Source organism: Arvicola amphibius, chromosome 7, assembly GCF_903992535.2.
Source record: "Arvicola amphibius chromosome 7, mArvAmp1.2, whole genome shotgun sequence".
In the NCBI taxonomy this organism is placed as follows: Eukaryota; Metazoa; Chordata; class Mammalia; order Rodentia; family Cricetidae; genus Arvicola; species Arvicola amphibius.
This window is the reverse complement of record NC_052053.1, coordinates 118985692-119048524: the sequence shown is the minus strand read 5'-3', so window position 1 is coordinate 119048524 and position 62833 is coordinate 118985692. Positions and strand designations below refer to the sequence as shown.

At 42.1% G+C, this 62833-nt stretch overlaps 1 protein-coding gene across 2 annotated transcripts; it reads left to right on the top strand.

The window, feature by feature from the left end:
• Positions 1–2582: 2582 nt before the first annotated feature.
• Brms1l (BRMS1 like transcriptional repressor) lies at positions 2583–40671 on the top strand. Of its 2 annotated transcripts, none has more exons than XM_038337613.1 (10): positions 2583–2865; positions 6900–6990; positions 14400–14527; positions 15292–15371; positions 29353–29449; positions 30259–30342; positions 30757–30821; positions 31922–31961; positions 34873–34999; positions 37805–40671. In XM_038337613.1, the coding sequence occupies exons 1-10, from the start codon at positions 2724–2726 to the stop codon at positions 37920–37922; spliced, it is 972 nt and encodes a 323-aa protein (XP_038193541.1). In that variant the 5' UTR covers positions 2583–2723; the 3' UTR covers positions 37923–40671. The 2 variants fall into 2 exon arrangements, with proteins under 2 accessions (XP_038193541.1, XP_038193540.1); XM_038337612.1 differs by having other exon boundaries at positions 6897–6990.
• The last annotated feature ends 22162 nt before the right edge of the window (positions 40672–62833 follow it).

The following is a 62833-nucleotide window of genomic DNA, read 5'->3' as shown; positions in this document are numbered from 1 at the left end:
AGCCTATAGTCAGTCCATGACCCTAGAGAAGCTAAGTAACAAGGTGAACCCTAAGAGAAACATATATAGATCCACCTGGGAAGGGGAGATAGACAAGATCCCCTGACAAAATTGGGAGCATGGGGGCTGGGGGATAAGGGAGGGCAGAAGGGGAGGGGTAGGGGAAAAGGGGAGAGGGGAAGCGAACATGAGGGAACAGGATAGTCAAGATGGGGGAAGGACAGAGACAGAGAGCTAGGAAAGAGATATTTTGATTGAGAAAGTCATTATGGGGCTAGCAAGAAACGTGGCACTAGAGAAATTCCCAGGAATCCACAAGGATGACCCCAGCTAAGACCCTAAGCAATAGTGGAGAGGGTGCCCTAAATTGTCTTGCCCTGTAGTCAGATTGATGACTATCTTAAATGTCACCATAGAACCTTCATCCAGCAACTGATGGAGACAGGGGCAGAGACCTGCAGTGGAGCACTGGACTGAGCTCCTGAAGTTCAGTTGAAGAGTGGGAGGAGTGAGAATATGGGCAAAAAAGGTCAAGACCATGATGGGGACACCCACTGAAACAGCTAGTCTGAGCTAATGGGAGCTCACCCACTCTGGCTGGACAGGGAAAGAACCAGCATGGGGCCAAGATAGACCCTCTGAATGTGAGTGACAGTTGAATGGCTGGGGTAGATGGCGAGGCCACTGACAGTGGTGCCAGGTTTTGTTCCTCCTGCTTGTACTGACATTTTGGAACCTATTCTCTTTGGATGGATAGCTTGCTCAGCCTGGATATAGTGGTGGGAGGGCCCTCCGAGCAATGTGCCTTTTCCTCTCTGGGGAGTGGATGGTGGATGGAGGGGAAGGTGGTGAAGGGAATGGGAGGAGGAGAGGGAGTGGGAACTGGGACTGGTATGTAAAATGAAAAGAGATAGTTTGTTTTCTTTTTTAAAAAACAAAATAAAAAAGAAAGTGTCATGCTAATAAAGGTACCGCCATGTGGCAGAGTGTAAATAAGGTATATGAGTTAACTTAAAATATAAGTGCTAGTTAGTAATAAGCCTGAGCCTATTGGCCAAGCATTTATAATTGATATTAAGGCTCCATGTGATTATTATAAAGCAGTTGCTGGGACACAGAGAAACTCTGCCTAGATTAACCATTATGTGGATTCTGGGAACTGAACTCAGGTCCTCTGCACGAACAAGTGCTCTAACCCCTGAGATATCTCTACAGCCCCCTGAAAAGATCTTTTATTTATTTATTTGAAAAGATCTTTTAAAGTAGGATTCATGTTTTATTATTTTTAACTTTATGTTTGAGTCTGTGTGTGGGTGTGTTCATGTGAGGCTTGCAATGGGTGCAGGGAAACACTGTGGTCCTCTGGGAGAGCAGAACACGCCCTTAAAGGCTGAGCTATCCCTCTAGCCATTCTATGAGACATCTTTCCATAGTAAATTGCTCTTATCTTCATGAGTGATGAAGTGCAGGTTTTCAAGTTTTACCCCCAGGGTTTTACGTAGACAATATGTAGCTGAGGACGATTCTGAACTTGTGACCACCCTCCCTCTATTTCCCAAGTGGAGGTTACTGGCCTGTGCCACCACTCCCATCTTAAAAGATTCATCTGGAAATGATTTTCTTGTTTACAAAATGGATATAATAGTAACTCCCGCCTCACGGCTATTGAACTTGAAAATTCAACTCATCTAACCCGTGCAATGAGCTTACCAAGACAACCCCAAGATCCCCTGACAAAATTGGGAGCATGGGGGTTGGGAGATAAGGGAGGGCAGAAGGGGAGGGGTAGGGGAAAGGTAAGGGTAGAGTTCACTACCACTAAAGAGGCCAGCTATTATGCGTTACAACACTCATAGTACTTAATGTGTCCTTTTTTTTTTTTTTAAATAGAAAATCTCTTTAAGTTGAACAGGTATTTCTCGTTGGAATCTGAAATTAAATCAACTGGTGGCATCTTCCATTAAATAAATATATGTAATAATGCTAGATTGAAATACTAAGATAAAACTTGACTTTCCCCTCTGTATTTTTGGTTGTAAAAATTCCAAGATTAAATTTCTTTGTGAAAATTAAAAAAGTACAAGTTTTTTTCTAAAAGTACCGTTCAATTTAATAGTTTGTTCACAACAATAAATGTACTAATACGGTAGAAGAAACGATTCTTCAGCGCCCCAGGCTCAGAGTACATCCGGAAAGACCCTTTCAGGCAAAGGACCTTTTCCTATTTCGCGTAGCTAGGGAGATCAGATAACCACTTGGCGGGAAAAGGATAAGTACTGACCAAATCAGCACAATCTGTTTCTGCTTAGTTTATAAACTGCGTTCCAGTATGCCAGCTTTCCTGCCTTGTGGGACTTGAAGTCCGAAGTTAGAAGCGATTCAGCTAGCTGGACCTTAGAAACCCACAGCCCCTGAAGCTCTGAGGCCTAAGGACTACAATTCCCGACATACATCAGAAGGCCGCGCCGTAATCATGGGGAACCAATCGTATTCCTACGAGGCCAAGCCCCGCCCCCAAACCCAGGACAGCCTTGGCCAATGGCAGATCTCGGAGCGCACAGCCTGCGGGTTAGGTTGTGAGGCCCGGGCCGGGGGTGGGGAGGAGTCGAGGGTTTCGGAGCGAGCTCGGCGGCCGGTGATTCGGGGCGTTCGGCGCGCCCTTCACCGAAGCGGCAGTGGCCGGGCTGGGAGCAGGGAGTGGGAAGCGACGGCGCGGTTGGAAAATGCCGGTCCATTCCCGAGGGGATAAGAAGGAGACGAATCATCACGATGAGATGGAGGTGGACTACGCGGAGAACGAGGGGAGCAGCTCCGAAGACGAGGACACCGAGAGCTCGTCGGTCTCCGAGGATGGGGACAGCTCAGGTGCGCGACCCAGCCGGGCAGGGATGCCGGGTCCCCACGACCGGCGCGCGACAGGCCGCGGTGCTCACGCCGGGCGGCGCGTCCTGCTGCGAGCTCGGGGCGGGGAGAAGGGGAAGGGGCGGGGACTGGCTCGGCCTCTGGCACCCGGGAGCTGCGGGGCGCCGCCAGCTCGGGCTCCGGGGCGGCAGGGCGGGCGCTGACTTGTGACGACCCGAGACGGCTTTGGCCAAGGGTGGGGCCTGCCCTAGGGTCGCCTGGCAGTGTCCTGGGGCTACCGATCCGGGAGTGGAATGGCCCGCTGGCTAGTCTGGAAGACCGTGGAGAAGTCCCTTTCTCCAACCTACTTAGTCACACCTTTGTCGGCGTGTTTCGGGGCTGTGGATAGGTTTGACTCGGTCCTTGGCGGGCTTGGAACTCATTAACATTTGCTTTAGGTCGTCCTGTCTAGTGCTGTCATCAGTGCTCTGGAGGGGACTAACTTGGGAACTCTCCGGCTCATAGTAGGTCCCTAAAGTTTCCAAGACCCAGAAGGGACCAGCCAGAGGGATGGTTTCAAATCTTTATGGGTTTATAATCAGGACGTTGTGGGCAGTGTCGACATTCCTAGTCTCCTAGCGTTCATAGTTTTGTAACTTTAGACAGTTTCTGATTTCTTTACTTGTATTTTATGGTTTTTTTGATGGGGGATGTAGAGTAACGCTATAAATACATTTTGTAAATCATTAATAATTGTCATTCAAAAACGAGTAGTAGTTGTGATTTTCTGGCGCATTCTCTGACGGAGAATGGCTTCTTTGCCTAACCCTGTTTTTGACCGTGTTTATGAGGGAAGCATCGATGACAGGTTAATGACAGCGTGTTATCACTCCGCACCTTTTTTCAGGCTTGCCTGTCAGAGTACGCTCCTCCACGGGAAGAATGTAATGGCATAAATCAGCCATCCAAAAGAAAGTAATTGTGAGGAAGACTTTTTGCTCAGTATTGGGCACTACTCAGCCTGAGGTATAAATATCTAGTTATGTTATCTTGTCTCAGATAAAGAACGGCATTTTCCTTACTCAACAGAGCAGTTGAACATACAAACTCACGGCACTGGTGACAACATGCACAAGACCTAATCCCAGTGTGAAGGGGTGGAGGTGGCCATGAGGTTCTACCACTCTCAGAAGAGGGGAGAGGGGAGAGGGGAGAGAGAGAGAGAGAGAGAGAGAGAGAGAGAGAGAGAGAGAGAGAGAGAGAGAGAGAGACAGAGAGAGAGAGAGAGAGAGAGAGAGAGAGAGAGAGAGAGAGAGAGAGAGAGAGAGAGAGAACAAATCGAACTCCATGGTTTTGCAAAGAAGAAAAAGTGGAGGACTTGCAGTTGTTTGAGTAGGGAGATGGGTGGATCTGGAGGAGTTGGGGGAGGGGAGTGAATGTTCAAAATACATTGTACAATTCTCAAAGAGTTAATAAAAGTGTCTAAAAATACTGTTGTGAGTTTCCACAAGTTGCCAAATAAACGATCGAATGTAAATAATGTGGTGGGAATTCAGAGACGGAGGAAATACTCCCTGAACTGAGTGGTCGGCACGCAGAGTTGAGCAAGCGGGATTGCCTTGTTTTGAAGCCTTTGGGTTGGGATAGTTAGGTGGAAAGTTCGTATAGGGGAAGGAATGTGAGAAAAGGTGCAAAGGCCAGAGTTCAAGGCTTCTAGGGGAATGAGAAAACCAGTTTGGTTGGGAGACCAAGAGGCTTTAAAAGGCAAAGAACGTTGTCGCTGTGAGAGATTTCAAGGAAGGCAGAAATCGGAACTGAGGAATCCAACCTTAGGAGGAAGGTAAGAGGAAAGCTCAGATACAGGAGAGGTGTGGGGAGCATCAGCCGGATGGGAAGATAAATCCTGGGGTGAAGATAGAAGATAAAGTGTTTGGAGCCTGTCGCGGTTGAGTATGGTCTGCTTAGGTAAGAATGCCTGTACTGATGGACGGAAATCTAACATTGGAACCTGCCTGAGATGAGAGGAAGGATTCTGAGATCCTCTGCCTAGCTAGGGACATAGGCGAGACTTCAAAATTAACCAGTTATTTAGCATAAAGTAGGGATTATTTTACTCTGAATACAGTTCTTGGATCTGAAAAACAGTTTTTGTTCTTTTTTTTTCTTTTCCTGGTGGGGTATAGAGGACAGGGTTGTGCAGTGTGGCTCAGGAGCATTTTTACATTCAAGTGTTCTTGTTTGTTTGTTTTTAAAAAGATTTTATTTGGGCCGGGCCGTGGTGGCGCAGGCCTTTAATCCCAGCACTTGGGAGGCAGGGGCAGGCGGATCTTTGTGAGTTGGAGGCCATCCTGGTCTATAAGAGCTAGTTCCAGGACAGGCTCCAAAAGCTACAGAGAAACCCTGTCTCAACCCCCCCCCCTCGCAAAAAAAAAAAAAAGATTTTATTTGTCCGCTAAGGAATAGTATGTGCTCAGATTCTCTGAGCCATCTCTCCGGTCCGTGTTCTTCTTAGGCTTTAATGGGAGCCAGGTTCCCATTAAATGTATCATAATTCTTTCCTTCTAATATTTACATTGTCATGATTTTTACCATGTTCAAGAAAAACTCATTCTAGAAAAGAACATAGTTTACAAGGATCATAGTAGTAACTTGAACTAAAAGTCAGTTTTTTTCAGCTCAAGGTAAATTATTTAGAAGCACCTTGCCTTTTTGCTTTTTCTAGGATCGTTTTTCTCCTGCACTTTGCATTTTACTTGTCAGAGTTTTCCTGCTAGACTTTGGTTCTGAGCAGGTCCTGTGGACACAGAAATCTTGCAGAATCTAGAAGATCAGTTTGTGCCTGTTATTTTGATGTGTTGCATATATGTGATATAAAAATAGAAGATGTGATAATTAATAGTCACTGTCTTTAGAAGTTGGCTTTTCTTTTTCTTCATTTGCTCTTTCTCATTGACTGACAATGTCTGGAGAGAGAGAACAGAGGGTGAGTGGCAGTCCAAGATTCCTTACACTAAATGTAATGGGATTAGTTTGCTTTTGGTGGTCTGAGACAAGGTTTCACTGTGTAGCCTTGGTTGGAATTCTTGAACTCAGACCCGCCTGCCTCTGCCTCTTAAGTGCTGGAATTAAAGGTGTGTGCCACCATGCTGCCTAGCAATTAGTTGCTTTTTTTATGTGATGGGATAATCAGCCATGTGACTTTTCTACCTCCATCTTCATTTTTTTTTTTTTTAGACTTAAAAAAATGTAAGTCACGAGTATGTGTATGGCATGTTTGGAGGTCAGAAGAGGGCATCTGGTCCCCTGGAACTGGAGTTATAGACAGTTGTGAGCCATGGCATGGATACTGGGGACTGAATTTGGGGCTCCTGCAAGAGCAGGATTCACTCTCAACCACTGAAGCATCTTTCCAGTTCTGGTTTTTCTTTCTTTGATTTCTTCCCTTCAGGCTAGGCTGGCTTTGAACGTTCATCGTTTCCGGTCTCACAGTGCTGGCCTCGTAGCCATGCACTGCCACAGCTGGCATGCTGCAGTTGTGAGGGACGGGTGTTTTTTGAATAATGACATTTTATGAGCATAGGCATTTTTGGTGCTAAGTTCTCAAGAATTAGTGTAAAACCAAAGGTGGGTTAGTTAACTTCATTGACATAGCTCTTAAAGTCCTTTAAGAAGACTGAAAAATAGATAAACGCTAGAAGCTCTAGAGACTACTGGGGTTTTAATCTGTCATTAAATTAATTCTATAGTGGTAATTATTTTGGAAAAAAAATTGTTTATTTTCCTTTAAGGTTTAATATAGACCTTAGATGTCCAATTTCATATTACAACATTTTTTTTCTATTTGGACTAACCAGATATATTTGAAAGTTTTATCTTTTTTGTTCTTTGATATATGGTCTCATGTAGCCCAACTTGCTGTGTGGCATATAGTTTTAGGTAGCCTTAAACTCAATCCTCTTGCCTGTCCTCCCAAATGCTGGGATCCAGGTCTATGTATGCCTCCAGGCCTGCCTTGAAGCTTTATCTTTGATGTTTTCCGTTTTGTTTTTTATTAGCAGAAATGGATGATGAGGATTGTGAAAGGAGAAGGATGGAGTGTCTAGATGAAATGTCCAATCTTGAGAAACAGTTCACAGATCTCAAAGATCAGTAAGTACCGACTTCAGAAGGTCTTTGTCGCTGCGTCTCAGTGGTATCATTTTTACTAGCACAAGGGCAGTTACATGGTCTCCACTGTGTTCCCTTTTGTGTTTTATGGGAACAGACTGATCTGATCCGAAGGAGGCTTCAGTTATTGTTAATGCGTTGGAGACCTCATTAACTAAACAGAGTTTTGAGGCAAGTAAAGTTTTTGGGGGTGGGATGGAGTAGATGCCTGGCATGTGGGTGTTGGTGATTCAGTTGTTTATATTGTTGCACACTTGGTGCTAATCTGCATTATTCATTCCTTTGTTAAATGATTGGCTGAAGATTTTTCCCTCTGGTGCTGGAGATGATAAGCAAGTGCTCTGCCACTGAGCTATGGCCCCACATTTCTCTTTTTCCTTTTTCCTTTGAGGCAGGGTCTGGCTAAGTTGCCCAGGCTGGCTGTGAACTTGCTTTATAACTCAGGTAGGCCTTGAGCTTATGATCCTTCTAACCAAGCCTCCAGTGTAGCTGGGTTTATAGCTTTATGCCACCAGGCTGAGATACCATTTTTAAAATTTGAGAAAAGTAGAGTATTGTCCTCCAGTTTTCTATTTGGTTTTAATTTGATTTTATATCTTAACATTGAATAGTATATATATTACCTATTTCACATGTGTGTTACTTAATTTACTTGTAACAACTCTGTAAGGCTTCCATTTTAATAACGAAGAAACTGATGCTCAGAGAAGTTTATTTGTTCCCATAGTTTATCAAAAAGTGTAAATAAAGCCAAGGCTTTTGCCTCTAGTGTTACAAGTGCATTCCCCTAAAGGCTCCATCTTTGGAGGAATTGTTATAGAACGGAGGAGCATAGGTGCTGATGAATCAGTTTTGAATGCCTCTCTCTCTCTCTCTCTCTCTCTCTCTCTCTCTCTCTCTCTCTCTCTCTCTCTGTGTGTGTGTTTCTCTCTTTCTCTCTCTCTCTCTGTGTGTGTGGCATGTATGTATGTCTGCATCACATGCACACGGAGGCCAGAAGAGGGCGTTGGGACCCTAGTGGCTAGAATTACAGATGACTGTGAGCTGCGCTGCCAGTTGTGTGCTGGGAGTCAGCTCCCATCTCTGGAACAGCAGCTCTTAACTACTGAGCCATCTCACCAGCTTCTAAATTAGGCTTTCTTTTTCTTCTTCTTCTTCTTTTTTTTTTTTTTTGTTTTTTAGAGACGGGGTTTCTCTTTAGCTTTGGAGCCTGTCCTGGAACTAGCTCTTATAGACCAAGCTGGCCTTGAACTCACAAAGATTGCCTGTCTCTGCCTCCCAGGTGCTGGGATTAAAGGCGTGTGTTACCACCACCTGGCTAAATTAGGCTTTCTTAACAGATGTAAAGGTTGCTGGGGACAAGTTTAGTGCTAGGGAACTTGCCGAGCACAGGAGGTTAGAAAGCCCTGTTTGATGCCCAGCAACAGAAGTTAATATGTAAATAAATATGTCAGTCCATACATAAAAACAATGCTGTTAGTGATCTCACAATCACTGTGAAGTTATTAAGGAGTGTCTTCGTCAGTGTTCTGTTGTTCTGAAGAGACACCATGAGCATAGTGACTTCTATGACAGAAAGAATATAATTGGGGCTGGCTTACAGTTTCAGTTAGTCCATTATCATCATGGTGGGAACATGGTGGCAGGCTGGCAGACATGGTGCTGAAGAAGTAGTTATGTTCTACATCTGGATCCACAGGCAACAGGAAGAGAGCGTGACAATGGGCCTGACTTGGGCTTTTGAAACCTCAAAGCCCACCCCCAGTGGCCTTGTTGGGCTTCCTCCAACAAGGCCACACTTCCTCATCCTTCTTAAGTAGCCCCACTCCCCTCATGACTAAGCTTTCCCATATATGAGCCCAAGGGGCCATTCTCATTCAGACCACCACAAACAAGGAGCTATCTGTAAGATTCTTTGCCGTTTGCTTGGCTTATGTTAGGTTTCTAAGAGATACCAACTTTTCTCCCCACTTGACTTCCTTTTTGCTTTTAGTCCTGGAGAATGAATCCAGGGCCTTGCATGTGCTAGGTAAGCAAGCACTCTGTTACTGAGCTACACCAGCAACCCAGTTTTTCATTTTGAGAGAAGAATCTTGCCAAAGTGTTGGTGCTAGCCTCCACTCCACTATTTGCCTTGGCCTCCTGAGCAGGTGCCAGCGTGGTTGTGTGTCCCCACACTTTGATTTGCTCCTCCACTTCCCGGTTAATGCCAGAGCTTTTGTGAAATTGGTGCCACACAAATGGATACCACATGCGTGCCTGGTGCTGTAGAAGCCAGAGGAGGGCATTGGATCTCCTGGAGCTGGACTTGCAGGTGGTTGTAAGCTACCATGTGACTGATGGGAATTGAATCCAGGTCCTCTGGGAAAATAAGAAGGGCTCTAAACCATTGAGCCATCTCTCCATTCTGGAAGAAAGAACCTTAATCAAGAAATACCTCTATAGGATTGGGCTATGTCAAATCTGTAAGGCATTTTCTTGATTGATGAGTCATGTGGGAGGGCCCATCCCATTGTAGGTAGGTGGTGTCTGGGTTGGTGGTCCCATTATGTATAAGAAAGCAGGCTGAGTAGGTCTTGGGAAGTAAGCCAGTAAGCAATGCTCTTTCATGCTCTCTGCATTGGTTCTTGCCTCCAGGTTGATACCTTGAGTCCCTTCCATGACTTTCCTGGATGATGGACTATAAGCTGTAAGATGAAATAAACCCTTTCCTTCCCAAGTTGCTTGTGATCATGGTGTTTATCACAGCAATAGGAGCCCTAACTAAGACAGTGGAGACTGGATCTTGCTATCTTGCCTAGCCTGGCCTCAAAGTTGGCATTCTGCTGTCTCCATTTCCTGAGTACTGGGATTGCAAGTGTCTGTCATCATGCTTAATGCAGGGTGGTGGAGTGGTGAGGTGAGGTGGGGTGCTTGAGAGGACATAGAGTAGATTTAGTAGAATTATCAGGTTAGAGTGAGACAATGTGTTTACCTGTTTATGACATTTCTTCTTTTAACTTTCATTGGTATTAGAGAGGAATATGAGTATTATTTCCTGTCAGTTTAACATTAAAAATTAAAAAGTGTATTATTTTGGCTTTGATACACATGATATATATGTGTGTATATGTATATGTATGTATGTATATGTATGTATATATGTATATAATCTTTTTATTACTTTGTTTTTTCGAGGAAAAATTTCTCTGTGTAGCCCTGGCTGTCCTGGAATTTGCTCTGTAGACCAGGTTGGCCTCTAACTCATAGAGACCTGACTGCTTCTACCTTTTGAGTTCTAGATTAAAGGTGTGTGCCACTATCGCCTGGCAGTACAATGTTTTATTGTATAGGTTTACATTATTGTAGCATGTTTGGTGTCATGCCTGTAATTTCAACAGTTGAGAGGTAGAGATAGGTGGATTGGCATTCCAGGTGAACCTAGACCACATAGCAAGACCCTTTAAAAAAAGATTTCCATGCCAGGCGGTGGTGGCGCACGCCTTAATCACAGCACTCGGAGGGCAGAGGCAGGCAGATCTCTGTGAGTTCGAGGCCAGCCTGGTCTACAAGAGCTAGTTCCAGGACAGGCTCCAAAGCTACAGAGAAACCCTGTCTCAAAACAAAAACCAAAACAAAAACCAAAACAAAACAAAAAGATTTCCATTACTAATTTTATATTAAAATTAGTTTAAGTCCATTTAGGCAACATAGACAGTTTAGCATCATTCTGGCAGAGAGGAGGCAAATGTATGTGTGTGTGTGTGTGTGTGTCTATTTTAAATGATGTGGTGTATGCGTGAGCGGGGGGTGTGTTTGGGGATGAACATGCACACATGAGTGTGCAGATGCTCGTGGAGGTCAAAGTTGGATTTCCTGCAGGTGGTTGTGAGCCACTTGCACATGTCCACTGAGAAACAAACATTCACACCTAACCACTGGAATGTTTTTCCAGCCCCAAATTTGGGCTTTTGTATTTTAGCAGAAGTAACCCATGAATGAAGAATTCTCATGCAGTTGATTAAAGTTTCCCTGTTAATCTTGTGAGGTGTCTTGTAGAGCTACCCGGCAAGGGAAGACTGCTTCAAGTTCTCCTGTGTGGGACAGCTTTGCAAGTAGTCATGGAATCTAGTCTTGTTCACCTTGGGCCACGGTGCTTCGCTGGTTCACTGTGACCACCAACTAGTTCCCCTTTGAAGCTTCGTTCTTTTCTGGATGTATTAGGAATAGATCCATGACCATCGCATAGGAATTGATTTATAGAACGGTGTATCAAAAAAACATTAAAAAAGTTTTTTAAATTGGGTTTTGAGTCTTTACTTTTTCATCTTGCTCCAGATGTCTTGCCTGCTTTTAGCCTGCGTGCTGTGCGTCTCTGTAGGGTGTCTTAAAGCTTTAGAAGAGATAGGGGACGATACAGTTGTGCTGCTCCTCCTGCTGTCCTAGCGCCCATGGGCGCTGTAGCGCTCTGCACAAAGCAGCCAGCCCAGCCACTGCAGTTTCTGTAGTGTGGAGAAACGTCTTCCACCACCCTCAGTCACCTGCATATGTGCCCGGTGCCCTCAGAGGTCAGAAGACTGGAGTTAAGGATGGGTGTGAGTCACCACAGGGTGCTGGGATTTGAACTCTCTCTAGTTCCCTCATTCATTTTACTACTTGACATAATAAATGGTAATAGTTGCTGCTGAAGGGCATGCATTTTTTGAATTTTAGCTTGAATTCTAGGCTTATAGAATTTATATTGATTTTGAGGAATCTGCTTTTTGGAAAGGTTAGATGAGCTGGTCATGATGGCAGATGCTGTAATTCCAGTGCTAGGAGGTTGAGGCAGGAAGATGGAAAGTCCTGGGCTCGTCTGGGATACATAATGAGACCTTGTCTTTAAAAAGTTACATAACAGGCCGGACGGTGGTGGCACATGCTTTTAATCCCAGCACTCAGGACCAGGCAGGTGGATCTCTCTGAGTTCAAGACCAGCCTGCTCTACAAGAGCAGTGCCAGGACAGCCAGGGCTACACAGAAACCCTGTCTCGAAAAATCAAAAACAAAACAAAACAACAAAAAGTTATATAACAGACTATTATTAATTTATACCTCTTCATTTAAATTCCATCACAAATTCAAAGGGCTCTTTCAGTATTTCTTATATATTGGCGTTCTTCAGGTGTGTTACCTTCCTGTCAGTGTTTTAGTGAGTTTTCTTTAAAATCTGTTGGAATTTTTATAAAGCTATAAATCATATCATACTTCTGACTTTATATGTTTATGGTTGGAGTTTGAGCCCAGGAAGCTTTAACCCAGATGTAGGAATGTATTATTTAACAGTTAGTTTTACAAATCATATGTTGTTGTTGCTGAGGGACCACATAGACAAAAGTGGACTGTTTATTATAACACTCAAACTTGCCTTGCCATTTAAGAATGAGCCTATTGGAGGCAGAGGCAGGTGGATCTCTGAGTTCGAGGCCAGCCTGGTCTACAGAGCAAGTTCCAGGACAGCCAGGGCTACACAGAAACCCCGTCTTGAAAAACAAAAACCAAGACAAACAAAAAAGAATTAATAGGATTTCTTGTTAAAAAGAACCCTATATTGTAGGATTATTTTAAAAAATAGTTTCTCACATATGGAATCTTTTTGCATCAGCTGGTAAGGGTTTTTTTTTTTTTTGTTTGTTTTGTTTTTAAACCTGGTATTGCTGAATGAACCCCATGCCTTGTACATTCCAGGGAAGTGTTATATTTCTGAGCTACTATCCTAGCTTTAGATTAAGGCACTTTTCCTAAGTTTCCTTTTCCTACAGTGTCCATGAGTAGGGACAATAGAGACCCGTACCCATTTTTCATTTCATCCTTTTAAAAAACATTTGTTTATTTTTTAGATTGTATTTATTATATTTATGTTTCTTAAAATTTTATGTGTGTTTGTGGTTTATTCACATTTGTGCCTGTGTACCATGTGTGTGCAGTGCCTGTGATGGCCATAAGAGGGTGTGAGATCCCCCTAGACTGGAATTACAGATGGTTGTTAGTTACCATGTGGGTGCTGGGATTTGAACCTGGGTCCTGGTCTCTCTCTCTCTCTCTCTCTCTCTCTCTCTCTCTCTCTCTGTGTGTGTGTGTGTGTGTGTGTGCACTTGGGCCATGGTGCCCATCAGGGGACAGGTGGCAGGAGTCAGTTCTCTCCTTCTACTCGGTGGGCTCTGGGGATCAAACTCAGGTCATCACTTCAGGTAGCAAATGCCTTTACCCACTGAACTGTCTTACTGGTCCTAAGGCGTAGCCCAGGCTGCCTTCCAGTTTGGGATCCTGTGCTTCTATCTTTTTAACATATCCCCCAGAGCGAGCCTCCACAACGGGCTTCTTTTTCCTTTTTCTGTAGTTTATTACATCGTAGTTCCAGGCGTTGCAGAGCTCACTGTAGGCGCTTTCTAGCTCCATTGTCCAAATGCTGGGATTGCAGCAGCCTTGTGTGGTGCTTTCTGTGCGTAACTTCTGTTTTTCATTTCTCCGTCCATTAACTCATTTTATTTCACTTCATTTCTAGTTGGGTTGAGTTATGTACCCCAGGTTCTGGGCTTTATAATCACCCCCCTTGCCCCATGACTATTTCCTCTTTGTTTTTTAAACCCTAACTAGAAGCTGTGTGTAGTCACGTTCACCTGTAATCTGGGCCCTCAGGAGGTTGGGACAAGACCTCTGAGTTGGAGACTATCCTGGGCTACACAGTGCGTGTTAGACTAGCTTGAGTGTTTCCAGTGAGATCTGTCTCACATTACCAGAAATAACACAGAAAATAAGCCAGTGACTATGGCAGTGTGGAGAACAGAAATTAATAACACAGAAATTAAGCCAGTGACAATGGCAGTGTGGAGAACAGCCAGGGATTTACGTACTTTGACAGATGATATTCATCTATACCCAAACTGTCAAAAATGATTTCCTTATTTCGTTTAAGCTTAGTGTTTAAAATAACTTTTTCTTTTAGAATTGATTTATTGATGTTCAATTAAAACAAAAATCAGGAGTCCCCAAATAGTCATTTCAAGTTATTTTCCACTTTTATTTTTTTGAGATATTCTTGCTGTGTCATCCATTCCATTTTCTTTCCTCACTCCCCTCCCCCAGCAACGTTAGACAACAAGACAAAGGACATTGAGCCTGAATTTTATATTTTTTTTGTGACTCAAGAGCTATACTAATTTTAAAAAACCTTGGACTTATATCTAATTTAATATTAGGATGTATATAAAGTCAAATAATGTGAGTTTTCTGATTGCAGTCAAGGCAGGAATACATTTGATAGGTTATTGGAACACGAGCACTATTAGTAAACAATAATGCATGGGAGGGTGGCAAGTTGCTTTTCTTTGTTGGGAACTTTTAATTAATGTCTTAATTTTTGCTTTGTTAAGACTTTATAAAGAGCGGTTGAGTCAGGTGGATGCGAAACTCCAAGAAGTCATAGCTGGAAAAGCCCCAGAGTATTTGGAACCACTGGCTACTTTGCAAGAAAATATGCAGATTCGCACAAAGGTGGCAGGTAGGACAGTGGCACTTTGATTTGTGACATTGTTTGGGTGAATATGTTGCAGATGGCGTAGGTCCAGGTATCTGCCACCTGCCTTGACAGAACAGACAGCTGATTATGTCCCCAGGTCACTTGTGGCTTGTTATTGAGTGTGCATACATAGAGTTACCGTCCTGTCACGTCTGCATGTGCGCCTGTGCGCGGCCTTGCTGCCTATCTTATAATGTTACTTGTTCCCTGTGGGAGTAGCGCTCTCTGCATGATCTGCCTTGTTCCGCCAGTTTGCACAGCCTTTCTTCCTTCAAAGCTTTGGACTCTGAAGAGCCTAGTTTGGATACAGTGGTTTGACAGAGTAAAGTATCCATTTCTTGCTTTGATTATGTGTGCCCAATGGAACCAGAGTTTCTTGTCTGTCTTCCTTCTGTTAGGAGAAATCTGAGGAGTGTTTTTTATGAGAAAAGGATTGTACTTTTTATTTTGATGATTCTCTAGCAAACAGTTAGGAGTGTTCTTGGAAGTATGAGGCAAAACAAAAATAACTGTATGACTTCTTCCTAGCTCATGAACTCTTATTTTCTCATCTTCTTTAATTTGATTCTTTGTTTTCATTTTTTTTATTTTTTTTTTATTTATTTTTTTTTTTTTAGTTTTTAAGGATAAAGTTAAAATTGTTTATGACTTTCTGACTGACTCATACTATGGTGGAGACAGCATATAGGAAAATACCGATGACTCTTTGTTGCCTACATAATCAGAATCACTGTGCTTGGTTGCAGGCATCTACAGAGAGCTCTGCCTAGAGTCTGTGAAGAACAAGTACGAATGTGAAGTCCAGGCTTCACGCCAGCACTGCGAGGTACCGTCGTCCTGTCTACCTTTGAGTCCTTTCTGAATAGAGTGCCTTAAAAAGTCAATAAAGTGAGGGAGACAAAACTCAGTGGTGCTCTAGCTCCTCACTTAGTGAGCTTTAGAAAGTGCAGTCCACCTGGAAGCTGGACTGGAGACAGGGCTCAGAGGAACACAAGAAAGTCTTGTGATAATTTCAGAAGGTTTTCAACTCTACTTTAAAAAAATATTTACATTATGGTAGTGGGAACCCCCTAGAGCCCTGTACATAATCTGCAGCAGGCGAGTGCTGCATTGCTGAGCTGCCCACAGCCTGCGACCATTGCTGTAGAGAGCGGGGTAGTGATCATGCTGTCAGACAACTGAAATTGGAGTATAGTTAGCACAATATAGAACTTTATGCCAAAAATGAATATGGCATAGTGCAGCTAGGACATTGGGCTATAGAATTAAGTTTTGACAGTCAGACTGGTTTCCACATTTTAGGGCAGCATTTTCTATGTGAAAAAATATAGGTGTATTTTTTATATGTCATGTTTATATTGAATAGTGTTTAAAAACATCATGGTCATTTCACAAGTAACTTTTCTTTAGACTTAGATATCTTAAAAAACTGAGACAAGGATAAATAAGGGGACACGTTCTAGAATGACTCCTTTTAATTAAAAAATATTTTATGTGTATGTGTGTTTTGCCTGAATGTATGTCTGTGCACCTGTGTGTGCCTGGTATCTTGAGAAGTTGGAAGAGGGCATTGCATCCTCTGGAATTAGTGTTATAGATGATTGTAAGCCACCAGTGGGTGCTGGGGATCTAACCTGGGACTTTTGCAAGACCAGCAAATGCTCTTAATCACTGAACCATCTCTCTAGCCTCTCTAACCCTCCTTATTTTAATGTGCCATTCTGAATATGTATAAAAGCAGTGGATCCTATTGCTGTGTGTGTGTGTGTGTGTGTGTGTGTGTGAGACAAGATCTCCATATGTAGCCATACCTAGACTGTAACTTGATATGTAGACCTACTGGCCTTGAACTCCCAGAGCATCTGTCTCCTGAGTGCTAGGATTAACATGCAGACCCTTTAATGCATCACGCTCAGGCTACTGTTGCTTTTTCCTCTCCTTCTTGAGGCAGAAGCTTACTATGTAGTACAGGTTAGCCTCGAACTTTCCATTCTCCTGCCTCTGCTTTAAGATCGTGATAACAGGTGTGCCACTATGCCAGGCACATTGGTAATATTTTGTTTAGTTGTTTCATTCTTTTGTTTATAAGTAAAATTTAATTTTCAAATTTCAGTACTTTTTTTATTTCAGGATGTGTAAGATGAGCTAGGAATAGTTGATATTTTCTGTGCTATAGAAATATGAATTTAAGACTTTAGCTGTAGTTCTGCATGTGTTAAGTGTGTTTGTGATTTAAAGAATTTTAATTTTATTTTATTTGTGTGGGTGTTTTGTTTGCTATGTACCAAGTGTGTGCAGTACCCAAGGAGGCCAGAGGAGAGCATTGGATTCCCTTGAACTGGAGTTCTAGACAGTTAGCCTGCGTGTTGGTGCTGGGTACACTGTGGAGTACTTCTGTAGGCGTTCTTTGACTTCATGATCTGTTCTTTATTTTTTGTGATGCTACAGATTTAATCAAGGACTTTGCTTGCTAATATTTATGAGCAAGGTTTTGTAAATTTGGGATATCGCTGATGCTTTATTTTTATTGAATTCTGATGAGGAGTGCACAATTTTGCTATGTCGCATTACTGGTGATGTTACGTGAATCACTTGATTGGAATTGCAGTTTTCTCTAAGTAAACTTTAAAACTGTGCAAAGAACTTGTTTCTTAACAACTTTCCATTTATTTGTTTGTTTGTATTAATATGAAGTCATTGCTTCTTTATTTTTGTTTTGCCTACTACTTCCTGATGGAAATATGTTAAGATTTCTTTATGTGTGTCTTAGTTAGGATTTTATTGTTATGTGGAGACAACATGACCATGGCAACTCTTATAAGGAAAACATTTAATTAAGGGCTGGCTTACAGTTCAGAGGTTCAGTCCATTGTCTTCATGGTGGGTAACATTGTGGCATGCAGGCAGACATAGTGCTGGAGAAGGAGCTGAGTTCTACATGCACAGGTAGCAGGAGACTGTGTCCTACACTGGGTATAGCTTGAGCGTATATGAGTCCTCAGCCCATCCCTCCAGTGACACACGTCCTCCAATAAGGCCGCACCTCCTAATCCTTCCTAAACAGTTTCACCAATTGGATACCAAGTATTCACACCTGTGAGCCTTTGGGGGCCATTCTTACTCAAACTACAACAATATCTATTTTAACAGATTTCTCATCTTCTGAGACAATGTTGTAGAGCTCCTCTCATAGCAGCTTCCAAGCGTGCAGTGTGTTCCTGGTACCAGTAATCCACACTGTTGTGCAGTAGGCCCAGGACCTAGTCCTCTTCTCTAAACCTGTGTCTCCTGTTCCCTTCCTACCCCAGTGCCTGGTGGCTCCCAGCCTAACCTCTGCTGCTATGAGTTATTACTGCACTTTTTCATTTGAGTTCATATATAAGTAAGATCCTACAGCGTTTGTCTATCTCTTTCTGGATTGTTTTACTTAGAATAAGGTTCATCCATGTCTCAAGTAACAGGATTTTGTTCTCTGTAAAGGCTAAATAACATTTCATCATTTTTATATGGAGATTTTCTGTGCATCACATTTTCTTTATTCATTCATCTGTGGGTGGTCACTTAGGTTGATTATTCCATAGCGTGGGCGTCATGAATAATGCTGCAGTGAACATGGGTGTGCATCTGCCTCTTGGACATAGTACGTTATATTCCTTTTTAGCTTTTGAGGCAGTTCCTATTCACTATCCAGCTGGAGACGACCAGGAGCTCCTGCTTCTCCTGCCTCTGCCTCCGGTGTTGTCATTTCAGGTGCTCACCACCCGCCGTGCTAGATGTCGGCTGTTGTCAGCGGATTTTAAAAACTAGTGTTCCCTCCCGTCCTCTCCCCTCTTATCCCCTCCCTTCTCAACTCTCCTCTCCTCTTCTCTCCCCCTCTCAGAACACAGTCTTACTGTGGCTGGCCTCAAACTCAGAGAGATCTTCTTGCCTTCACCTCCCAAGTGCTAGGTGACACAAATGTGTCATTATGCACAGCTTTTAATGAGATGAAACATTTTTCTAGTATCTCCTTATATTTCTATAAATTTTTACATAGTCATACATTCCTACATTTTTTATACATTTTAATAACTTAATTTTTATCTTTTCTATCTCTGCAATAATGATTTTGATCTGGACATCTAACTTGTCTGAATAACAGCTATCCTGGTTTTATTTGGCTGGGGGAGTTGGCTGTTAAATTTTTTAAGATTTCTTTTATTTTCTTTCTTTATTTTTTAAAATATTTATTTATTTTTTATTTTATATACATTGGTGTTTTGCCTGTGTGCATGTCTGTATAAGGGGGTCAGATCATATGGAACTGTGAGTTATCGGCAGTTTTGAGCTGCCATGTGAATGCTGGGAATTGAACCCCGGTCCTCTGGAAGATCAGCCAGTTTCTTTGTGTAGCCCTGGCTGTCCTGGAACTCCTTTGTAGATAAGGCTGGCCTTGAAGTCACGTAGATCTTCCTGCCTCTGCCTCTGAGTGCTGGGGTTAAAGATGTAGATCTCCATTCCTGGCTTGAATTTATTTTTAAGCTTTTTAGCTTTTTTTCCCCCCTGGCTTTGCATTTTTCTATATTATTTTCTCAAATAGCATATGCCTCTATATTCAAACTGTATCTGTGTTTTCTTTTTAAAAAGGTTTATTTTAATTTTTTCTATACATATGACTGCCTACATACATGTATGTGTACTGTGTGCATGCCAGTGCCCACAGAAGCCAGAAGAAGATGTTGGATGCCCTGAAACTGGAGTTACAGGCACTGTGAACTGCCTGGTGAGGGCGCTGGAACTGAACTCACGTCCTCCGCCAGAGCAGTAATTTCTCTTAACCACCGAGCCACCTCTCCAGCCACTGTATCTATGTTTTAACTGATAACTTTATTTCACATGTTTTTATAGTGGTTGTTTAATACCAATCTATTTTGTATTTTCTGTGTGTCCCTCTACTTGTGCCATTGATCATAAATTTGTCCTGATTTGTTCATTTTTCCTCCCTCCCTCCCTCCCTCCCTCCCTCCCTCCCTCCCTCCCTCCCTCCCTCCCTTCCTTCCTGATTTATTTTATTTTGCGTGTACTTGCGCCCATGTATGTATGTGCTGCATTGCTTACATAGGCCAGAAGAAGGCATCAGATTCCCCGGAACTGGAGTTAACAGGCATTTGTGAGCAGCTTGAAATGGGTGCTAGGAATTGAGCTCCAGCCTCAGAAAGAGAAGTGAGTGTTCTTAAGTGCCAGGCCATGGACCCTGTGTTTTGTTTTGTTTTGTTTTGTTTTGTTTTAAGGGATCCATGCAGTCCAGGCTGACTTTAAACTTAGGGAATTGCTGACAATGACCTGGAACTTTTGATCCTCCTGCCTCTGCCTCTTAAGTGCTGGAATCACAGGTGTGCACAACCATACCTGGCTTGTAGTTTTTATTGCTTTCTGACCTTTTTTGAAAGGGTGTTTTGGTATGTCCTAAGATTAAAATCTCTATTTCTTGTGTTTTAGGGAGTGTGTGCGTATCTGTTATGTTACCTTTCTTGCCTGCACATCTCCCTTTGGTGGCTCTGAATGCTAACCCTGAGCGTGCCTCTGTCTGGAGCTAGAGCACACCTAGTTCCTTCTCCCACAGGACAGTAGAGCTCTTAGGTTCATCTCGCTTTTCCCTTATATCAGACACTGATGGTCTCCCAGAGTCTGTTCTTTTCAGGCCCATCTTTATTTGTCCAGCTTCTTACTCTCTGCTTTGAGTCTCAGCCTTCCTTTGCAGATTCATGGACTCCATGAAGAACATTCTAGTTGGCCTGTCACCCAGAGTCTCTCAGCAGACAATTCTGTTTTCAGTAGAAAAGTCTGTTTTTTTTTTTTTTTGTCCCAAAATAGCATTACTTGAAATACTTCTTTTGTCTTTGTTTTTTTTTTTTTGATGCACTTACCCCATGCTGGCCCTGAACTTCCTGCGTTTGCCTCTCAAATACTGCAGTTAGAGTCGTGTGCCACCGTGCCCAGCTACACTTCTGGAAGGACAGTGGAGCACATGGCACTCTCGTATGGCAGCTGTTTTCTCTCAGTGTTTGTGTGTTGTGACGATGGAGCGCCGGGCAGACATACTTCTGAGCTGCACCCCAGCGCAGCTTTTAACGTTTTTTAGATTTGCTTTTTCCGTAGTCTGTGCTTGCAGGTGACTGCAGTCAGTTTTTAATTAAGCTATTTCCCCCTTTCTGGCTGCATTTAAGCTCTTTCCATTTTTCTTCAGTTCTACTGTGTGTCCCCATATACATTTTTCTTTTTTCACTTATGTTTTGCACATTTGGAGTTTGTGATTGCCATAAATCCTGGACATTTCGCAGCTGTCGTCTTTTTTGGTCTCACTCCCATTCCCTTTTCTCTCCTTGATTGTGCAACTTCACCGTCAGTGAGACCTCCTTCTGTAGTCCTTATCTTCGTCTTTTCTTTTCCTTAGATTTATTTTATGTGCAAATGTTTTGCCTGCATACATGTATGCACATCATGTACATGCTTGGTGCTGGACAGAGGTCGGAAGATGGTGTTGGATTCCTTGAAACTGGAGTTATGTATGGTTTTGAGCCATCATGTGAGAGCTGGGAACTGTAAGAGCAACACGTGCTCTTAACTGATGAGCCGTATTTCTAACTCCTTATTTTACTTTGTAAGACATGGTCTAGCTATGTAGGGCAGGCTGGCCTTGGCCTTCTTCCTCCTGATTCCCAACTCCAGAGCTACAGGTGTGTGCTGCCATGCCCAGATCTCCAATAACTGAGTCACAGTTTTAGGTCCTTACCTGAAGTTAGATCTATGTCCTCCTGTAAGTTTCCAGCAAATACTGCAATTTAAACTTCTGATTTCCTGACACTGGATCTTGGGGCTGTGTTTCTCCTGGTTGTTTGTCCAGGTGTCCGGTGTGTCCCTGGCTGATGACTTCTCATGCAATGCTTGGGATCTTTGGAAGCTGCAGAGAATCCATGTTTGCACATCAGGTGTGCAGATATCAGGTCTGACGTAACTGTCTCGTGTGAGACAGTCGTCTCTCCCTGAGGCAGCCGTCCACTGCAGGCATACACCTGGGGGGCCTGTCTGGAGACCCCTGCCAGCTCCCCACTTGGCTTAGGTCCACAACTTTCTTTCTTCCCTAAGTGGGGACTGAAAACGGTGCTGCGAGGTGTTGACACCTAAGGAAGCTGCTGCTCCAGGACTAGGTACTGACGTGCTAGTGTCTGCTGCTCTAGGATCAGGTACTGACGTGCTAGTGTCTGCTGCTCTAGGATCAGGTACTGACGTGCTAGTGTCTGGTGCCTGTGTAACTTTAGCCAGTGGATTCCCTTAGGTGTGTGTTTTTTTTTTTCTTCAGACAAACATGCCTGCTGCATTGCCAGAAGCAAAAAACTAGTTTTTTAAACTCAGAAAAATATTGATCTTCCTCTTCTATAGTTTTTTAGTGTTGAAAGTCTGCTCTCATGTATGGAGATGCAAACTATTTGCTTCAACTTGAATAGTAAAAAGCTTGGTGTTTTTATATTTAGTGTGTAATTAACTTTTATAAAAAAGTCTGAAGAAGGCAGAATTCAAGGGCATTTTAGAAAGATGAAATAAAAGATGAAAGTGAACTTTTTAAAAAATGAGTTGTGTGTGTGTGTGTGTGTGTGTGTAGGTAGCTTTGCCTATGTGTATGTATATGGTGTGATTCTGAGCAGCTCTTTAGTACCCTAGTGTGTTCTCAAGCAGCAGGGTTTCACGCACATGCTGTGGTTCTGGATGCTCTTTGTTGCCTGCACACATCCTCCTGAAGGCAGAGGCTGACAATGAAACAAGTGTGCTGTCCTCTTCCTGAGCCGCATCTCACTGACTGTTATCTGTGACTCTTAGATGCTGCTCTGGAATTAGGCCGTATTTCTATCATTACACTTGGTTAGTTTTTTTGTTCGCAGAAGCCAAGCGTTCTGTGAGCCTTTTCACTGTATTGTTCTTATGTCTTTGTGTCTTAGTTTTTGTTTTTTTTCCAATCGTAAGTATTGTTCATGGGCCAGAGCTATGGTCTGCTGTTGATTCTTTCTGTGAGGCAGATAATGCCTTTGTATACCACATGTATACCATGTCTATATATGCAGAAGTTGATAATAACTATATTTAAAAACTTAGCAATTAAAGTTTATATTAAACATGAACAAAGTTATGGTCTACTTAATCTTTTCTTCTACATCACTTTTGTTATCATGGTGGGACTAACAACCCTTCACTTACTGTTTGATAGCTTTGTTTCTTCTTCTTCTGTACCGAGACTGAATGCAAGGCTTTGCACAGACCTCTCAGGTGCTCCACCCTGAGCTCTGTCCCTGGCCCTTCACTTACCTTGTTATTTTAAGCTTTCTTTTTATTTATCCTTTGTGTCATGCATCTTGTATCATGCATCTCGATTCCATTCATTTCCTGTCCCTTTGTAAACCCCCTTGCAACCCTCCCCAAATAAAATAAAATTTAAGAGAAAAAAGTAAAAAGAAAATCTCATCATGGAAGCTGCAGTGTGACACTGTGAGTCATGCAGCAAACCCTTTTATCCATATATCTTTATGTGCAAGAGCTCATTGTAGAGAGTCATTGGTCTGGTTTGAGACCCCTGGTTTCTATTACACTATTGATGCTGAACCCTTACTGGGACTCCTCTTGGGTACCCTGCTGTTGTCCTATATCATGGAGATCCTGCAGCTTTGGGTCTGCAGGACTGATATCTTCATGTGTTCCAGCAGATCTGGGTTGGACATTGGGGTGGGCCAGTTTATAATCCTGGTTCTGAGCCTGGGTAGTTGCAGCATTGGTCAGCCTGCCAGCTATTTCTTGTCCTCACCACCAGGGTGCGCTCTCCAGCATTGTCCTTGCTAGTTCACCCCTTGCAGCAAGGAGCAAGGGGTGGGGCTAGTTCTCCTGCTTTCACATCCTCAGGATCTGCTCTCCCACACCCATACTTTCAGGGCCAGGTCTACCAGGTCCTTACCTCCCAGGTGAGGAGTAGGGGCCATTGCCCCAAGTGCTGCAGCTGGTGAGGGGCAGTGCTGCTCTTAGGATCTTAGGGCCAGCTCTCCCACCTGCCTCAGGCATTGGGTGGGTGGGGCATCTCTCCCCTGCCTATGCCACCATGTGGCAGATGAGGGGTGGGGCTAGATCTCCCCATTCATGTTTCCTGGGCTGGCTCACCTGTCACACCCTCTACCCCAACAGGGTCAGCTCCACTGTGCTGCCCAGAAGAGGTACAGGGCCTGCTTTCCTGAGTGTTGGAGCTGGTAAAGGGGAGGGCTGGCTCCCTTACCAGCTGGAGGCAGTAGGGGCGAGGCAGGAGGGCCTCTTTTCCTCACCCCCATCACCGTACCACAGGTGAGGGAGGAGGTACTCACTCTGCTGCTGTCTACAGGGTCAGCTCCACTGTGCTGCCCAGAAGAGGTGCAGGACTCATTTTCCTTCTATTTGTTTGTTTTGAGACAGGGTCTCTCTGTGTAGCCCTGGCTGTCCTGGAACTCCCTCTGCAGACCAGGCTGGCCTCGAACTCACAGAGATCTGCCTCCCTAGTGCTGGGATGAAAGGCGTGTGCCACCATTCCCAATGTTTTTTTCAAGATGGGATCTTGCTATGGATTCAAGACTGACCTTGCACTTTTGGTCCTTAACCCTCAGCATCCTTAGTCTTCTGAATGTGTACCAGGCCTGGCTCCTTGCTGCTTTTGAGAAGTCCTTTTGATTGCTGCTGCCTCCCTGTGTTCTTCCTGAATGCATCCAGGATTTTTCTCTTCATCCTTGGTGTGGGGAGCAGTGAAGCATGGGTCTACTTTTCCTTCATTGTGCTGGATACTTGGAACTTTTACTTTTTTGAGATAGGGTCTTCCTATGTAGCCAAGGCTGACTTTGAACTTGTAGTCTTTCTGACAGACTTCCAGAGATTGCAGAGTCCATTGCTTTACCCACTTTCAGGGGAGCCTTTTAATAGGGACACCTTCGTGTTCTTTTCTGAGGAAAATTTGTATTTTTATTTCTTTTGGATTTAATTTTATAAACTGAACTCTAGTTCATTTGGGGGAGGTTCTTCAGGTGATACCAGTAACTGGTGCATAACAAGTATCATCAGAGAAACGAAAATCAAAACAACTCTGAGATTCCATCTTACACCTGTAAGAATGGCCAAGATCAAAAACACTGATGACAGCTTATGCTGGAGAGATTGTGGGGTAAAGGAAACGCTTCTGCATTACTGGTGGGAGTGCAAGGTGGTACAGCCTCTTTGGATATCAGTATGGTGATTTTTCAGAAAATTAGAAAATAACCTTCTTCAAGACTCAGCACTACCACTTTTGGACATATATCCAAAGGATGCTCAATCGTGCCACAAGGACATGTGCTCAACTATGTTCATAGCAGCATTGTTTGTCATAGCTAGAACCTAGAAACAACCTAGATGACCCTTGACCAAAGAATGGATAAGGAAAATGTGGTACATTTATACAATGGAGTACTACACAGCAGAAAAAAAGGACATCTTGAAGTTTGTGGGCAAATGGATAGATCTAGAAAACATCACATTGAGTGAGGTAACCCAGACCCATAAAGACATATGTACTCACTCATAGGTGGTTTTTAAACATAAAACAAAAAACCCAGCCTACAAATCACAATCCCAGAGAACCTAGACAGCAATGAGGATCCTAAGAGAGGCATACATGGATCTAATCTACATGGAAAGTAGAAAAAGACAAGATCTCCTGAGTAAATTGGGAGCATGGGGACCATGGGAGAGGGTTGAAGGGGAGGGGAGAGGAAGCAGAGTAGGGGGAAACAGAGAGAAATGCATAGCTCAATAAAATCAGTTAAAAAAAATGACCCACCCTGATTATGGGCAACACCCATTCCACAGCCTAGATTCCTGTAGTCAATAAGGCAGAAGATAACTGGGCACTAACAGTATTTCTCTGCTTGTTGGCTGGATGCGTTATGCCCAGCTCCTCAGGCCAGTGGACCGTAGCCCCTTAGACTGTAAGCTAGAATAAACAGTTTCATTTCCTAAGTTGCCTTTGCCAGATGTATAATTGTGACATCATTGAAAGAAGTGGCTAATTCAGGGAGGTACTGAAATGTGTATAGATATAAGACATTTCATTCTGTAATTTATTTCTTTTCCAAAACAGGTTCTCATGTTTCCAGTGTTATGCTTTTGTCTTTTATTTTTAAGACTGGATCCAATATGTAGCCTTGGCTAGCCTGGAACTCACTGTAGATCAGGCTGGTCTTGAACTCCCTTTGGCTGGGATTAGAGGTGCTAAAAGTACCACCCAGGGCCTTGTCAATGCTAGTCTAGCACTTTATTCATTAGGCTGGATTCCTAGCCCCACCCCCTCCCTGCCCACTGTAGGGTATAAATCTAATATTTTAAAAAAGGACTTGAAAGCTTCAAACATTTTAGTTTCTATTTTGGTGGATTTTTAAAACAAATCATGAAGAATGCTTAGTGGACTCAGAGTCGCCTAGAGCAATTATACCAGTCTAAAGGGAGGAGAGCATACCAGTTTAACTTTATATTCATACACGCAAAGTCTTATCTCTTCAGTACTTGATGTCAGTCATCTCTGCTTGGGGAAACTGGATCTGCTGACAGCTTCCATGGGGCCTCTCTTGAGGATTATTTTCCTTTTTTCTGTAACTTATTCATTTCTGTAGTGCAATGCAGATATAGTTGGAATATTTCAGAAGACTTTTTATAAGTCAGAGAAATAAACAAAAGGAAGTATTGAGAGCAGCATGTAATGAGATAATTATTTCACCCCGGTACATATTTATTTTGCGTATGTATGTGTATGTACATGTTTGTGCGCATGCATAGCAGTAGAGGCCAGAGGTTGACATCTGATGTCTCCTCAGTTAGTTTCCACTTTAGTTTTGGAAACAGGGTCTCTTAATGAGCCTGGAATTTGCTAAGTTGGGTAGACTGTCTGGCCAGCAAGCCGGGAATCCCCCTGTAGTGAGGATGCGAGCAGTGGGCTGCGTTCCCGCCACCCGGATCCCGGCCACCTGGCTAGCTTATGCCCCAAAATAACAACACACAATTGTATTCTTTTAAACACTGCCTGGCCCATTAGTTTCAGCCTCTTACTCACATCTTGACTAACCCATATCTAATAATCTGTGTAACAACATGAGTGGTGTCTTACCGGAAAAGATTCAGCATCTCTGACCTGGCGGCTGGCTCCATAGCATCTGACTCAGGTCAGAGAATCATGGCGACTGCCCAGAGAGGAGAGGCATGACGATTGCCAGAGGCATCTGCCTCATCCCTCTGTCTCTGTATCCCTTGTACAGGCATTACAGGAGTGACTTAGTGGGGTTTCTATTGCTGTGAAGAGACACCATGACCATGACAACTCTTATAAAGGAAAACCTTTAACAGAGAATTAGTTTATTATCATCATGGTGGGACACGGCAGCATGTCCCATGGTGCTGGAGAGGTAGCTAAGACTTGTACACCTTACACAGGCAGTAGGAAGTAAACTGAGTCACTAGGTGTGGCTTGAGCCACAAAGCCTACCTCCACAGTGACACACTTCTTCCAACAAGTCCCATACTCACTCCAACAAAGCTACACTTTCTAATTGTGCCACTCCCTATAAGCCTGTGGGGGCCAGTTCCATTCACATTACCACAAGGAGTGTACTACTAAACCTGGCTTTTTAAGTGGGGGCTGGGGAGCCTATCTGGGGTCCTTGTGCTTATGTGACAAGCACTTTACTGACTATGCCATATCTCCAGCGTGATATTTAGTGTTTTATTAAATATTTTAATGTACAAAGCAAGAGGTTTTGTTATGTTTTCATACATTTGTACCGTGTGCTCTTTCTTTATCCATTCCACCACCTTCTCTTGCCCTCTTTCTGGCATCTGCTGCTGTGGTTTTTCATGACATTTGTTTGGCTTTAGCTTTCACTCTCCCATCAGGATACTCACCACACCTGAGCCTCGGAATTCAGATTAGCATGGCAAGTTCAGCATACTCTGGCCATAGATAAGCTGAACTCCTGTCTTTTCCCTATCATACAGGATAATCTTTAGGTATGTGCAGATTAAATTTCAAATCTACATTAGAAGAGTTCATGATTGACATATGGGCATGCTACCTACAGTAGTGTGGCTTCCCCACCTTCCCCCATAAGAAGTCCTATCATAGTAGATTTCATAAGACAATCAAATCTACAATAACCCAGTATTTTGAGCTAATCTTGTGGGGGTGGATTTTGATGCTGTTAGAGGTTTGTCCCCTCTTCACCTTCGTACCTGGGATTGAACCCAGGGCCTTGTGCATACTGGGCAAGTACCTTCCACTGACCTACAGCCGTCTTTTACTTTCAGTTTGTAATAGAATCTTACTAAGTTGCCCATGCTGACTTGAGTTCAGTCTGGAGTCCTTGAGCTTGGGATCCTACTGCCTCTGCCATCCATGAAACTACAATGATAGACCTTCTTTACCATGCCTCGCCTTATAGGCTTTTTATTAAAAGGCCTTTGTAGTATATTTATGTACATTTTGTGGCTTTTATAAAAAGAGCTACAGTGGTGTGCAATCAAAACCAATAAACTTGACCTTGTAGCCTGGGTTCTAAAACAGTGTTTTTAGAACCTGGTCTGGGAAAACAGTGTTTTTGTTTTATTTATTTTACTGTTTCTTAAATTATACATTTATTTTTGTGCACATGAATATTTTGCCTGTATGTGTGCCACCTGCATGCCTGGTGCCTGAGGAGGCAAGAAAAAGGTCCTGGATCCCCGAAGTGGAATTCCAAACAAGTGCGAGCTGCTGTGGGTGCTGGGGGTGGAGCACGGGTTCTCCGGAACAGCAGCCAGTGCCTTAATCATGGAACCGTCTCTCTTGTCCCAGTGCTTTCTTTTATTTGTCTATGTGCTGGTTTATTTATTTGTTTGTTTTGTTTTTCTTGTCTGTTTTATTCATGTTTTTATTTTTTGTGTGTGGTGCTAAGGATTGAACATAGAGCTTTTAATATGCTAGATAAGTGTTCTCCCACTAGGCTGTATTTCTACCCCTACCTTGTTGTTTTAGTAAGTGAATATGGTGTAATTAATTATAATTTTATAATCCAGTTAACATGTCAGTTTTCTCCAAGTCAGTCTATTGCTTATATATATTCTAGCTGAAATGTATTATTTTATTGAATTACTTTAAATGACTGTAATGTTTTTACCTAAATATTATTCTTTGTAGTATATTGCTTTATTTAATATGATGTAGAGACAGTAAAAATTCCATATCATCTATTTTATTTAAGTTTGAAAAGTTTTTTTTTTAACTCACGTGTGTATGTGTGTGTGCATATCCATGGAAGTCAGAAGAGGGCATCAAATCCCCTGGAACTAGAGTTACAGATGGTTGTGAGCCACCACATAGGTGAACTGAACCCAGGTCCTCTGCAAGAGCAGCAAGTGCCTTGAGCCGTCTCTCTGGCTTCAATTAAGATATTCTTATATAAGATGTTATTTTACTTAGTTAAATCTGTTTTTATAATTGTTCCCTTGTTTTATTTTATATATATTTATATATTGCGCATTTCTTCTTTAAAAGTTTTCAGTTGTGGACTGAGGACGTAGGTCAGTGGCAGAGCACTTACCAAGCACACACCCCCTCGCTTCAGTCCTCAGAACTGCAGGATAAAAATAAGATAAAACAAAAAAGCAAACACAACCACCATGCATTATAGGACTCTAAGTAATTTGGTATTGTTAGTTAAGATGAACTGGTGTTTTCTTTCTTTTCACTTGAGTATCATGTTTCTTTCCAGAGTGAGAAGCTTTTGTTATATGATACAGTCCAGAGTGAGCTTGAGGAGAAGATCAGAAGGCTTGAGGAGGACAGGCACAGCATCGACATTACCTCAGGTCAGGGCCGCGGTGTCTTCTCGTGTTAATGCTGTCTGTGGGAATACAGTGTCCCAGCCAGAGGGAGCAGGGGTCTAGGAAGATGTTCAAAGTACAGCATAGGAAAAGGGACAGACGTATGACAGGAGCTGCCATGGGACCAGACTGGAGGACAGTCCTGTGTTCCTCCAGGCGAATGGGTGAACGTTACAGGGTGGCAGGGTTTTCCTGGAGAAAGGAAACATTGCCCTGATTATTAGATCAGGTCAGTATGAAATGTGTCCTTTCAGGATGGCAGTAGAGAAGTTTTCTGGACGTTTTACTAGGTTGGCCCACAATTCTTGAGTATGTATTGTCTTTATGGTTTGCAGTTGCTTCTCTGCTGTAGTTGGGGCAGATTGGAGGAGATCAGTGCGGGTGTTCCCGTGCTTGTGAGTTGGGTGTCTGTGGACAGTGGCTTAGTGTTTTCTAAATGGATGTTCTTGTCTGGAAAAGAATGGCCACCTCAGGGCCGGCGAGATGGTTCGGTGGGTGAAGGAGCTCGCCCCCAAGGCTGGCAGACTGAATTTGGTCCCCAGCACCCATGTGGTGGAAAGAGAGAACCCACTCTCACAAGTTCCCTCTGACCTCCGCATGTGTGCTGTGGTGTGCAAGTGTGCATACACACACAACACACACATGAGTAAATAATAAATGTAAAAACTGAAAACAGACCCCCTCTGTGCTGTTCCCTTGGAGCTTTGTATGTAAGTAAGCAGTGAAGTGAAATTCTGTACTGCGCTTTCTTCCTGTGGCCCCGGAAGTCAGCTGCTGTTGTGATTTGCTTGCAGAGCTGTGGAATGATGAGCTTCAGTCACGGAAGAAGAGGAAGGACCCTTTCAGCCCCGACAAAAAGAAGCCCGTTGTTGTTTCAGATATCCTTTCCCACGCTGCCTGGTTTCTACACTGCCTGCCTTCCTTACTTCCTCACACTCTGGTCTTACTGGGACCAGCACACGGTGACTCACAAAATGACTGAGGCCAGAGATAGACTGCTGCCCTAGAGGGGACAGGAGAGGAGGAGCTCCGGTCCTCACCTCAGCTTGGAAACTGATAGTGTCCCGCCCACAGGACTGAGGGGAGACAGCTGTTTATAATACAGTGTGATTAGTTTTTACTGGCGCTTTTTGTTGTTTTTGAGACAAGGTCTTGTAAGTAGCCTAGCCTGGCCTTGAACCTATAATCCTCTTGCGTCAGTTCATTGAGTGCTGGAATCACAGATTCGTGCGCCACATTGGGCTCCAAAATGTATGATTTGCTCAGTGCTCAGTTGACCTTGACTTCTCAACGTCCATATATAGTTTATATGCTTCAGGACCTTGATATCCTTGAGGACTGGACAACAATTAGAAAGGTATGATTAACAAATGGTACAGCAGAAGTATATTCTTTTTTTTTTGTTTTGTTTTTTTTTTTTTTTGTTTTTTGTTTTTCGAGACAGGGTTTCCCTGTAGTTTCTAAGAGCCTGTCCTGGAACTAGTTTTTGTAGACCAGGCTGGCCTTGAACTCAGAGATCCGCCTGCCTCTGCCTCCTGAGTGCTGGGATTAAAGGCGTGCGCCACCACCGCCTGGCTCAGAAGTATATTCTTATAGTCAGCCTTTTAGGAGTTTGTTCATCAGTATATAAAAATATAATTGCTGTAAATATACTTTGCTTTGCAGTGGACTGTAGAATATTTTAAGAATTAGATGTGTTTGTAATTTGTGTTTTTTCCTGTAATAAAGCCATTAATAGTTTATAAAAGAATATGGAATTGAATATGTTTAGTTTGCTCTAGAGTATTTGGACTCAGAGCTTTGCTGTTTCTGCTCTATAGAGAGTTCCCAGTAAATATTTGCTAAATGAATACATTGAGCTTTAAGTGTCTTATATTCTGTTAATAACAATCGAGGCAAGATAGATGCTTGTTTAAGAATGGAGCTGTGTATCTTCCCATCTTTTTACTTTTTATTTATTTCTATTACCATTTTTACTTTTTATTTTGCTCAGACTGCTCTAGAATTCACTTTTGTAGCCCCCAAAGACTTTGAACTTGTGAACCTCCTGCCTTGGTCTTCTTGGGATCTGGATTACAAGCTTGTGCCAACAGGCCTGGCTTGAGACTTGTTTTCGTTATTAAAAATTTTCATTTTTATAAGTTATCCAGAGAAAAGATTTCAGCTGTTAATAATGCCTATGGGAGAGGGTGTTTTCTATAACTTAAGACATTGTCGGTCTGGAGGTTGGGCATACCTCTCAGTTCTAGCGTGCCTGCCTAGCATGCCTGCCTAGTTAGTGTGCCTGCCTAGCGTGTCTGCCTACTGTGCCAGATGCATTGGGTTCTTTCCCTAGCACCAGAAGAAAATGAGAGCAGCTAATGTTTATATTTTATTCTATTATTGAACCAATGAAGAAAATTGTATTATGTTCAGTCTGAACTCAGATTTCTCCCCTCTCCTCCTCTTTTTTCTAAGGCAATGGCTACATTGGGTCCACACCGAGTTAAAACAGAACGTAAGTCATGAGTTGTGACATCCTGTCTGTGGAGAGCTGTTGAATTAGAGTGGTTAAATGCCCCGTGTGTTGAGGAACTACATATCACTGGTTCCATTAGTCAGCAAACTCTAACTGATATTACAAGGAACTCTGGAGTCTCCTGCTTCATATAAAAGCTTCATGTGTATCGCTTCAATTTCTTTTTTCTTGTTAAGCTGAATCATTCTTACTGATATTAGTTCTGTAATTCAAGATGCATTTACCCAGTGTGTTTTTTGTTTGTTGTTCGTTTTGTTTTTAATTGGTCCATTACTTATTTAGGTGAAGTGTTGAGAACTCATGAATTTGTAGCACGAATAATAAAAACCCAGAGACAGAAATTTGGTTCAACCCAAAAACCAGAAAAGCAAAGCAGCTAAGCCACTAGAGAAGTCTTCATTTTACCAGGCTGGGTGACACTAAGCTGCTAAGCCTCTCTCTCCTCGCATTTTATATTCCCTCTAGTTCTGGGACTAGAATGTATGACTTCCTAGTACTGGGATCAACACTAGCCACCACCACCTGGATTTGTTTCTGCATTGATTTTTTATAGCTCAGGGTGGCCTTGAACTCACAGAGATCCACCTGACTCTCTCAAATCCTGGGATTAAAGGTGTGTATCACCATTGCCTGACCTATAGTGGCTTTAGCTTTGCCTCTGGTCTTCAGGCAAGATTTATTTATCAAAATACAAATAATATATCACTACGTGAATTGTTTTCAGGGAGTCCAGACTCTCTGAGGTTGTGTATTAAATTTCTTAGGAGTCCTTTTGCCCGTGAGCAGAGATTGGGGTTCTGACAGTGGAATACTGAGAGATTAGCTACCAGTGAGATTGACCTGTTGTGTTTTAAGACAGGACTTTGCTAAGTAGCCTTGACTGGTCTGGAAATTAGGATCTATTTCCCTCTCTTGAGTGCTAGTGCTATATATATAGTGTGTATGTGTGTGTGTGTGTGTATATATATATATATATATATGTATATATATATAGTGTATGTATGTATATAGTATACATACATACATACACACACACACACACACACACACACACACACACACACACACACACACACACATATATATATGTTTTCAACTCTGAGGCAGTTGCCAAAATTGTGATGAACATTGGTGTCTGTTTCTGCTTTTTTTTTTTTTTTTTTTGGAGATTTTTGTAATTCTTTAAAGGTTAGCTTTTAAAAAAGATTTTTAAATAGTGAGGAAAGAATTCATTTCAAAAGTTTCTTTAAGAGGTATTTATCTTTAAGAAAGTTTCATTTTTTTCTCTTAATGGTCCTTTAAACTTTATTTCATATCAATAAATTGCAGCAGTATTGTACCTATATACTACTCTTGTCTGACTAGGGACTGATGCCTGAATCTCTAGAATGATTTTGGGTCTTTGATTTTTCTTGGTGTGTGTGTGTGTGTGTGTGTGTGTGTGCATGTGTGTGTGCATGTGTATGATATGCATGTTCACTTGTGTGGACATGTATGTGTATATGTGGAGGCTAGAGTTATCCTCTATGGCTCTCCATTTATTTTTATTGATGTAAGATTTCTTGTTGAATAGAGTTCTGATTCTAGCAAGTCCAGCCGCCCTGAATACTCTGGGGAGCCCCCGTTTCTGCTCCCTTGTGCTGGGATTATAGGTGGATGCTGTGCCTGCCTGGCTTTTATGTGGATTCTTGTTTTCACACTTGTGTAGCAAGGGAGTTATTTCCCCAGCTCCTGCTTGGTTAGAGTCCCACCACCCCATCGAGTGCTCTCTTCTAACTTGTCTTTAGCTTAATGTTCTATTACTTTTATTCATAACATTTACCTCTGTTTGTACCTTTAAGAATAATAAATTTCACAGTTCTTTTTAAAGAAAGTTGATTGTTGTGCATCTGGGGCATGTGTGATTGCATGCATTCCATGTACACATGTGGAGATCAGAGGACAACTTTTAGGAGTTGGTTCCTTCCTTCCACTGGGGGTTTTGAGAATCAAACACCAAACTCAGATTATCAGGCTTGCACAGCTTCTCTGTTAACTGCCGAGCCACTGCACTGGCCCCACTGGTACTTTTAAATTCATTGCCTTGTTTATCTGCCTCCTGACTGGAGTGTACGCTTTACAAAGGCTGGCAACATACCTTTCTGCTTGTTTTTTCTTCAGCACCCAGCACAGTGTGCTGTGTATAGGATGTGTAATGAACGAATGAATGACTAAAAACAAATGCATATATGTTTATCACTACCTTCTACATACCAGAGACTATTTTAGGTTCTTAAAGAGACAATGGGGAAAGAAAGAGATTTGGAGGCTCCTTTTAGTAAGTGAGTGAGTGAGTACCAGATGATAACCACACGGAGCCCGGGTGCGCTGCGGTGAAGACGTTCTGAGAGGTGGCCGCTGAATGATGAAGGTGCAGCTACTGCGTGATGCGGTTTTGACTACGTTCCCCTAAGAGCGTGTTTTCCCTGCAGTCGTTTATCTAGTTATGCCAGACCATTCCTCAGGGTTGGAAGTGGAAGTTCTGCTTACGATAATTAAAAGTTCTGGGGACCTCCCATTATACATTAGATTTTGCTTTTTCCAAGTATGATATGCCTTGTAGGGAAGGAGATTTGAAAAGCAGTTTTCAAAATTGGAAATAAGACAATTCATGTTTTTCAGGATCACTTAAAAGTGGTGCTGGTAGTTAGCCTTTCATGTGCCTGCTCACTCTCCTGACTCTTCCTCTCTGACCTTTGTTCATCTTAGACAGTGAACTCTAAAGTTAGAGAATTTCCTATGTAAGAATACTTCAAATGTTTTTCACACACACACGTACATGGATTCCTGTTGTCTTTTAAAGTTTTGGCAGTATCTTATTAACATCACAGTTATTTAATGATCCCTTTAGCTCCAGTGAAGCTGGAGAAACACCTGCACAGCGCTCGGTCCGAAGAGGGAAGGCTGTGTTACGACGGCGAGTGGTATACACGTGGACAGACAATATGTATTGATAAGAGAGATGAGTGTCCCACAAGGTAAGGAGCTTCCCGTCACTCCAGTATTGCTGAGAATTGCTGTTTACGCCTGTTGTCAATCAACATTTGCAGCCCCTGTAGGATATTTGCCACGTCTCATTTGTTCCTTGGGATCCAGTCGTGTGTGCACAGTTGGTAATATTCATACATGAGACTTCACATGAGAGTTGAGCACAACATTAAAAAGTGCATGTGTTGGGTGTTACTCATCCATGAAGTGATCCTGTTTGTTAATTCTTACAGTATAATTAGTTGTTACGATCCTAATATAATGACTTTCAAACCAGACTATTAAGAAATTTTGGTGGGTCTATTAATTCTTAACTCTTTTGGTCCCGTTTCAATTTTCTGGATTAAAAAACCATATCAGCTGGCAATGCAGCTACGTTTTTAGAGTGCTTGTTAATGAACAGATATCTCTGGCTCCAGTCCCCAGCACTACATGACTCAGGCAGGCGGAGAGCCTGTAATGTCAGCACTAGGAAGGTGGAGGCAGGAAGATCAGGAGTTCAAGGACAGTCTTAGCTGGGGTCTCTGCAATGGCAGGGCCAGCAGAGTAACAGTTCATGTGAGGCAAGAAGTAAACCCAGTTCATGATGCAGTAGCCAGTGCTGGGTTAAACTTCTAGAGTCTGACCCTGGGCAGTTTAGTTTGGGGATATTTAAATACAGTACATTTGGAAAAACGTTTCCTGATGTAACAGAATCCTGTGTACACAAAGAGTCATAATTACATGGAAACTCTTCTCAAAGTACATGTGACTTCTTCTGTAAAGGTGGGTTCTAAAGATAGGCTACATATGTTATCTTAAGGGCCTTGGGAGGATCTGGTGTAGTCTTGGTCATACAGATAGCGTAGAGGTCATCTAGACTATTACCCGTCCTGGGTCCTGTGTGTGGGAGCCTGGGAGAGATGGCTGTGCACATAACCCAAGAATCACCTAGTCTATTAGCCACCTCCATTCCCAGCCTTCTGGGTGGAAAACCGTGTGTTTAACATTCCTGGTTCCCCTAGACGTTATCTGTGAGCACAAGGACCTTTGTGTTCCCAACACTTAGCTACTTTAGAGTTGGAGGGCAAGCCGGGGATACAGGAGAGATTTCATTTCAAACAAAAAAAGTATCAAGGCAGGAAAGAAATGGAAAATTAATGAAAACTTTAAGAATGCCTAGTGGGGCTAGAGAGATGGTTCAGTTGATGAGAGAGAGCAGCTCTCCTAGAGGACCCTTTGTTCCCGCAGTGGTCAGTTCACTCCAGCTCCCTCTTCTGGCCTCTGCGAGCACTGCACACAGTTTGTGCACCATGTAGCTAAAATAGTCACATAAAACAAAAAACAAAAGTAAAGCATTAAAAAAGAGTACTTTGTAACTAAAATATAACTTGAAAACTAGAAATTAGTCTTTTAAGTGTTAATTTTGATTTAATGTTTATATTAATTATTCATGCAGCCTATAAGTTATCTTGCTGTGGTCTTTTTGAAAATATTGATGAGTTATTGCTTTCATCCTTTAGGGTTAAATTCTCAAAGTATCATCTTTCTAAGTAAGAAACATTCTTTTCTACATAAGAACATTTGAGTTTAGTGTGATTTCTTATTTTGAAAGTTTAATTGGATTATGATTTCATATTTAAATTTTTGGATTTCAAGAACATGCATAACAGCTTTTCTCATAGAAGTTCATTTATCATAATACCAATTTCATTTGATGCCCCAGGATTCTCTTGTTTTATTGGTTTTGAGACATTTTGCTACTACTTAGCATTAAAGTGATTAAAAAGAGATAGCAGTGAAAGTAGATGGTAGAAAAGGCTCTAATGCTACTGAATAAGGGCTTTAGGTCCTCTGTCCTCTTGGAGGGTGAAGTGTGGATGGGGAAGGAATGATGTGTTTTTAGAACAGCCAGTAACTCTCTCAACGAGGGGATATGTGCCACAGGGCTTTTCAGCACCATAGAGCTCACTTGCACACCTAGGTAGTAGAGGCCGGTCACATAATGCAGCCTCTTGGTACAACCAACAGTTGTAAGATGTTTTACAGAAATGCTTTTTATTTTATTTAAAAAAATAATTGGAAAGACATATATGTTAAAAATTATAACAAAGGAGTCTAACACAAAATAGGGCTGGGGATGTAGCTCAGTGGTTAGGAGCCTGTCAAGCCTACAGGTCCAGGTATCAGTCTTCCGCTGGGGACAGTGTTGATGTCGTCAGTACCTAGGCAGGCAGCAAAGTGAATCATCTTTGCCAAGTGTAGGCACTGCCTGTGACTGTATATGCTCCTCTTTCGTGTGATTGACAGCACAGTAGGTTTCTGTGTACCAGTGTCATCACACACATGAAGAACACATTGTGCTGTGATGTTTGACACTGCAGCCTGTGAGCTTTTAGCTTCAGTTTTAGCTCCTAGAGCCACTGCTGTCTATTGTTGGTCAAAATGTCACATACTGCATGGCTTAGTTCTAATAGAAAGAGGAGTTTATCGAGTTCATTTAGGAGGTAAGTTGTTGATGGTTATCGTGATATTTCCTACTCCATGCCCTGCTGACAGTGCAGTGTCTGGTAAAGGTCAGTTTTATACCTGAACCTGCCGAGCTTGTAAAGTATGGAACCTTGTGTTTACTCTAGTGATCTAATGAGATTAGTAAAGCCAGACACGGCAGAAGAAATGCAAGCACATGGCCAGCCTGGGCTTTCTGTGGCGTGTCTTAAAAAATAAACAGAAAAGAGAAATAAACCCCCATAATAATAAAATAAATGAAATGAAATGAACCACATTGTAATTCATTCATTTTTTTTCTTTTTTAGTGCTGTAATTACAACAATTAACCATGATGAAGTTTGGTTTAAGAGGCCTGATGGAAGCAAATCTAAGCTTTACATTTCGCAGCTACAGAAAGGAAAATACTCAATTAAACATTCGTAATCACAATTTAAGTGTTACCCAAATCTACCTTATTAGTGTTACCAAGTGTAATGTGCCATGGGAGCCAAGAAAATGTATTCAGCAGCGTAATATCTTCATCGAGTCGTGAGAGAATGTCTTTTAGGTAGAACTCTAAGTAGATCCCATATTGGTAAGTCATTAAGAAAAATAGTGAAATAAATTTAATCATGGCCATCACATTTATTTGCCTCTTAGGTCCAGTGGCCAGCAGGTATATTTGGTATGTATTTTTCCCTCAGTTTTGTTTCATTTTGTGTTTTAATTGTGTGAGTGTCTCATCTCTTAGTGCACTACAAACTACAGTTAGCTGCAGTTTTAAAGTCTCCACGCCTTTGTCACTCATTGTGTTTGTAAATAAGACTGAGAAAATATTTCCTATACATGATTTGTATTAGTGCGTTAGTTTAAATCAATTGAAGTTTGTACATATGTCTGTGAGTATGTATATACGGCATCATTGCTTACTTAGAACCCCGGCCCAGCCGTCTGGTGTTGTTTTACCCCAAGTTGAACTGTTGGGTCTGAGAAGTAAAGGGAGCACTTTTAAAGACTGGATCTCCTTCTCTTCTGCCTCGTGGTGGTGGCCTCTTTTCTAGATCATATTAGAGGTGTATTTGTAGCTTTGTGTCATGTGTGACCACGCTGCTGCTGTGTTTATTGTGAGCTTTTGGAGGGCCGGTGCCCCCTGGTGTTGGTAATGCAGTGTCTGCGGGAGCAGCGGCTGGCAGTATTGTGGTGCTTTCTGCACATGTCTGACCTTCTGAAGATTTTAGTAAGCATTTTCTGGAGGCAAAGCTAGATCCTTATTCTAATTTTATTGCTAGGATGAAATAGATGTGAACACTTCATTTGAATCTAGCCCTCCCCATTAGCATTTTTTAAAATCTTACATGTTTTTACATTTTAAGGCCATTTGGTGCAATTTAGAAAATGTTGGCCTCCCTTCCCTTAGCCACATTTCGTAATTAACTTCCAAAGCCTCTGGAACCAGGTAGAAAACTGAAGCCTGCAGAGTGGCAGCACAGTTGGCTAGAGTGTGTGTTTAGGGTGCCACCAAACCAGTGTTCTGGTGGTCTCATGCACTTTAATTACCATGGTATTTAGGAGGATGAGGAAGATTCACTTGCTAACACTCAGCCAAGGAGTCTCTGCATGATTCCGTTAGTTCCTTATGAGTTTACCTCTGCAGGTATCCTGTGCAGGTCACCACTTCACAGTTGCCAAATGTAATACATTTGACTTTTGAAATTAGTATCAGCAATGTTGTGCTGCTCTGTTCTGTTTCTCATCAACCTTAGCAGCTGGACTTACTGTCGCAATCCAGGAGCATTTGACAGTACTTATATATAAATATATATATGATGTTTGATAAACATTTTTAATGAGATTTGTATTTTTAAATTTAGTATGTAATACAAAGAAGTGTTTGCGTGTCATTTGTGGTACTGTGTGTTATTCACTTATGCTTAGTAGTTTCTACTCTGTCCACTTCTGGGCAGATTTGAGCCATTTGTCATCGGTAGATCCACAGCGGTGTGGAGGGGCTTGCGCTCGGCTACCCACACTTGCACCTCTGTGGGACATGCGTAGGTATTCAGGGCCTAAGTTATACTTAACTCAAATATGCACACAGGTGTGTTATACCTTAGCAAGTGTACTCTGTATTTTGAAATTCTAACCAGAAAAAAAATAAAGACTTGTTTCTCATGCTTACTGTGAAAACTTTAATTTCTGTATCATACTATTCCGCCATCATACTAAGATTGTGCCAAGCACATGCTGGTCAGCGGTATGAGTACCGTGAGATAGCTTACTGCAGGCAGTTTCCCATTAGTCTTTTAGTTATTAGCTTTAATTTTGGAGATCATTGGGAACCCTGCGATGAGATGGGCCAGCTGCCGCCGCTGCCGTGTTTCTCATCAGTTCCTGCTGTCAGTTTCTGGACTTTCCCACCACAGCTCCTGTTCACGTCGAGCTCACCTTGCTCTGCCATCTCACACTTAAGACAGAAGACCCCAGCCATTATCTAAGACCGTGTAGGTCTGTTACAAAGTGGACTGAAAACGCATGTCTCCTAAGGAAAGGGATTTGAATAGGGGTGAACGAGTACATTGGCAAGGATCGTTACAGTCTTGCCAAATTGGAATGTAAGCTAGTGTATCTTGAAATTCAGAGATGTAAAATATGAAAAAGCACTGGAAAGTTCAGAGGCAGAAGGAGGCATGTCTCTTGTCTTCATGGCTGGTGCACTGTGGGTGACCTGTGGGAAGTCCCCATTGTTACTGTGGGCCAGCATCTTGCCCTCCATAGCTTCCCACTTTATTTTTAAGATTTACTTTTAATAACACTCGTGTGTGTGTGAGTGGATCTCACATGTATATGGGCGCTAGTCATTAGAGCATTGGATCCCTTAGAGCTGGAGTTGCAGGCATTGTGAGCCACCAGATGAGAGAGCTGGGAACCAAGCTTGGATTCTCTGGAAGAGCAGCAAATGCTCTTAAACACCAGTTCATCTCCTCCAGTCCCCTTCTAGGTTCTTTTTAAACCATGTATTTTATTACTTTGACCAATTCATGAACAGGGTGGAACCCGTGACTAATGGGTATCCAGTGATTAAAAAAAGCCTAATTTGAATGCCTTTCATGTGTTATTTGTATTTAATGTAAAACCCGAAATTCATTAATTTTTGCATGTTCAAAACAAATAAAATGTCAGAATTCTAACTACATATTTGTCCTATGTTGGGAGTTTTTGACCTTATATTTTTCTCCAACCATGAAAGGTCAATACCATGAATGTTTTGAAACAGGCTCAAATAGCTTATCTTTCAGAAAAATATGTATATGTTCTGCCATGGCAAGCTAAAATTTGTAAATGTATAATTCTTTTCCCCAAAAATTGAAGCTTATATTCTCTTTCAAGACACATTTGATTAAAAGCAAGCTGAGAGCAGTTAGAAGACCTTTTGGGTCTTCTTGCCTTTTCTGTCTTTTTGTTGCTAAAATAGGCTCAGGTGGGTGACCTTGCTGGAAGGCAGCTGTAGTCCTCTGAAGAGAGGATTGCCTTCCTTCTGGTTTGGTAACCTTTTTTACTAAAGGTTGTAAATCCTGTTAAGCTGTGAGGAAGAATCATTAGTCAGAGGCTCAACTTTCTCTACAGGGATGTTGAGAAATATTCTACTTCGTTTGTTATTGAAGGGCTCTGCAGCTGGCGTCTATAGGAGCCCATGTGCTTGCACGTGGAAGTCAGATTTCAGTAAGTTATGTAAGTGTGTTAGTGGGTCATTTTACTCAAGTACCTCGAGCCCTTGGAATTATCCATGAACCCTAACCCCAACAGTTTTGTTTGTTTTGAGACAGGGTCTTATTATATAGTCCTAGCCTGGAATACTTTGTAGAGCAGGATGGCCTTGAACTCTCAGAGATCCTCCTGAGATTGAAAGTCTTTTATTTGAACCTTATACTCTGTGGTGTTAAGTTATATCTTGTAAATATTTATGTATATAAAACACAAGAGGCACACACTATAACCTTGCTCAGGCCCAGAGTTTCTGTTGAGAATTTTGGCCTTCTCCTACAGAGGGGAGCCCAGGACTTAGACCGCTCATTTTTCCCTTCCTTGAGAGCTTTTATGTTTTCTGTTTTGCTATGAATTGTCCGAGGGAACATTCAGTTGAGGTCATGGCCTGTGTTTAAGCCACTGAAGAGGGAAGTTGCTTGCTGGTCACTGCCTCCTTAACACTCTGATTCTCTGTAGCTTTGCTACCTCCATCCAAGGCTTAGAAGATTTTCTAGGATTCTGTCATATATGTCTTCAGTTAAGGAGGAAGGGACACGGAAGGCCTGGGTTTTACACTAAAGGAAGACTGTATTTTACTCCTGGCATCTTTTTCTTTTGCAAGTGCAATATGCCTTGGTAATTGCTGTGGTGTGGGTGTCTGCCAAGTCTATTGTGGTTGAGGGCTTGGTCAGAGTGGCACTGTTGGGATGTGGGGGGACCACTGGGAGTGAGTTCTCAGTGAGAGGTTGTCCTTAGGCCACTGGGGACGCACCCTTGGGAGATAGTTCTCGTGGAAGTCCTTAGAGTTCTAGTGAGGGTTGTTCTGAAAGTCTGAGCCATGCGCCCTTTCATCTGTCTCTCAGTCATGAGCTGTTGCCATCTGCCCTCACCAGAGGCCAATCCAGTGCAGCTGACTGGTTTTGGACTTTGAACCTCCAAAATTGGGACCTGATTAAAACTTTTTTCAGTACCCTGTGTTAGGTGTTTTACTGTCACAGTAATGAAAATGTCACCAGTACAGTGACCTCCATCACTCTCTGGAGATCCACCTTGTACTTTTTCATGACCACATAGTATTCGTCGTTTTTTGAAATAAAGTGGCCTGACAGTGTGGCATATACCATACCATATGGCCAATATTTGAATTTTTCATTTCCTTCCACTTCCTCTCCCCTTTATTAATCAAACAAGTCTGACGTGAACACTCTTGCACATAAACCTTTTAGTCTGTGAAGAGGACTGCTGTGGAGTAGTGCTCTTGTACACTGAAAAGATATTCATATTGGTTAATAAAATGTTGATTAGCCAGTATCCAAGCAGGAAGTATAGGCTGGACAACCAGACAAGAGAATTCTGGGAAGAGGAAAGGCAGAGATACAGTCATTATCCAGAAACAGAGGAAGCAAGGTGAGAATGCCTTACTGAGTAAAAGTACCAAGCCACACGGCTAAACATAGACAAGAATCTTGGGTTAATTTAAGTTCTAAGAGCTAGTTAGTAATAAGCCTGAGCCAAACAGCTTATAATTAATATAAGCCTCTGTGTGTTTCTTTGGGACTGAGCGGCTGCAGAACTGGGTAGGATGGAAACTTCTGTCTACAGAGGACAGTTGTAGATATATCTCATATCCTAAGTAAAATTGCTGGATTTGATGGGGAATTTATATTTTACTAGATATTGCTAATCTTTGCTATAAATGAACAGTACCAGTTTGTAGTCCAACTAACAATATTTAGGGATGCTTGTTTGTCCTAATCACAAAGACATGGGTAATTTTTAGTGTCTTCATTCAATGTCATTTTTCTTTGTTTGCTTTAATCCCTTTGCTTCAATTAGGTTGTTTGCTTTAATCCCTTTGCTTCAATTAGGCAGCTAGACCTCACTGTACTCCCTTTGAATTACTGCTCTCATTTCCTGGGCTTCAGTATCATCATATCCTGACTAATGTCAAATCAATCACTGTTTTCACTATGGTTTCATAGTTCATATTGGCAATTGGGCTTATCCCATAGCTCATGTTCTTGGTACTGCGTACACAAAACAGCATACACAAACACAAAAGGTCCTCTCCTTCCACCTTTCCCTGTGACAGATGGACTCCATTTTTGTTTTTGTCTCTCTTCACACCACCACCCACACTTAGACTTTTGTAAAGAAGACTCCGGTAGGTGACGTGACTCCTGGATTTTGGAACTAGACTATTTCTCATTGTGAATTCTTTCAGCTTGCTGACTTTATGCCTGGAAACGTAACCTCTGAGGCCTCAGTTTCCCCATCTGAAAATTAAGTGATAATTTAGACTTCATAGGGTTGGAGTGAGCATTTAATAATATATGTAGGAGTATAGGAGAGTGCTTGTTTCGTAGTATAAAATGAAAAGTTGTATGTGTATGTATGTATTTTAGTTTAATTTTTAATTGAAAATAATTTTCATACAGTGTATTCTGACTCCCTTTTCTCTCAGATCTTTCTCTACCCCCACCCATAAAACTTTGTGTCCTCTTTCTCTCTTTAGAAAACAAACAGGCAAATGAAAAACAGGATAAAAGAAAAAAATATCAAAAAAGTACAAGAAACACACATGCACACAAAAACAAAACACAAAGTTGGAAACCATAACATACAAATAACGATTAAGATTAAATGGAGGGAGGTCCAAACAAAAAATTTAAGAGAAGAATCTACAAAACTACCATTAAGTTTGTATTGTGTTGGCCACCTATTGCTGGGCATGGGGCCTATTAAGTGTGGGTTATATACCCACTGACACTTCTGTCTTAGGGTTTCTATGGCTGTGATGAGACAGCATGACCATGGCAACTCTTCTAAAGGAAAACAGTAGTAGGTTTCCATATGACCCCCTCCTTCTGTTTCCTTCCTTACCTCCTTCCTCCCTCTTCCTGTTTAATTCTCTTATTCCAGTTTCACCCCTTGTCTCTCCATTACTAAATATTCTATTTCCCTTCATGCCTAGTGCCTTACTCTATACCTTAAGTTTTGTGGTTATATGAATTGTAGCATGCCTATCAAAAACTTAAAAGCTAACGTACATACGTAATACATACAAAACATAACATACACACAAAATTTGTCTTTTTGTGCCTGGGTTACATCACTCAGGATGTGTTTTTTCTAGTTCCATCCATTTACCTGGAATTTCTTTTTTAGTGACTGAATAATATTCCGTTGTGTAAACTTACCACATTTTTATTACCCATGCATATGTTGATGGATGTCTAGGCTGTTTCCAATTTCTGGCTGTTATGAATAGAGTAGCCATGAAAATGGATGAGTGAGTGTCTCTGTGGTAGAATATAGAGTCCTTTGGGTATATTCCCCATAGATTATATAATTTATTGTAATAATATAATTATATATTGTATAATGTTATATGTTTTATATCATAGTATATACTATATTACTGTACTCCACACATCTATGTAATTATTCTTACAGATTCTAATAAACATTTTCTGAAATTTCCCCCTTTCTCCTCTTCATAATGCCCCCAGTATAGCCATTGGTATATTTTACTGGAACAATTGTGATGGCCTAACTTTTTTTTTTGTAGGAAACGTTAACAGTATTTCTAAAACCCAGATCCGAGTTTTGTTTTTACTCCCAGCTGGACTTTACTTCATTTGCTTATGTAGTACCGTGTTTCTACTTTCTCCAATAAATGTTTCTTGGTCTGACTATGTGGTTCCAGCAAGAACACCATTTCTCTAACATCCATCCAGTCTAATGTAGGCGGGCATGTAGCTCTTCCTTGGGGTTCTTCACTAACTGAAGAAGAGAATCAGTGTACCTCTGATGTTGAAGCTGGGACAATGACAGTTGAGAATGGTAGGCAGTGTTTTCTCCTGTGGAAAGAGCTGAGAGATTAACAGTTCCTTGGCATTGAACTTGCTGGTATCAGCTGACTGCACTAAAGGCTTCCTTGTGTTATAGAAACTTCTGGAGAGGTTGCCTCTTTCTAAATTTCTTCAGCCAGTCACATTCTTGAAGCACGTGACAAACTCTAGATCTTCATATTTTATTGATTTCCACCTTGAAGAACATAATAAACTTTTATACTTTCAACTACAAATTCAAAGACTAAAAACTAAAGTGTTTATGGAATATTTTGTGTGTGTGTGTGTGTGTGTGTGTGTGTGTAAGAGAGAGAGAGAGAGGGGGGGGGGGGGAGAGAGAGAGGAGGAGGAGAGAGGAAAGAGCAGTTCCCAAAGTGCTACCTGGTCCTCATTGCTAGACTCTGCATTCCCTTATAAACATCAGCAATCAGCATCACACACCAGCATCTGGCAAGTCCACTCTGATGGGAATGAAGAGGAGAAACACCCTCTCTATGCCCATGAGCTTGTCTAACTGTAGGAATACAGAAGGTCTAGCTGCAAACCACAAGAGATCAAAAGGTCCCTCTTGTAGCTGTGTAAATGCTGCTTTATTGGTTGAGTTTTTGCTTTATTTTGTTCATCTGGATTTAACAACAGTATTAATGTCCCCAAATCACAGTGTTCCTTGCACTCCTGTGAGTATCTTATCCAAGACAGAGCCCCCTTCCTGGAACCCTACTCCAGCCCTAATAGAAGTCAAGTCCCATGAGTCCTTTTCTAAATGCTGTCCTGCTCAGAAGCCTGCTGTTCCTAGTGTGCTCACAACCAGTGTGTATGAGAAGTTAAGCATGGCCAATGTGAGTTCCTGCTGACCTTTGCTTGGGGATCATCAATATACAAAACACTAACTTTTTTTTAAAAGATTTTGTGTATATGTATGATGGTGTGTAAGTGAGTGTCCATGGAAACCAGAAGAGAGCATAGGAACTGCGACAACTGGAATTACAAGTGGTTATGATCCATTCAGGGTGGGTGCTGGGAACAAAACAGGAGGTGCTCTTAACCTCTTGAGTCATCTCTTCAGCTTTTGCTACATGAAACATTTAAGACAGTTAAATTATAATTTTTAGTTGTTTTTTAAACGTTTTAATTTAAAATCAACCGTGTGTGTGTGTGTGTGTGTGTGTGTGTGTGTGTGCGCGCGTGCCACAGTACACGTGCAGGTCACAGGACAGTTTTGTGGAGTTGGTTCTCTCCTCCCACCATTTGGGTTCTGGAGATAGAATTCAGGTCATCAGGCTTGTCTGGCAAACCCACTGAGTCATCCTGCTGGCCCCTTCTTGGTTCTTTTGAGACAGGATCTCCTGTAGTTCAGGACAGCCTTGGGCTCCTAATCCCTTCTGTTTTCAAAGTTCTGGGATTAAAGACATGTGCCATAGTGCCTGGCCTTAAACTAGTTCTAAGAACTATTCTTTAGATTTAGAATTTAAAAATATTCGTATTTGGGGCAGTGTTTTGGCAGCTTCCACTATATAGTTGCAAGAATGGCTGATCAAATAAACTTAGTTTTCATTTCCAATGACATGTTATTGAATGATCACATTAGGCATAAAGACAGGAAGAAAGGCCTATCTCAAGCCACAGGCTAATTTAAATTGTATTTTTCCTTTAAAAACAATAATATTTCAACTATACTACCTAGGGGCTGTCTCCAGGAAATCTAGTAGAAGCTCTAGTTCCTGTGCATTTAATTAAAACCTGAAGGTGGCAGCAAACTCCTACAAGATACATGTGCTTAGTTTAGAATTTGGACTTTTCCTTCTAATTATTCAAAATCTTATAATGAGGCTAAAGTTGATTTTAATCCTATTGCATACCAATTAAGGGATATTCAGGAAGATGATGAAGTTCTAAACAAGGATTATATTTTATTACTGTTTACTAGATGAAAAGAATGTACCACGTTAAAGGCTTAGGGAAGTTGCAGCCAATTATATGCTTTCGAGTTACTATAGTAACAAAGTATTCAGTTAAAGAAACAGAACTTTCATACAAACAACTGCTTTGAAGGGATGTGGCAGGAATATAGCTTGTATTTGTCTATTGATTCTCTAGTGGATTCATCTGTGAGATTATTAAAATAAATATGCTCTTAAAATAAACTTAATATAATCTATATGCTTTTTTAAAACGCAATCATTTGGTTTGCATCAGTAGATTCTCTAATGTAGTGGTTCTCACCTCCATAATGCTGTGGCCCTTTAATGCAGTTCCTCCTACTGTGGTGGCCCCCAACCATATATTTCATTGCTGCTTCTTAACTGGTGATTTTGCTACTGTTATGAATCGTAGTGTAAATACCGGTTTACATTAATGTAATGTAGTATTCAGGATATCTGATCTGCAACCCCTGTGAAGAGGTAGCCTGACCCACAGGTTTAGAACCACTGCTCTTGAATGTTGACTGTCAGGAGCATCGAAATCTTTGCTTTCTTCTTTGAGACAGGCAGGGTCTTACCCTGGAGCTCAGTCTAGCCGTGAACTCCCCATCCTACTGCCTCTGCCTTCTGAGTGCATTGAAGATACGTGCAATCACACCCAACCCTAGCCAATAATAAAGACATTTTACCTAGAACAAATTAATAAATACTAGTTTATATTGGAAAATTAACTATTTGTTAGATTTTTTTTTGAGACAGGGTTTCTCTACGTAACAGCTTTGGCTGTGGAACTAACTTTGTAGATCAGACTGACCTCAGACTCACAGAGATCCACCTGCCTCTCCTCCCGAGTACTGGGATTAAAGGCGTGTGCCACCACCACCTGGTTATTTCTTAGATTCTGTCAGTGCTGGGGTGTAATGCGGCACCTTGCACATGCTGAGGGAGGGCTTCCTCACTGAGCCACACCCCAAGCCCTGTTCAACTTTTACATAAAGATCTAGATTGGATTTTTCTTAAATTCTTATGGAATAAATATTATCATTGACCTATTTAGGATTACCCAGAGCTATGGGAAGGTTTTAGCTAGCTCAATATAGGCATAAGATTATTATCACTTTAAAACTTAGGAAATACAGGCTTTCTAGAATTTTTTTCTAGATAAAGTTAGTTATGCATTGTAAATATATGTAAATAGAGTAGCTTTTCATTTTGCATCATATTATTTACATAATGCACATGTGTGGAGGTCAGAGGGCAACTGTGCTCCCTCCTTCCACTGTATGGGTCTCAGGGATTGAACGCACGCCATCAGGCATAGTGGGAAGTGCTCTTACTTGCTAAGTCATCCTGCCAGCCCCACAAAATAGCTTTGATGAAAGACAGAAATGATGATGGTACTTTTATTTTTATTTTTTTATTTTTTTGTTCAAGACAGGGTTTTTTATTGTGTAGCCCTGGCTGTCCTGGAATTAGCTCTGTAGACCAGGATGGCCTCGAACTCACAGACATCGACTTGCCTCTGCCTCCCAAGTGCTGGGAATAAAGTCGTGCACCACCACTGCCGGCTAAGTTATCTTCTTTATGGCTAGACTTAGACATAGGAATAAATAGTTTAGTGATTATTAATTCACATGATCTGATTTTTTCAGGATACTGTTTACTACTCTGTTTGATTTCATATGATTTGCTTATGTGCATGTGTTCGTGTGTGTGTGTGTGTGTGTATGTGTGTTTGTGTGTGTGTAGATTAGAGGAAAATTCATGGGAGTCTATCATTTCTTTCCACCATTTGACTCCAGAGAGCAAACTTAGATCATCAGGCTTGGTAGTAAGTGCTTTTACTCACCACGCTAGACTACCAGCCACCCCCTTCTCTTTTAAATATAAGTGCACAAAGTAGTGGTAAGCTACATTATTATAAACTTAATTCCAGGAATTGGGACTGGAGACTTGGGTCTGTGGTTAAGAGCACTGGCTCTGCCGGAAGACCCGGGTTCCATTCTCATCACCCCCACGGCTGCTCACAACTGCCTGAATCTCCAGCGCTAGGGAATCCAGCTCCCTTTCCTGGCCTCCGGGAACACTGTACATGCTTGGTGCATAGACCTGTTTGCAGACAAAACACCTAAACACGTACAACTCAGTCTTTGAGCAAATTCCAAGATATAATTTTTATTCTCGCTATTAGTCCTGATTCTTAGGCGGCTGAGATGTGAGACAAGGCCTGAGAGAGGATGGTCCAGCACCTGCACAGAGGCATGTTGGTGGACAGGGGTGTGCCTCAGTGGCTGAGCGCTTGCCCACGTGCACACGTAAATTATACGTATTCTGGAGATACAACTGTATCCAATACTAAAATTCCAAACAATTGCTTTTCACCTAACAGCTTTCTCAGTAATTGTAAATGACTGGTCTGTTCATTTTCGTATTATGTAGATTTGTCTTTCGTATGTGAAGACATAAGCTTCAAAAGGATCCTTTTAAACTTTTACTTATGGGTCTTGAATTTCATTTTGTCAATTGGGGCACATAGTGGTAAATGCAGTATAACCTTGTGTGAACTGTGTAAACCGCGTGTACCCATGAATTCTGCCGGGTTTTCTTCCTGGCTGCCAGCAGAGGGCGCTTTGGGGTCTTACGTTACAATTCCAGGGAAAACAGACTTTGTTGACTCAGACATCTAATTTCCTGGATTCAGTTTACAAACTCTGGGACTGAGGAGGGATTGGTCACCTTAAACATCCTTAACACCTGTCAGCTCAGTGGTGGGAATGAATGTGAGAGACGTGCCCGGATGAGTAAGTGGGAAGGGGTGTAAACTCCCTGAATTTTCTCACCATTCCAGTCTATTCCCAGTGCCATCTGCTCTCGCTTAGGCTTCTGTCATGGAGTCCAGGTATAGACGCGTTTGTTTTTTACAGAGGTTTTACTTAGTAGATAGGAAGCAAACCCTAAGATGAGGCTGTAGAGTCACTGCCAAGAATGCCTTCTGGGTGAACAAGGGCAGTGCTTTCCAAACCATTTGCCTGGTCCCCATGTCCTTATAAATGCACCATTATGCATGCATGCATACATGCATGCACCACACACACATTAAACAAAATTCTCCTATGCTCTACTTATCCTTATTGTATTTGTCGGCTCTCTAAAGGAACAGAACTTATAGAATGAAGTTTTGCTTTTGTAGGCAAAAAGCCAAGTTTCTTTCTTCCATGTCCTTTCATAAGACCTGACACTGGGTGCGGCCAGATTTAGGGTCCGTCTTCCTGTTTAAATAAGTGGATTAAAAAAAATCCCTCACAGGAGTACCAGCATCTTGGCTTTTAATTTATCCCAGATGTAGTTAAGTTAACTAAACCGTGTGATAAGGGTACATATAATTTTCAGATAGTTAAACGAAATGTAGAGAATGAATTAAGCAGAATGTGGTGGCTCATGACTATAATCCTAGCCCTTGGGAGGCTGAGACAAGAACATCAACAGTTCAAGGCCAGCCTGTGTTGTAATAAACAACAAACATAAATAAAAACATGAATTTATAAAATAGATTAGTTATAAGATCTAATCACATAAGATTTTTTAAAAGAATTATATTTAAGTTTGCTGCCTACAAGAGGATGAGCTTCTGATGATTTGAATGACCAAGAGAGACTTTCGGGTCAGGAGGGGTGAATACTGTTAGCTGTATGGCTGAGACCAATGGGTAATTGACAGCTGCATTGTGTTATTTTAGGACTAATTCAGTTTTAAACGGTAACACTTCGTTCTGTGGTCTGTAACTATAATTTCAGTGTGAGGTGCTCTTTCTTGTTAAGTCTCCATCAGTTCTAAATTATCTAAATTACTACCACACAGTGATCTATTATGACATCATCATTATGATTTAGCCAAGAAACTGCTCCTATTGTTGATTTGAGCTTCCTGACACAGGCGTTGACTGGTACGCTTTTGTTAATGACAGGTGAAATACAATAAGCAGGCCATGGGTGCTCGAGTGATATCTCATTGGTAGGAGCACTTACTGCTCTTCCAGGGGACCCAAGTTCAGTTCCTAGTATCTGCATTGGCAGCTCCTGGTTGCTGTAACTCCAGCTCCAGGGTATTTGACACCTCCTTCTGGATTCCTCGGGCATGTGCAATCATATACCATCCCCCATTTATACATAATTCCAAAAGAATAACTCTTATAAAGATGAGCAGTTCTCTCATTTGCCAGTGATGTAGGAACACTGATGAACTGGGTAATAGCTTTCAAATATTTCCTCACTTTGGGGGCACTATGTATAACGACTACAGTACAACACACTTTCCAGTTTCATCACCTTTGTTAACGTTGCCTTCAAATCTTTAAGACTGTCTTGGAAAGCAAAAACTTTAGTCTTGATTTCTAGCCTTCACTAACTTCGTTAGTGTAGACAGTTCCACTGTGGATGAGTCGAGCTTACCGGCAGGATGTCACTGAATGTGGGGTTGACAAGAGACGTGTAAGACTGGGCACACATGATGCCAACACTCAGGAGGGTTCAGCAGGAGCTCAAGTTCAAGGTCTCCCTGATTGACAGAGCAAGACCATGATGTGAGACAGCTGAGAGTTCACATCTCCAGGCAGAAGTAGGAGGCCCAGAATGAGGTGTTTGAAACCTCAAAACCCACCCCAAGTGACACACCTCCTCTAACATGGCCACACCTCCTAATCCTTACCAAACAGTTCTACCAACTGGGGACCAAATAAGCATATGAGTTTATGGAGACTATCTCACTCAGACCACCACCCGCTGAAAGCATTTTTAAAGAGTGCATGAGGAATAAGGTATTCTCAGATGAAGGGAAACCTAGAAATATTTTTTACCAGTACATTTCCTTTAAGAAAAAAGGGGGGGAGCTAATTCAGGATTCAAAATGGAAAGAAAAGAATGGAAGAAAGAGCTCCACACACCTAGCCCTTCAGTCAGCATCTTAACAACCGTCTTTGTCCTTTCTGAATGAAAATGTCAGAATTTAACTGGATCCTGGCCTTTTGCCTGTACCCATGTGATTGCCACTATCTCCTCCCCACTTAATTTTTGATTTTAGAAAGTGAATGATTCTTTTTTTAAAAAAAATAATTTTCTTTGATCTTCTTATGCTTTTAATTCTTCTCATCTTTTAAAATAAGAACATCTTAGTGTGTCTTGTTTTCTGAGCCTCCTCCTAGCCTTAATGAGACTGATTGTATCAGTCACTTATCCCTAATGACAACTGCTTTTTATGCAGCTCTTTGTGTGTCTTTCCCTCCAAGTAGTTGTAAAAGAAGCCAAAGAATCAGCCGTCCTTGTAAGGTGATCTCCAGTCCTTTGTTGCTGTTATCTTGGTCCTCCTGCATCATCAAAGCAGTCTGCTCTGAAGATCATCCACCGCTGCCTTCTGGGGTTGGAATCACCCATGACCTGGCATTCTATGGAAATGGGGGCTGAACTCTGGAAGTCCCATTTGCAAGGCAGGTGCCATACTGTAGCACAATCTCCTCAGACTATATATTCCCTGGGTAAAACGCTGCACTGTTGGGGGTAACACGCTAGAGCTGTGGTGGGCAGTAGTGTTAATTTTCAAGTTGACAGAATTTAGAATCCACTGGGACACAGGCACTGGTCATGCCTTTATTACATTAGTTGATTTGGAATGACCAGTATTAATTGTGGCCAGCACCATTTGTGGGCTATATACAACAGAGGAGTTGAGCAAGAGCTTGCCTTCATCCCCATCTTCTACTGACAGTAGACATATTGTGACCAGCTTTTTTAAGCTCGTGAATTCCTCACCATGATGAAATTTACCTCATAATGTGAGCTAAAAGAAACCCCTATCCCTTATGTTGCTTTACATTAAGAATTTTTGGGTTGTTAAGATGGCTTAGCAGGTAATAGTTTTTGATATCAAGAACTGATGATCACAACTTCATCCCTGGGACTAACTAACATGGTGGAGAGAGAGAGAGAGAGAGAGAGAGAGAGAGAGAGAGAGAGAGAGAGAGAGAGAGAGAGAGAGAGAGAGAGAGAGAGAGAGAATGTCTACAAGTTGTCCCCTGACCCTCATATACACCACACACACACACACACACACACACACACACACACACACACACACACACATAAATACATGTAAAATTATTTATCCATTTACTGTTTGTGTGTGAGAGCATATAACACAGTAACAAGAAAAGCAGCCCATGAACCGAGCCTGGACGGCAAATGCCTGGACAGCAGATGCCAGTTCCACGGGCTGAGCCAGCTCTTAAGTTGCTTTTGTCAGTTTCTCACAGCAACAGAAAAACAACAACAACAAAACTGAGACAAAGGAGATATCAGAAAAAAACTACTGTGTAATTTCTGAAATTGAAATCAAGAGATAATTATTGAGTTGTTTTATCCAGCAATTTGGTGACATTGGATGTGGTTTTACTGCAGTGTCAAGCAGGGTGAAGACCACAGAAGAGGCTAGTTTTCTGTCTGTAAAAACAGATGTCTTAAATATATACATAACCTTTGTCTCAGAGACACAGCTGCTAGGAGTTTAACCAACGGCAAAGCACCAAGGAGAGGGAAAAGTGTATGTATACACATGGCTACTACTTATTGCAAGCACGTGCATCTAATCTGTGCTCCATGGGCTGTGTATTGTAGTGAGGAGCTGCGGGCTGCGTTCCTGCCGCCCTGCTCCCGGTCACCAGCTAGCTTATACCCCGAAATAACAACACACAAATTGTATTCTTTTAAATACTGCCTGGCCCATTATTTTCTGCCTCTTACTCACATCTTGATTAACCCATATCTAATAATCTGTGTAGCACCACAAAGTGGTGCCTTACCGGGAAGTTTCTAGCGTACATCCATCTTGGGCTGGAGCTTCATTGCGTCTGGCATCTCTCTCAGGAGAAGCACGGTGGTCTGCCTAACTTAGGAGAGGCGTGGCATCTTACTTAGCCATCTACCTCACTTCCTTCTTCCTGTTCTGTCTACTCCACCCACCTAAGGGCTGGCCAATCAAATGGGCCAAGGCAGTTTCTTTATTGAAATCAGCACAAACAGAAAACTCTCCCACATCATTTCCCCTTTTTCTGTTTAAACAAAAAAAGAAGGCTTTAACTTTAACATAGCAAAATTACATGTAACAAAATAGTTATCAAGTAAGAATTACAGTTACAATATTTATATCTACTTTAAAAGTATCATAACTAAGGAAAAACTATAACTATCTATCTATTCTTCAACTCCATCAAAGACTCCAGAAAGATATAATATTACCTAAGTAAACAAGAAATAAGCAACTTCCAAACTCTAGAAATCACAGAGACATCTTGCTACCTGGACAGTCACCCAAAGTTCTTTTGTACTGTTGGGGCATCCATCTTCGGCCTACAGGCCCATAAGTATCCAGCAGACATTTCTATGCAGCAGGAAATTTCGAAGGCAGTTCAGTCACTATCTGCTGTGTCCTTCAGAATGTCTCACAGACTCTTTCTTGAATCAGGAACCCCGAAAGATCATCTCACATTTAGGCAAGTTCAGCAGTCCTCTCTCTTAGGGTTCGCTGTGTCCAGTCTATGCATCAGTCCAGGCAAGAGCAGTTTCTTGTCCAAATGGCTATCAAACTCCATAAGGAGCCTCTTAGATGCCCATTTTCCTCTTGAAGTAGCTAGTGCTTCCAGGAGCAGATATGTCTCATTGTCATGAAAAGCCTTAAGTTATTAAAACATTTAAGTGGAATATTCTGTAGTCTTTGAAAGATATTAGGAATGCCTATCTAACTAAAATATATCTCTATATATCTAGAAAATCTAACTAACATGACTAAAAGCTTTACTATTATCGACGATTATCCATTAACAACCTATATTTCCTAATAATACATTACATTTTTAAAAGAACTACACAATCACAATACATATCAGAAATACATATAACAAGATTGACCTTAATATCATTAACCAAGATTCACAACAATCCAACTTACTTATATCTATATCATCTCCCCCTTTAAATGTAAAAGAACATTTATAAACAATATTTGGGAATATGGGCGCAGTTATCTCTCTCCAAACTGCTTCCTGCTGAATGGGGACGCTGTTAATCAGATCTTTCATGGTGTAACCTGTGTGCCAGGTTCATCTCAGTCATCAGTTGGGTGAAGTAATTTTCTGAAGGTGTTCACAGCAACTTTTCAGGAGGGCGTGGTCTACCATACCATATTGGGATAGAAGCAATCCACAAGGTCTCATTTTCTGTAAAAACAAAAGAAACTCCTTTCCAAAGCATCATGTCCTTAGATCCAAATTTTAAAGTCAAGGTATTTTCAAAATATCTATGTTGGATTAGTTCAGCAGCATTTATAAGCAAATATCTTTTAGCAGCTGTTGCTCCTTCCTCAGCATTTAAACAATTCAACGAGAGCATAATAGCATACAGTATCAAGATTTTCTGTGTATTTTCCATCTTTGTGTGGCTTTATTTTAACCTCTATTTCATTTATTTTTACTTTTACTTTTTTGAGACAGGTTCTCTATATATCTTTGGCCTGGGATAACTCTTTAGACCAGGCTGTCCTTGAACTCTCAGAGATCCACTGTCTCTGCTTCCCAAGTGCTGGGATTAAAGGTGTGTGTTACAACACCTTGAACTCACAGAGATCTGTCTGTCTCTGCCTCCCAGGCATTCGGATTAAAGGTGTGTGCTACCACACCTTGAAGTCACAGAGGTCAATCTCTGTCTCCCAAGTGTTGGGATTAAAGGTGTGTACCACCACAAAAAAACTACTTCCTTCTTTTTAATTTTAAGAACTGTCACCTTTAGCCTGCATATATTTTCAACACATTGTAAACCATTTTGATGTTTTCTTCGACTTTGAATCTTTCTTTTACTGTATATCTCTCTTTTTGTGACCACATGAGTCTTTAATTTACCAAACAATATCGGTAAGACTGAAGCCGTGGCTTTGACAGCTAGATCCAGCCCATTCCTTAGCTTTCCAGCCTCATGGTAGAGGTACCGGCTATAGCCTTGTTTATCACCACAACTCTGTGGCGGTTCAAGGTCCCTGCCAGCAAGCAAGCTGCAACAGTGTTAAACAACACTCAAAAGCTCCATAGTCAGGACCGCCTGCTTGAAAGTGTCAGAGTTTACCCTGGCAGGATGGCCCAGAAATCTGGCATTTTAAAACGGCACAGCTTTTTCCTGCTACGGCTGAAAACTGAAAAACACGCATTCAGTTTTTCATCAACACTATGTAAATGTTTCATGGCAGGACCTCTTAAAAGAGCTCCAGGGTTTTGCAGCTGAAGCTGAGTCAGGAAGCCTCTCTTAGATGAGAGCGCTTGCTCAGACCCGAGAAATTGCTGCTATCAAGAAAACATGCTTTACTCTATTCTTTCCCAAGCATTCTCAAGCTTTCTGTGGATTCAGTTGTCCACGTTGAGCGCCACTCTGTAGTGAAGGGGCAGTGGGCTGGCTTCCTGCCGCCCTGCTCCCGGTCACCAGCTAGCTTATACCCCGAAATAACAACACACAAATTGTATTCTTTTAAATACTGCCTGGCCCATTATTTTCTGCCTCTTACTCACATCTTGATTAACCCATATCTAATAATCTGTGTAGCACCACAAAGTGGTGCCTTACCGGGAAGTTTCTAGCGTACATCCATCTTGGGCTGGAGCTTCATTGCGTCTGGCATCTCTCTCAGGAGAAGCACGGTGGTCTGCCTAACTTAGGAGAGGCGTGGCATCTTACTTAGCCATCTACCTCACTTCCTTCTTCCTGTTCTGTCTACTCCACCCACCTAAGGGCTGGCCAATCAAATGGGCCAAGGCAGTTTCTTTATTGAAATCAGCACAAACAGAAAACTCTCCCACATCATGTGTATGGTTACAAGAGGCCAAAGACAGTTATAAATGTGGTCCAAAACAAAATGATAAACTTTTAAAAATATGAGGGTTTTTTTTTTTTTTTTGTAACTTGATTGTGAAGTTCTCCAGAGTATGAACTTTGTAGACGGCCATATCATACTGCAATTTTAAAAGGTCGGATGTATCCTGTCATGCTTTTCCATGTTGTGATAAAATACCCAACAACAGCAATTTAAGGTAGAAAGGGCTGATTTTAGCTTGAGCACAGCTCAAGAGTACACTACAACCTGGAGGGGAAGTGCTGGCAGTAGGTGCTTGAGAGGGCTCCATTTCACCCAGAGTGAGGAAACAGAGATCAACAAACACACCCTGCTGTGCAGCTTCCTTTCTTTACCTGTCCAGGATCCTGCCCAGGGAATAGTACAGCCCACAATGGATAGACCTTCCCAATTCAGTTAATGAAATCAGAATAACCCTCCACAGGCATGCCCAGTGTCTTAGGCGATTCTAGATTGTGTCGAGCGGACAATTGACACTGATTATTACAGTTTCTCTCCTTGTTAACTTGACTCTCAAACACACCACTTTCTTTTTCTTTTTTTCTTTTTTCTTTTTGGTTTTTTGAGACAGGGTTTCTCTGCAGCGTTAGAGCCTGTCCTGGAGCTAGCTCTTGTAGACCAGGCTGGTCTCGAACTCACAGAGATCCGCCTGCCTCTGCCTCCTGAGTGCTGGGATTAAAGGCGTGTGCCACCACCGCCCAGCTGCGCCACCACCGCCCGGCAAACACACCACTTTCAAACCACAGTATCCCACCTCTTGTCCCCATAAGACATGACCGTGTTATAAAATACAATTCATTCAGTGCAAATATGAACGTACCCATAAAGTCTTCTAACACTTTAAAGTCTACAGTGGAACTTGCTGGATGGCTCCGTGGGTGATTATGGTACCTGACGCCAAGTCCAATGACCTGGGTTTGATCCCTGTGTCCTACATGGTAGAAGAAAATCAACTGTGAACTGTCCCTCTGACTCCCATGTGAACATCGTGGTCTGTGTATGTGCACGCACACACATGCTCTCAAAATGAACGAAAATCTAAAATCTTTTAACTGTGAGTTCCTATAAAATAAAAATAAACAAGACACATGCAACATAGAATATCAGAGTAAATATTCTCATTCTAAAAGGGAAGATTCAGAGCATAGCAAGGAGTGCTCAGATCAAAGCAAGACCAAAATGAGGCACGGCAAACACTGTAGTCTGCCACTGCGACCAGCATATAGGCCCTCGATTCTAGGGCTTGTGATGAAACTGGTTGGTCTCCAGAAGTAGCTCCAACTCTCAGCGTAGCTCCTTGCAATATAAATAGCCCCTCTTTGGGCCGGCTCCACTCTGTATGCCTGCAGCTCTTCTTGGTGGGCATCCCATGGTCCTGGCATCTGCAACATCTTTAGGTCTTCTCTGCTGTCTAGACTTAACCTTTATGGCTTTGCCCAGTGGCCTCTCCAGGCCACTGGATCACAGGATCTTCAACTTAGCCACACACACATTACTTGGCCTCAGCTGCTTTCTGAAATTGTGGAGCATGATTTCACAGACCCGCTCAATCTTTTCTCTTCAATGCTTCCAAAACAGTATCGTGTGGCAACACTGGCAAGTTCTGCTGCCAGCTCAGGATGGAGCATGGACCTCTTACACCACAGTTGCATGAGCTTCTGTGTACTGACCCTGAAGAATCATGCTCCCATGCGGTTGATTTTGAGGAGCAGGGAACCCTCTCAGATGCATTCTTGGCTCAAGCTTTCTTCTGTCATAGAAACTGCATAAATTAGAGCCATTTGTGGTGGGGTCTTGGCCTCCCGGACTTTCCTGCTGTCCCAGTACAGAGCACCAGGTTTCTCCTTAGTGACGTTCCTCTCTTCAGCCATGACAGCTGCATTGCTGTTTGTACTCTTCATGGCTGAAACGCTAACCTTGTTTTCACACCTCTCTTCTGACAGATGTTAGTCCATTGTCTAAGACAGATTATGGACTGAAATACTACACAAAAGCCCCAAGTTCAATTCTTAATAGAGTTCTTGTTTCCTCTGAAATTTCATTAGCCAGGCCTTCACCGACTACATTTCTCTCAAATTCTTATCTGTCAAGATCTTACCAAAATGGTCCATTAAACTATGTTTACAGCATCCAAAGGCTTTCATAACCCAAAGTTCCAAACTTTTTCACATCCCAGACACAAAACAGTTTTAACGGCCTAGCAACCACTGTCTTGGTCAGTGTTCTATTGCTGTGAAGAGACACCTAAGGCCACGGCAACTCGAATAAGGGAAAACATTTAATTAGAGCTTGCTTATAGTCTCAGAGGGCTAGGCCATTGTTAGCACAGTGGGACGCATGGTGTCATGGAGGCAGACACAGCAGGATCTGCAGGCAGTAGGAAAAGAGAGACACTGGACCAACCTTGAGCATCTGAAACCCCAAAGCTCACCTCTAGGGACACACTTCCTCCAACAAGGCCACACCTCCTAATTCCTGTCAAGCAGCTCCATTCTCCAATGACCAAGCATCCAACTATATGAGCCTATGGTACCATTCCTATTCAAACTACTACAACCACACAGTCAGGTTGATCACAGTAATGTTCCTGTTTCTTGGGACCAGTTTCTAACTTGGCTCCTTTTCCTGTGGCTATGATAAACTACTACGACAAAAGCAATTAAGGGAGAAACTTCTAATCCTACTTCAAGGATGCAATCCATCTTGGTGGGGAAGCCATGCAGCAGGAGCTTGAAATGGCAGGTCGCATTACACCCGCAGTCAAGAGACAGAGAGCAATGAATGCGCACTGAAGCTCGGTTCCTTTTTTCCAAGTCTACAGACAAGGATCCTGGCCAGGGAATGGGACCACCCATGGTGGACAGGACACCTCAACATAAATGAGACAATTTCCCATGGGCATGCCAGAAGCCATCTCCCAGTTGATTTAAGATTCTTCCAAATTGACACTTAGCACTAACCATCACACACCTATAAGAAAAAATGAAAAAAGTATAGATTTGTTGTAGCTATATGGTGGTTGGACTATAGTCTCACTCTGAAGCCCTGAATGGCCTGGAACTCTCTGTGATTCTAGACTGGCCTCAGACAGAGCTCCACCTGTTTTACCTCCTGAGTGTTGGGTGTAGGAGTTTGATTGTAATTGGCCCCCATAAGCTCACAGAGAGTGGCACTATTAAGAACTGTGGCTTTGCTGGAGAAGGTATGGTCTTGTTGGGGGTAGTGTATCATTGTAGGGGGTGGGCTTTGAGGTCTCATATATGTAGCAACCACACCCAGTGTTATAGTCCACTTCCTGTTGCTCTCTGATGAAGATGTAGGCAGTACCATGTCTGCCTGCATCCCACCATGCTCCCCACCATGATGATAATGGACTGAACTTCTGAAACTGTAAGTGAACCACCCCAATTAATGTTTTCCCTATAAGAGTTGCCGTGGTCATGGTGTCTCTTCACAGCAATGGAAACCCTAACTAAGGCACTGGGATTAAAGGTGTACACCACTTGTGCCTGACTTCATTGTTCAAATTAAAATTCTTTTCCTGTTAAGTCGGTTACTTCAAATTACCTGAAAGTTGTGAATTCCTTTTGCCGAAATTGGACCCTTTTAAAATGTAAGCCTGTTGACCATATCCCTGGGGAGCTACATGGATGACTCCAACAGCAGAGTTATCTGCTCCACAGGAGCCTGATGTGCTTGTGCACCTAGGGCTCCCATGGTGTGGTAGGAGATGGGCATAGGAGGCCCCAGGAGCCTCTGGGTTGGCCTACAGCTCCCATGGCATGGTAGGAGGTGGGCACAGGAGGTCCCCAGGAGCCTGTGGTCGGCTGGTCTGGCAAAGACAGCAGCAAGCAAAGGCCTTGTTTTGAATCCACAAGGTGTAAGGTGAGGACCTAAGGTCCTGTGGCCTCCATGCATGTGCCGTGGCATGCCCATGCCTGCACTCATACACATATGCATATGTCCCTCCCTCTACACACACAGAGATTAAGCTATTTCCAGGGCTTCTTAGTCAGAAACAAGAGATTTTTCTAGTGTTAGCATTTGAAGGTAGGGTGGGTTAAAGGCTTTATTTGGTAATATTTATTCCCTTTTGATAAAATTTTTGGGATTTTTTTCTGTCATTTAGAGCTATATCCAAAATTCTCCAAGCTCTTTAGAAAGAAAATGAAAAAATTCAATATGTGGATCAAATATAAAGTTATCAAATGAGGGGCTGGAGTGCCAGCTCAGGAGTTAAGAGCACTTGCTTCTCTTGAGGAGGACCTGGGTTCAGTTCCCAGCATCCACATGGCATCTCACAATCATCTGTGACCCTAGTTCCAGGGGGCCTGATGGCCTCTGTGGACACCAGGCATGCATGTGGTATATACGTTCAGACAACACACACACGTCTGAAAGAAAGTTACTAGATGAATCAGTAAATAGCATCATCAAAACGTTTCCTTTTGAGAGATCTAGTTTTAAATAGTCCAGGCCAGTTTCAAACTCACCACATCTGTGATTCCGGGCATGTGTGGTAACATCCAGTTTACTTAACATTGAGGATCAAACGAGGCCTTGTCCATGCCTTGCGGGCACCTCTACCACCCAAGCTCCATCGCCAACCCCAAAGCATTACTGTTGAAATTAAATGAATTTATTAAGTCAAAGTAAGACAAAAGAGCCGACCACATGTCAGTATGCGGTGTGTATCAAACATTGATATTATTGATTAGTGAACTCTGCTCCCTCATGGAGCAGCTGTAATGTGTGCACTTGTTTTTCTTTTTTTATCGTAAAGCCTTAGGACTTTGATAATAATGTATAATCTCTTAGAAGTATTGTTGCTATTGACTGCACTTAACCAGAGATGAGCATCAGAAAATTTTGCTTTCTATAAAACATTCAACTATGTAGGGTTTAAATTTCTCCTCTTCCCAGGTATTGCTTTTCTCTTTAATGGCACATTTTTAAAAAAATTGTTCTCTGAATTATCTTCTGGGGAAAAGTGTGGGAAGATGTGTGCAGTGTGTAAAAATGCTGAGAATCAAAAGTACTGGTAAAAGGAGACCCTTGAAGGCAGACAGAAGAAAGCCGAGTGATTCCTGCCACTGTCGCATTAACGACTCCGAGCACAGAGGCTTGAGCAGAGCAGGCTTTTCATCCTGCGGTCTGTGCACTGCTCTTCGGATGTGGTTCCTGTGGGCTCACATGCAGGGCCACCCGCGCCACTTCTGTCCTGGAACAGCAAGAACGACCCTACTTCCTTACACTTTCCGGTTTGGAGAGCCCAGCGACAGAGCACCTGTTCTTTCTTCCTTTGTCACCTGCTTGTTCCTATCCTTGTCGATCTCTCTTTTCTGCTTTAGAATCTACCGCAACCATCAGAGCATCTAGGATAATCTCCCTATTTCTAGATCATCTAACTTGTAACCTTTGTTACTCTGATCCATAAATTCCAGGAGTTAGGATATGGGGAGGTTCTAGCTACCATTGCTATAGTTTGTTTTCCAATTTCTAGGCAGGCCTACCTGTCCTGCAGATAAAATACATTTGCCCCATCCCAAGGTTTCCAAACGTCTCAATTCATTAGAGCATCAATGCAAAGTAAAAAAAAAAAAAGTTCAGCAAGACAGTCTCCTGATCTCCAGTTAAATCTAATCAGCACAGAAGTCCTGAATAGCATCAAGGATAATTATTCTATTCATTTGCTTAATATATATATATATATACATATATATATATCTACACATATATATGTATATATATACATGCACACACATATGTGTGTCTGTGTCTGTGTATGTCACATGTGTGTGGTTACCCACCAGAAGAGGGCATAGGATTCCTTGGAACTAGAGTTATGGGTGATTGTGAACTGATTGATTGTGGGTGCCAGGAACAGAACTCAGGTCCT

Coding starts and splice junctions, on each gene's coding strand:
- Brms1l (XM_038337612.1), top strand. CDS start 2,724: ATGCCGGTCCATTCCCGAGGGGATAAGAAGGAGACGAATCATCACGAT. Junction 30,343..30,756: donor GAAGCCCGTTGTTGTTTCAG/ATATCCTTTCCC, acceptor TGACTTCTCAAC/GTCCATATATAGTTTATATG. Junction 31,962..34,872: donor ACACCGAGTTAAAACAGAAC/GTAAGTCATGAG, acceptor TGATCCCTTTAG/CTCCAGTGAAGCTGGAGAAA.